The sequence below is a fragment of the Enoplosus armatus genome, chromosome 10 (assembly GCF_043641665.1).
Source record: "Enoplosus armatus isolate fEnoArm2 chromosome 10, fEnoArm2.hap1, whole genome shotgun sequence".
Taxonomy (NCBI): Eukaryota; Metazoa; Chordata; class Actinopteri; order Centrarchiformes; family Enoplosidae; genus Enoplosus; species Enoplosus armatus.
In genome coordinates, this window is record NC_092189.1 from 13,552,151 (window position 1) to 13,624,239 (window position 72,089).

General features: G+C 41.3%; 1 protein-coding gene across 2 annotated transcripts; it reads right to left on the minus strand.

Moving 5' to 3' along the window:
- Positions 1-7,721: 7,721 nt before the first annotated feature.
- Positions 7,722-42,404, minus strand: tsc22d3 (TSC22 domain family, member 3). Of its 2 annotated transcripts, none has more exons than XM_070912994.1 (3): positions 41,682-42,404; positions 10,133-10,184; positions 7,722-9,458 (listed from the first exon to the last, which is right to left on the minus strand). In XM_070912994.1, exons 1-3 carry the CDS (start codon positions 42,023-42,025, stop codon positions 9,171-9,173), a joined length of 684 nt encoding a protein of 227 aa, XP_070769095.1. In that variant the 5' UTR covers positions 42,026-42,404; the 3' UTR covers positions 7,722-9,170. The 2 variants fall into 2 exon arrangements, with proteins under 2 accessions (XP_070769095.1, XP_070769096.1); XM_070912995.1 differs by lacking the exon at positions 41,682-42,404 and adding an exon at positions 10,711-11,026.
- Positions 42,405-72,089: the final 29,685 nt, after the last annotated feature.

The window sequence follows — 72,089 nt, forward strand, 5'->3', positions numbered from 1 at the left end:
TAGATTTTTATTAGATTTCATTTATATCTAACTAGATTTTTTTTGTTTATTGTAATTCATTTTCCTCAGATGTGAGTTCTGAGGAGTGAAGTGCAAAATAAAGAAGGATCATGACTGGCCTGGTCCTGACAATCAAGAAAACCTTAATTTATATTGTTTGTTACAGTGTTACATAAAGGTAGAGTCTGAACTAGCAGCATCTGTGGCGAATAAGCGTTGGAATGCAACAGCAGTATAAAGGAAGCTAAAGAAAAACCAGGGTGGCCTGACTTGTAATGTCAAAAAAACATGATCACGTAGCTGCAAATATAGGGACATAAAGATTTGGCTGACTAGCAAACAATCCTTTCTGATCTACAATAACTACACACAGCTTGGGACAGGTTAAACAGCTGTGAAGCAACCCTCATAAAGTTCACAACCCCGGAAAACTGCAGGTAGGCAATAAACCACCAGAGAACATGCTGTTCTGCTAGCCAAGACGAGCTCAGAGGAGGCGGTTTCCCATCATGGCAGCAGGACAGGACAGGTGTGAACTTTGAGGATGCCACAAACTCACTCTGTTTTGTCTCTTACCCAGTGTGCAATTATATAATTTAATTATGTGTTTGATTATGGGATTCAGTTATATGTTCCCAATTTCATGATTCAAAGCTAACTGTGTAGCGGCGTGTAAACAGATTTATTATATGTATATTATTGCTGTCACCTAACTTTCGGAATACAAATCAAACTGGATTATTGTGTCTTTTCTTTCCAATATTGTTTGTGAAGAGGCGTCAGACTCAACGTTGCGCAAGGTTTTTGGCATCACCTGTTTGACATGCAAGCTGCCTGGCGTTGACTTAAGGGATGTCAACCTGTCAGACATGCCTGAGAAAAGACTGGAAAGATAAATGTTTTTGTTACTGTCTGTCCGAGCCTGTTGGGCCGCTTTCTTTGTCTGTCTCACACAGTTGCGCTCATGCAACAAATGACAAGTCACACATTTTCATTAGGTAGTTTCGAAACTTATTTTTTAGCAAGATGAGTTGAGAAATTGGAAAGCGCTGGGAAAGGGAACCTCTGCTGAGTCAGCCCGTTCTTCTTTCCACAACATTTCTCTTGTGAAGGCTTCCCAGAAATCAATGTGGAAACTGTAAATGCTGAGAATACGTTTTTGAACACGATTAAACCACGAGAAAGAAGGCACCTACCAATCATGTGACTCACACATACTGTATCTTAAAGCTGAAAATCATGTTTTATACATGTTGTTTTTCTTGCACTAAAATTACACTAGTACTCTCCTACTCCAACCTGCCTCAAATTGCACAATGGTTTAACACAGAGCCTGAGACAAACTATTTTTCCAGACAATAAGTAAACATTCACGAGACAGAATAAAAAATCTTATCAATAACTATAAATTCTGTTCAGCCACAACAACACATTCAGTTGGACTGCAGGAGTCCTGTAACAAACAGGGAGCCTGTTGATTATTTGTTCCCCTGCATATTTTTGGTGCTGTATTTAATGAACAGCTGCCATTTTGACATCTCAAACATACTCCTCTGTCAGCCTATAGGCTACACCTTTTTCACGGTTTGACATGTCATAGCAGGAATAGCACAGGTTTGATTAATAACATCACTAACAACATAATTATATTTTGTACAGCCAGTTCCAGGGCCCTGTTATTGTTCATGACCCACAGACACTTAATGGAACGGAGCCATCGTTAGTGGCATGAGTTACACTTGTTCTTTTCCTGCTATGACAAGTCAAAATGTCAAAAAGTCATTATTGACTGTTCTGTGTCTTTGCCATATCAAGAAAAACACCTCACTGACCCAGTTCACTATTTACACCCTTCAGTGTTTTAGAAATACCTGGCACAACCACTCTTCATCCTGCTATTAGTTACAATATAGTTTGTGTTACCAAGTGCGTCCATTGTGGTTTTAAAATGCATGACACTTTGACTTGTCATAGAGGGAAAAACACAGGTATAAATATTCAAATATTTGCATTTTAAAACAATGACACACTTGTGGTGTGAAAAGGCCTCTGTAAGACTTTTGTTGTTTAAACAAACCAAAATTAACGTGGCTATTACAGTGAAGCATGTTACTTCTCACTAAAACCTTTCTATTGATTTAAACATTTGTACAGACATTCATCCCTGAAACATGTTTGGACAAATTAACTATAATAATTAAGAGATACATCGGGTACATCGCAGCAGCATCTGTAACACCCTCTATTCTGCTATAGTTTTGCATTGAATTGTCAGTATTTCTTTCCCGTGTTGGTGTTTTTCCCTGCCTTGCATGTCACAACAAAGGAAGGTTTTTTCCCACTTCTATAAAATCATAAATAGGACAGTCACAGTGTGATGGTTATTATCATCATTTGTTTTCCTATTCTCATATGCGTGCCTTGGTCCTGACATGACTTGCTGCTGTGGCCACCCATCCAACTCCACCCTACTGCACATAATGAAAAGAAACTAAACCTGGATTTGGGAACATTGTGTTGATGTCAAGACGGTATAATGGCTCATACATGAGGGAAGTTCTTAATTAAAGCTGTCATATTTTATAATCTAAAAGTCTGCCTACCCCGAGGATCATGATCTATGATCATGTTTTATGATCTTTTCCCATGTTAAAGATGATATTCAAAGTTTTATCACCTTCTATCAATGAAGTAAACAGTTATTGTTCATCATTTGTATATGATTGGCCCAAAGGGAAAGCCTCAACCGGCTCTTTTTAACACAAATATATTCCCAAGGTTGTCTGGAGTTCATTTCCTGCCCTGTTTACATCTCAAACTTCCTGCAGCCCACTGGCAGCTCTCTTCACATGGGCCAAAACTAGAAGAGAGGATGAGGGAAGTTTACCACACAAAGGGGACAGTCACACAAATAGACCACAGTGGAGGAGGGAGAGCTGCATAATCCTTCCAAAACTCCAAATAACTGTTAAGCCCGTATTTGTGGTAGAAAGTAATATGACCATAAACATGATGCAGTAAACTGTTCCATAAACTCAACACTGCAAACTGCCGTGTTGTCTTTGTTCATTTGTAGAGGTTTACTGAAGTCTTAGCATCCACCCTCATCTTTAAGTATTGCCACAAAAAACATTAACAATGTGTTATTATGTTCACTTGCATTCTTATTGCTTGTGTCACATATACAAGATGTTAAATATAGATCAAGAGACTGCCTTTCCAGAATTACAGCTGCACTGCAGTGTTTAAAACAACTGTGCGTTTTAAATTAACTTGATTTCTAGCTACTACAACTCTTGAAAAATCTGTGTACAGAGAGCCTCACCCAGAACCCATGAATCTTGTACTAGAGTCTATTAGTTTCTTTACTTTTTCATTTCAGCTACCCCCAAAAAACAATTTATACCAAACCACAAAGCCCTGTTTCAGATTTTAGAAGTAGAAAATCATTGTCTGTTTCATTTCATTTAATGACTATTCTACAGAAATTCTCTTTTCAGTAGTGTCTCAATATGTTCAACAATCAAGAAGACAATCTTGTGATTGGTGACCAACATGGCTTGGGAAATGTACATTGTCAGTATAGTTATGCAACCATCTCCCCTTCGACCCTGTGTGTGTCACATGTTAGTGTAAGGGCCTGCAGGGGCTTTAAATTATGTCCAGGCTCTTGCTGTGCAGTGGTGCCATGGATCGCTATCACCGTAAATCCGAAACCAGCGGCTCCCTGACCTTTTGTCTTTATGAGTAAGATGTCCTGAGCTGGCAGCATTCCAGCAGTGGCTTTGATCAGCTGGGACACAAACACAGCTGACACCATCGTGAATAAAAACAAGAGATTCTCACGTGATCGCTCACAATAGCCAAGACCCAAGCCACTGAAATGCTAAATGCTAACTTGCTTTCTTTAACGTCCAGTTTTGTCTGAAAGGCAACCAGAAGGCTGAGGAGAGAGGGGGCGGGAAAGGGGAGGGGGATTCACAGCATGGCAGGTTTTAGGGTTAGAGAAATGCAGTGGATATCAAAAAGTTTGCAATTCATCACTAGACAAGACAGGCGGAGACTAACTAGATTTAGTCAATATAATAAATCAACCCGACAGCTTGGATTAAGGTCAGGCTCTCCAACATCCTCAGGAGTGATAAACATTCTCAATTGTACATGTTGTTTCTAGAATCATGACAAACTCCAGACACTTAACCCACAGACGGACCCCATAAACACAGGTTCATCAGGTTCATCCTCCAAATTGCATCAGCAGACCTTTCAAATCCAACACCAATGCATTTTAACAGCTCATTTCCAACCATTTCAGCATGCAAGCTCAAACATTTTGTCAACAAACCTTGTCGGGGAGGGAGATCGTTGTGTCCGAGATGAGCTTTGCAAAGGTCTGAGCTGCAAATCCCCTCCTTAATTTTTTTTTTTTTACCAGAGAAAGACATGACTGAAGCACTTTTAGCACATTTCTATCTTTGTACCAAAAACCCACTGACGTCATGTCTCTGACCTCATTTCTAATGTTGACAACTTAGAGGATTATTGTTTGGTCCATCACGTCGTATGGGGACAAAAATAGAATGTGTGAGAGGAAACACAGCCTCCTCAGATATACAAAGGCTTTGCCATGGATTTATTTCATTATGCACGATTCAAGGCATCACCAACATCTGTCTGTGGAGCAACAATTTCTTTTTCTGTGTTTCCGGACTTTCACATTTACATTTGGGAGGTTACAGAGGCAAGAATTGTGTCCACTTAACATCATATGGGTGAAGCAGATACTGACCAGACAGCAATAAATAAATAAATCTAAAAGTATTTATATGATAATTATACAGACACACACCGAATAAAATGCATCAAGTATATACGTTTTAATGCTGCACTGAGGCAGCAATAAACCACTTGTAACCAAACCCTGCATCAACCTGTGCCTTGTTTTTTGTTCTTTCGTTCAGAGGTCCACATTAACACCCACTTTAAAGATGTCATGTTGCCCTGAACACATGAAATAAGTCGTGCGAAGGAAGATACCACTGAAGTCATGTTTTAAAGTTGCATCTCTGAAGCTAGCAAGCCATTTTCTCATGTGAGAGAGCGATAATGGCATATTTTTCAACTTACATAACCGTCCGTCATCAACAATTTGCAACTCTTTTGAACTGCTTCTTTTGGAAAAAGCAGAGCGACTCCTTGTTCATGTTACAGGAAATGCGCAGTGCACGACACTATGAGATGCAGCTAACATCTGACATTTGTTTCATTCAGCTCTGACTTTAATGTTAACATGATGAATATGTTGCCATTCAGAGGACACACAAGTTGTATATGTCTGCATGAAAAGCAGGCAGAGCAAATTATTCCCCTGCATGCGAACCAAACCACATTGAGGCAGAGCTCGCTTATTCCAGCACAAACCCTGAATTTCAATCCGAAACAGATGTTCTTTTTTTTTCATTGCATAACTCTAGTTATCCAACACAAACGCTTCTTCTAGCTGCCTGGTTTCAAGCTCCAATTTAAGGTTTAATTCCACACCTAAGGCTCTTCCCACACTTTTAATATTTAACTGTACTTTATGGAAAGTGATGTGGAATCACTGATGCTTTGACTCAGATCTTCTGTGTTTTTGCCTTTTTAGAAAATCCGGCGGGAAGCCAGAAACGGATGCGTCAGTCTTTAAGTCATTAACAAATGAATGAATGTGAACATGTCCTATGCGTCAGCTAGTGAGCGTTTAACCAGGGGTGAGATCAATGTTTGAAATATGATTCTAAAAGAGTAAACATGTTGAAAGAGTGGTTATGTCATTTAGAACATCTTGGTTAGAAGTGAACTAGATAACATATTTAGTGTTTCATTTTTTACATTCACACAGATGTGTTACAATGAGGTAAGAATAGTACAACAGAATCCCATACAACCTATATGGCCTCAAAAACAAACTTGACTTTCAGAGGCTGGAGGGAACAAAAAGACCAATGGAAAAACCTGAACAGCAAACATGGCGTTGGCAAAGAGGCAAGTATGTCCTCAGAAGTATTTTCCTGATTGGGCCTCAGTTCTGAACCACGACTGAAGATTTATGGTGAATCGGTTTCAAATAAAAAGCCACATGCACTAAAGTGATCCTAGAACACACTGTTACTAAACCAGTCCCAAAATAGAAAGATAGAACGAGCGTTAAAGCAACATGGCAAATCAAGCCACGGCACTAATTGTCTTCAGACTTTTTGCGAGCCTCTAGAGTCTGTGGCATGCACACGCTATAGCTGAACAGCCGGATGAACTGGAGGCTGCAATAGCCATTAGCTGCAGTACCACTTCCTGCATTGACATGCACGAGGTGTTCAGGTATCTGGGCAGGCAGCAGAAAGACTGACTCCAATTATCTTGTGCAAAAGAGCCAATAAATGCCTGAAACTCTCCTCTTTGCTACATTAAACAAATGTCCTGCTCTGTCAATACGCTGTACATCCCGCCTGACACTAATTGAATGTTGAATGCATTTCAGAGCAGCCATATTGATCAGGACCATCGGTTTCACACAGAATCAGTTGTTTTGACACAAAACCCCAGGAGGGAGCACAGTTTCGTGTGTAAAAGTGAGCAACGGGGAAGACACTGTGTTTACTCTAGTGCTATTTGATCTGTGGTGGTGGTTCTGGGCCCGAGCTCAGCCTCTCTGTTCTCAGCGATAGATGGATGTGAGCCTGGTCTACGCACCAGGGAAGCCACAACATATCTAGTTACACACAGGCTGCACTGACTGGCTGCCAATCTGTCTGAAGGGAAATGCTACTAGGACAAACTGTTTTTTCACCCTGGCAGATTCCAATCCACTGGCAACCAGCTATTATTACTTCACTGTCATTAGTGGTCACACTGTTTTTGACTTTGGGAAAAAAATAAGTTTTGCGTAGTTACTTTTGTTTTCTCAGTGAGCACGACAATGAGAATATTTTCTCCTCTCAGTCTAAGCAGCAAACATGCTAAATTAAAAAGGGCCTTTGTCTGAAGCAGGAGCCTCGTGGCTCGCTGCAACGTCGTCTTGAATTTTACAAATCACAAGCTGCTCGTCACACTGACCTTGTAAACACAAACAAGGCTCACAAAGCTCAGTAGAAGTCAGCATGTATTCAAAAGATGTTGTGATGGAGTGGCTCCAACTTCCACGAGTGCAAGGTTAGTTTTTCCCGAACAGACAGCGTGTTGTTTACTCTGAAATTCAAATGAGAGGAATTTCACAGCACCAGAAAATGAAATCCTCCTGGGTGTTGTTACAGCCGCTTCATCTGTCTTCCCTGACTGACTTTCCAATGAATAAATAACTCCATTGCATAGTAAGCTCCAAAACACTACCACACAAGAAATGTAAAAAAGAACAAATCTGGTCTGGCATCAGTGGTATTCCCCTACCACGATAGCGTATTAGTGCATAAGACACGAGTAAAAATCTGGGTTTTTTTGTGATTTGCTCATTTGCTTAGTGTTGCTAAAAATGTTATCTCATCATTACACCCACCTAAAAAACACTTGCTGTATGAAGGTGAAATAGATACTGTATTTCCATCATATTGTAAAATCAAATTTTTAGATGTATTTAACTTTCCTGCCAGGAGTCTGTGACGATGTCACATATGAAATCAAAAATTGTTCCGTTTTTGGATCAAACACGAGTTATGTGGTTAAAGAACAAAAGACAGTGTGTCAATGTATTGTATTATGTAAACATAAGGTTTATTGCAAATGTGCAGTCGTATCCAAACATCATAGTGAACAACTGTTTCGAGGATACAGCAACAATACCGTTATCTTTACAAAACACATAAGAAACTTAAGCACTAACTACAAACGAGACTTCTCCCTGTGAAGTTTTACACATGGTCCTGGTTTGCTCAGCTTCTGTTGTTGTGAGGAAAAAAAAAAAAAAAAAAAAAAAAAAAAGGCAAAGTCTTTGGTAGCTAGAAAACAACAACAACAACAGCTCAGTGTGGAAATGACTTCCTCTTTCTACGGACAGGCACTGTTGTCATGCCATCGTTTTCAAGTTGGCATCTGAGCAAGAAACGGAGCAGATACTGGACGACGCTGCTAAAAATCAGGAGTGCATCTGCAGCGACAACTGCCGGCGCCTGCTTGCTCACCAAATCCACTACGTTTACCTCAGGACGTTTCAACTTTATGTACATTGTAGTCATCCTTTACTGTGAAGAGCTAGGCAGACAAGGACGCCTGTCCCCCTAGATTACAAAAAATAACAATCGTTTAAGACCACTGTACAATGCTCCTATTTTACAAACAACTGATTTTTGTTCAGAATCACAAACAAAAAACAGAAGAGATAGCAGGATTAATTTCCCCCATAAGCAGCAAGCCCCAACTGCAGGCAATACAAGATTACATTTTATGAATCATTACAGTATACTGGTCAGTCTACTGCAGCGGTCCACCAGCTCTAATAGGCTATACTGCATTAACCTCCACCTCTGTTGCCTTAGCTTATCCTGTTGATTATTCTTGTTATGCTTAAATGTACACAAACACATGAGCAATACATTGTAGGTACAGGAAAAGTCCTCGTTATGTGGCTGAAATGTGTTGCCGGGAGTCCTTGAAACTTGTATTTTGAAGTCGGACAAATCCACATGATGGGGCTCTTCTCGTTGAGACATGGAGGACCATCTCGGATGGGTCTTGCTCTGGGTGAGCAGGGAGCAACCTCCCCCACACTTCCCAAGTTAGCACCTGCAGGGCCAGCCCGATCAACACCTCCCCACCCCCCCTCTCTAGAGCAAAGGGTGTTTGTTGGAAGGGTTCGACTAGGCAGGGAAAGCACCCCCGCGTCTGAAAGCAAGCGCTCGTCGGTGTCTAGGCAGCCCTCTCTCTATTCTTAGCGCTTTTGTCTACACAGAGAGACTACGACAGAGTTAGACGGTATCAGAGGACGGGCCTGACACCGCACCGGTCAGAGCGTCGTAAGTTCTGTTTTGTGCTTATCAGTGTCAACAGTTCTTTTGTGTCCCATCGATCATTTACAGCCCCGATGCTTCACCTTCATTGTTTTGAAGGGTTCTCGGCGGCGGCGATTTTGTAACGCTTAGGTTCAAATGGAGGTCCATTACTGTTAAGAGACAGTGGCTCTGCCCGCCCCAAGGCAGAGCCACTTACACAGCAGAGCCAGTGCTGTGGATGCAGGTCTGCTGCTGCTGCTGCTGCTGCTGCTGCTGGTGCTGGTCTGGGGTCACCTGGGCGCTCTGATTGTCCAGGGGCAGCAGCACGTCTGACGGGATGCGAGACTGGAACTTCTCCAGCTGCTCTGGACTGGCCAGGTTCTTCAGCAGGTAGTTCTCCCTCTCGAGCTGGTTGTTCTTCTCCGCCAGCTCTTTGATCTGCTCCTTGAGGATCTCCACCTCCTCGCGCACCGCGTACATCAGGTGGTTCTTCACAAGGTCCTGTCACGACAGAGAAGAAGAGATGGATAAGTTCAGATATAAAAACACAAATGTTAAGGCTTGTTCGGCCGTTCTGCTTGGCTGCACGGCTGATGCACATGCTGAATGAATGATGGGGTTTGCCAGGCAAGTTTGCTGTCAGAGGATATCTTCTGCTCCATTTTGTCTATTTACTCCCAGGGATCTCTAGTGAGATGCAGTATACAGTAAAGCATACATGTTACAACTTTGACTCAAGGGTGTTTTCAATCATTTTGTGCTGCAAAAATGTTATCAGACTCAGTTTTTTTTAACTTCCTGCCGTCATCTCCTGCACTTGTTTTCTACTTTGTCACGTGAATAAAAGCACACACTAGCCGGCGCTGCCTTACTGAACAGGGACTCCCCAGAGCATTAATAGAGAGCTGGTTTTGTGCAGAATGCGTTGGGGGAAACTGTGTTTTGGGTCAGTGGGTAATTACTGTTCTATACATGCTGATGTTTCTTTCGGGTCAAAGAGACCATCTAAAAAAGGTCACAGATTTAATGCTGTGTGTAATGTAACAGCAAATGTGGATCTACTGGTGGCCACTGTAAATCACTTTGAACAACAGCATCAGCTCATTGTTAACTGCTAATTGTGCATCGCAGAAGTCATTGTGATGTTGTCATGTGTGTTTGTGATCTCAGCTTACCATCGCCTGTTCAATCTTGTTGTCGATGGCCACAACGCTAGCACCAGAGGCACTGCGGAGGAGAAGAAAAAGAGGTTTAACTTAATGTCAACTCAATCCCATCATCAACAACATCAACAAAAAAACATGTTGGTTCTTCCTGAATTCACTGGTCTGTGGCAATGAAACAGAAAGCTTGCGAAACAGAAAGGAAAACGGTTTACCCATCTGTCATCTAGTTTATTTCTGTAAAGTGCACTTTGATTGCTGTGAGAGTACGAGTAGGGGTTTATATAGGTTATGGTGTAACGAGCACAGAGTCTACCAGGAAGTGGCCGAGTGATACAATGAACAGCACAGATATCAGTTCAAAGTCCAAACAAACAGCAGCACAGAGACGCACAGCTGGGCGGACAGCATTTGGTGGTAATGTCATAACAATATCAGACAATGCAAATGGGCGCATTTGCTTTGAGCCGCTATATGAAAATACAGGAGGCCTGCAGGAGAACAAGACCCGGCGCATGCTTCGATTTAGCAAACGCAATATTAACGAAATAACGCATTTCTAACATCTGGTGACTGTGTCGGATATTTACCTGTTGTCAAGTTTGACCGATACAACGTCTCCCCCGAGGAGCGAGGAGAAGAAAGAGATGGAGAAGTTGTGCAACTGGTAGACGGCCACCTCCATTGGTGTTTTAGCGAACATCTCCGTGCTCATGTTGAGTACCAGACTCGTTTGGATTATACTTCTCGCCACGTTTGCGACTGGTTGGTCACCGAAGTGTATATCCGGGTTAGTTTCGTCTTTCTAGTAGCGATGCACTGACTCGCTGCTGCTGGCTGAGCTGCGGTGCTGTGTCGGTGTGTGAGCTTCGCCGGTTTGTACGAGCGACTGTCTGATGCTATTTCTGCCACCGACTGCTATTTGAATGGCTCGCCTCCTGACGTCATCTGACGCGCGCCTACATTAGTCAAATGAGTTGGCGGGTCAGATTTTATGGTGCATTCCCGTGCAATAGGAGAAACTGGATTTAGGACCTGGACCATGCAGGAATCTGATAAATACACCGTCACCTCAACTTTTTTTTTTTTTGGCATAATAACTTTTGAAGGGAAAATAACAAAGCACGCTGGGTCACGTACTCATGTATTCATGAGGCTGGCTCTAGTAGTACAACGATGTTTTGAGAGACTTTGACTTTTACTCTACTGCTCAAGGGGGTGTTTTTTTTCCCTCTGTGTTAGTGCTATAGTGCAGAATAAAGACTAAAATGTAACACATAAAGCGAAAAAATATTATGCAATGCATACAACCTACAACTATAAAATGCCTCACACTAATGCTTTAATTTCATTGGAAATATTGTATTTTGAGGAATGAATAATATTATTACTTGATAATTACATTTGTATGCTACTTTCACTTAAATTGAAAATGTAATTCAGAACATTTTGTCGATAACAAAAACAAAAAGTTTACTTATACAAGAACGTCCACCACTGTACAAAAACATACTACAGATTATGAATATAAAAGTGATGCAGGTTTTAGACAGGCCCCGTTAAAGTAATGCATGCTTGTTTGATAGTAAGATAGATTTTTATTCTGATTTCTGGTTGTTATTGTATGACCATTACAGTCAGAAGGACGGATCTCATCAACAACCAATCAAAGACTAAACAAGTTATCGGTCAACCAAAACAATGTATTTGCCATTTTCATTCTGAAGTGCACCTCTCAACCAGTTAATTTATAAAATAAAACAAAACAAAGGACACCCAAAATGAAATGATTTTGAGGTTGCATTGTAGCTTACTATTAGTAAACAACACTGCCACTCGAAATAACGAGTTTAAGAGAAGCATTTGAATGCAGCATTACATCTGCCCGGTGCCCTGCCTCTGAACTCCTCTGACGCCGCTGGCTTCTGCTGTGAACCCACAGACCGAATTCCGTACTCATTGCAACAAACTACATCATAACAACCAACTGAACAATTGTAACCACACCAGGTCTGCATAAACAAGTCACCCGTGTTGCTAACAAATGAAATAAAAAACTCGATTTGGCCGCAGAAAGGTCGCACGTCGCGAGGATTTGTATCATCTGATTTTCACGTGAATCACTGACCTTATTTAACAAGCGAGTTTAGAGTATGTTTCCTTTAAGTATGTTATTTAAAAGTATTTATTTATCAGTTTACGATTTGCTGAGTGTGAACTTTACAACTTATAATAAGCCCGAAAACCGTCGTTGATTACTTGCGGTGTAATGACAACAATAACAGGTTGATCCCGTCACTTTATTGCAGTTCGTTACAGTACACGCTATAACGGAATGTCCTGCACCACCCGCACAGATGCATAGGTGCCCTGCATAGGTACTTTTCCATCCTCGCTCCCGGTAAATTTCCCCTCAGTCTATGTCTGAACTCTATCGGTCTCTAGTGGTGAAAAGCTATAATACACCGGCCTGTAGGGGACAATATTGACACTGTTTACCATGGAATTTTCCATAATTGAACAATTCCAGGTTGTTTTTCCTGCTTAGTAAACACATGGAAAAGTCTCAAAGGACACTACATCTGTTTATTTATTCATCTATCTAATGAATGCTACATGCTTGCTATTTTATCACACTAGTTCACCCTAATGTGTGGACTAAACAACAAAGCCGTCTAGGATGTTTTAGGGTAACACAGACTATTTTGCATTTGTTCTGTATACTACCACTAGTATTGAGTGTCAATATCCACTAACTGGAAAGGTGTACAGGAATCAGCCTGGCTTCAAAACTGAAGCATGGGTCTCCAGTGTATGACCTCTTGCTCTTGAGATGGACTTTTGAACTTGCATGTTACAACATGTGACACAACTGTACTGAGCCTCCTGCAAACCGTAATAAACAATTTGTGGTGGGAGCGGACCCCAGAGGACACAGAGAAAAGAAAACATACCTGCTGTTATCTTTTTTTCACACAGCATTTTCACTCACTGGCTGTTATTGAGCAATAGATCTTGTTTTCATTGGGGCATCTATGCAGGTTTTTATAGCTTTAATGTAATTGCTCAGCACCTCTCAGCTGTCACATTATGTGCCCTTTTGTTGATACAATTATCTGATTCAATACTGATTATAAGCCAATTAAATTTCTATTAGAGAGCCTCTGTTGCATAATCAATTTTCTTCCAAAACACCATCGACCTGTAGAACATTACCAGCTAGTCAAAATGACTTTCATAGGGATTCGCTGACTTTATCACAGTGGGTCTCTAGTTGCCATTAAATTATGTACATATCCCATGAAATCCATGTTCTTTATATATATAATAACACTATAAATTAATATGAATAATGTTTGGATAAAATAAAATATGCCATGGTTGAGTCCATAAAGTCCAAACATTTTTATATGCGCAGCATAGTGGCAAACATGGTTTTCTGCCCAGGAAAAGAAAACATGCCCTCAACTATCTGATCCCTGCATAGTAAGCTAAGGTCTGCCACGTTATTTGGAGAAAAAGGAGTTCTGTTATGTAACAAAACAATTAGAGTGGAAAGGCTGACTTTTGGTAGGCCTAACCAGGCTGAGCAGAAAGCACATTGACTGGGTATTAGGGCCCATAGTGCCTGTCGTCTCAGATTTCGTGCTGTGGCAGTACAGCTGCCAGGTTTAATATCAGGCCCTGCTCTGGCGATGAGGGGCTGGTGAATTACCTTGCCCTGCTGTGATAGTCCCATTTAGGAGAGGGGAGTGACACCAATTGCCTGGGGCTCAGCTGAGATGCACAGATAGAAACTGCAGACCGTGGGGAGCCTTCCTGCGCTGTTCATGTAAAATACAGTAAACCTAATGAGCCACATGCAGTAAGATGATGACAGTGTAAACTAGGATGCTCATAACCTTTCTGCTTTGCCTGCTTTTTTTCACAATTTAACTGCTCCAAAACAAATCTTAAGTGAAAGACATTAACACACAACAAAAGCAATTCCAGTTGTATCTGCATGTTTCTAACCAGTTTAAGTGCCACAGACACTGACCTATGCTGCCTTTTCAAGAAATAAAGTCCCTCATGTGTCTGTGGAACCGCCTAACCATGTTTGGCGCGTGCCAAATCCAGTGAGTCACTCTAAAGCTAGGCGATGGGCCACGGTTTCCATCAGATGTCCCCTGTGCAAGAGCCAACCGCGTTATATAATACTGTGATTCATCTGCACCAGGGGCTGAAGACGAATGAGGCTGAGACATGCCGCCAACCTCCCAGCTTTTGTTATGAGCAGCATTTTGAGGTTTTGGCGCACGAAATTCAAGATGTACACAATGCAGCTCAACAGGAAACACTGGTGATTAAATCCACAGAGACTAAAACAAGTCTATTCATTTGAGACTTCACTTCTTGCTCAAAAGGATGCCTTTTATCTTCTTTTTACTGTGATGTCCCACCTGCACTCTCACAATTAGGAATGCATGGCGTGTATGAGAGTGTGGCCCGAGAACACACAGTCCTGCCATAGGCTGCAGCCAGAGGAAGCTGTCAGTGTGGGCAACAGGACTGCTTACAACCAATGAATACTGAACACTCTGCATACACTAGGACACCCAGAGGCAGAGTCATTATTATCACATCACCTATAAGTCTCCTGAGCCCATGAATAGAAACCAGGCACATGGCCTTGGTTTTGCTCATGAGGTTTTCAATAAATTGAATAGCCTGTCAATTTCTGCCCTTGGATTGCATGTAATATTACTTTATGTGATGGGCTGTATCAAACATGCAGTGGAGAAGATGATGACAGGACTGGCATTGTTATCCAAGGGCTGGTAGAGATATCACACTCTGCCTGCTTTCAATGCTGCGAGCAAAACAGCCAATATGTATATATCAGTTTGGCGAATTCACCATTAGTGGAAATTCAAAAGATGACATTCAACAACATCATTATCAAGGTTAATGTCAGGGAAATGAAGAGGGCATAATGTCTCTTTACAGCTGATATAGAGAATAGGTTGCGGCTTCATTTCTTGGTCTTGTTTTGTTCTCCATTTGGCAAGATTGAACATTATGAAAATTGAAGCAGTTTCCAGCGCTGCTTCAAATGACTCTTAATGTGAACATACGTGTGGATTGTAATCCAAATACTGCATCCACAAGTCTACATCATTTAGACACTGACACACTGCCGTTATCATCCATCTTCTCCTGAAATGTCTGTGATGTGCACATCTGTCACTGACACATGTCACTGTCATGCCAGACATCCTCTCACACTCAAGACAAACTCCTCTGCGGCCCCCCTACTTACCGACGATCCGGCCTCTTGAACAGACTCGGTGAATAAGGGGGCGAGTAGCTCATAGCTCTCTCAGGATAGCTGAAGTGCTGGTAATGACAGCAGAATCGGTGGGGCGGCTCGGACAGGCGGAGGGCGCACACCGTCCTGGGAGAGGGCGGCATAGCCCCAACAGGGGCCACTCCAGTGGGACGCGTCTGAGACTGTCCCATCTTAGCTTCCAAATGAAGGGGCTGTTCAAGAGGCGGGAGCCCTTCGACTGTTTGCTCACTGTTCTGCTGTTGTTTGTTCTCAACAACTGTGTTCTCAAAGCACAAAGAGACAATTGAGCACTGGCGATACCTCTGGATACCCCATAACTGGGAGTGCCATGCTCACACTGGCACTTGTATGATGTGTCTCCAATCCAGTGGAAGACAATGCCCCAGAGTCACAATGAAAATGACAGTTTCCTGAAATGGCGCCAGTTGTTTCATCTCGACACTGCACTGCGGTGTGAGTGTCTGTTTCAGCCCCACAAAGCAAAAGATCTTTCTCTGAGGGAACAATCATCATGCCTTTCTCCGTACCTCATTCATTCAGTGGTAACATGTGTAATAAAACACATAGTTTGGCTGTCGTTCCATGATGGGAAATAAAACCTGTTCACCGTATAATGACCAGACATTCCAAGACACTGAAGGCAGCACAAACAAGAGCGAACATCATGGTGTTTGCAGATGAATTGTTACATAACTGCTAATAATTGGCATTTAAAATCAAACTGAGGCAGATGAATTAGTTCAGTGGTATTTTATGTAAAATTTCAGATTACGTGTGGGGCGTTCACAATCGCCTAAACCCTAAAATTCTGTTGAAGTGAGGTTGTCAGTGTCAGCAAGCCTCCTTTGTCATCACGGGTGTAATTAATGTATTAATGTTTGGAGAGCTTGTAAAGGTGTAACAAAGTAAACCGCTCTTGCCGTGATTAATTGCAAGCTGCTTCATGGTTTGACAGTTCTGCCAAAATGTCTCACTCTTCTGTCTCCATTTAATCCTTTTTGTCTTTGGCAAGTGGAGGGTTTTGACATTTGATATTGTATAGGGATTGTGACGCAGATGAGTGTGGTGTTACATGACAGACAATCGTGTAAAACCAGTTTTTGCGTGTTGCCTCTTTAAAGAAGTATCCTTTGGTTCACAACATTTGCATATTGACATTTACCACTAGATAGGATTTAATATTGTCATATTTTTTGCCATTGACGTATACATTCAGAAGACAAAAGTATAATTAACTAAATGTCAAGCAATAACTGTAGGGAGCTTCAATCTACTCTGTCCTGGACCATCAAACAGAAAGCTTAATTCAGTCACTTTCAGAAAAGTGAGTCTACAGTATACTTTAAGAAGAATAAGACAAGAAAATTTGATTAATAGCAATAAATAGTTGGATAGTATAGATTACCACACAGCCTCTAAGTCAACAAAATGTCATTTATATTTCCTTGTAGTGGTGGAATTTCAGGTTCACAGTTTCTAACAATTACTGATCACATTCATTATTTGGGGTATTATGGACAGCATATGAATGGGCTTTCACAGCATCAGCAGAGGGAAAGGAAGGCTTGTACTGGACATGTTTACACCCATCACGTCAGGAGCAATTCATTTAAAATGGAGAACATTTAATCCTTTTGTATTCAGCTTAGTCATTCAAACTCAGGTGGATGATTTTTCTTTTCTTTCTTTTTTTCTCCCGTCTCCAATTTTCCACTTTTCAAAACATGAAAGCCATTTTTTCTGTAACATTTGAATTATTTATTCTTCTATCAAGATGGCAGTGAGCTGAAATTTTGCCTCAGATGAAACCGATGGGCGACATCACAGATACTGTATGTCCATGTTTCTTTACAGTCTACTGCAAACCATGGGGAGCTTCTTGTTTTGTTTTTTGTTTTTCTACCACACAAGTGGTTCCATGTAATTACATGTCCTCAGACAATTATCTTCTCACACACATGACCAATACTGTCTGTACAAGCATGAGTGATTGACAAGGCGATTCATCGTGTTATTATGTGGTGTTTTGTAACAGAGCAATTTATTTCCCTGAGTCTCTTAAGAAAGGGAGCAAAAGAATGATGAAAGAGAAAAATTAATGTGATTTTTGCTGTCATACCATTACAGTGGTGTCATACATCCTGCGTGTATGGAATGACAGTAAAACCAAGTTCCAAGATGATTTTTTTTATTAGTTTAAGGCTTTAAAAGTTACAACATTATGTCATAAACTCAGCGTTACTGCAAGTCTGAGCTGCTGTGTTAAGCAGTATGGCTAAATGTTGGTTACAGGCGCCAAAGGACCAACCTTTTAATAGACTATACTTAACTACTGAAAGGTTTTAATTATGATTTGCATGGTAGGAAACATAGAACCATTTCTTCCCCTGTGTACACCTAAAGGCAGCTGTTACAAAATCAGAACAAGCAGGTGTGTGTTTGTTCACATCTGTACTTTTCAGCATCTGTGAGGAACTGTATTCAACTGATTATTCTCCTGATAGAGAATTTCCTTTGCGATGTGAGATCTGCCTGGGTGACATGCTAAGCTTTGTGCATTATAGGAACTGCTCCTTACTTGCCTTGATTCCATTTTTTGAGACAACACAAAGGCCCACTTTAATGCTTTGCTTACCAGAAATAACAGCACTTCATTTCAGTTCATATGAAATGATAATCATCCCATTTACAGTAGCCTTCGCTGACACTAATAGCAGTTTACAAGCAGTGCTGTAGCAAATGGTGCTGTGTGCAGTATACTGCAGTTAACAAGCTTGGGGACTTCGCAGCATCTGGCACCAGGCAGTGATTCAGCTGAAGTCAGACAGCTTCAGGCCATAATGTAAAGATTTACCTTGTGTTACAACGAGGGGAACGTCCTGGCTAAATTTACTGTGAAAATACTGAAATAGAGCCGAGACCCAGAGGAGTGTGTTAGGGCAATATTGCAGTATGGTGGACCCTTGTCATGCCACATTCATCCGCCAACCCCACACCCCTCTGAAAAGAAATAACAGTATGTTCTAGGCCATAGCCCCCCCCCACACACACACACACACACACACAAACACACTGAAAGATAAGGGATTCCACTCTCAGTTTTTGCAGTTAAGTCATCTCACTAATGGCACCGTAAATGCTCTACAAAAGGTCAAAGGTTGTGGACTCAATTGGCCATGCAGTGTTAAATAGCAGTGAACTTTGTTATTAGCCGTGTCAAAGCCCTTTGAGTCGTTATGGGTCGCCTAGTGTACCACAGACTTTCACGAGAGAGCTGTTGGATTGCTCATTATTTTTTCTAGTCTGGTGTACTTAGGTACATACCACTAAAAATCAATTTGAGTTTCTAATCTAAAATATCTATAAGAGTATATTCCTGAAATTAAAAAAGTAGTGTACAGCTTTTCCTGCTGTGTTTACTTGATACAAAGCAGAGTGATACTCAAAACACTTGCTGGCTGCCACTTTGCATGGCACCTGTGATAAATACACTGTTGGCTGGATCATGTCCCAGAACAAAAGGTTACAGAGTTCAGCGCCATCTGTTTATATTCATCCGCCTATGTTACTTTAGCGTACTGTATACCTCAGCTGTCGTGCTTGGTGTGGCTGTGTGTATCTATGTCTAATCTGAGTTGCCTTAAGTCACGGAACGCTGACATTGGACTAATGGGTACATACTGCACCGAAATCCATCATAAGACTGCTGTGACGCTGAGAAATGGAAATCTACTGTATGTGCTGTGAAGCTGATTGGTACACATAGAATCGTACATATAGAGCTATACCACGGTATCAGCTCTAAGTTGGCAGGTTGTATTTTTATCACAAACTGTATCATCTGCTACAATGAGCTACGAATTTTAGCATCAATATGTCATTACAAAAATTATTTTGGCACTGTATGTTTATCATAAGCAAAAAGGCTGTCACTGAGAGGGTTGCCAGCATCTGTGCTGAAGTAAATAGATCTGCTAAATGATGGCTGAGCATCTTCATAGGCATACCACTTAACTGCTTTACAGCAAAATTAATCACAGTGAACAGTCTGTGCGCATTTTCAGGAGAAAAATCAGACAAAAGACAAATGAAACAACAGAGTGAGGGATGACAAGAAGCAACTGTATCTTCATGATAAACAATAAGTAATTTTACTGATTCATTCATCCTGGAAAAAAAATGAATAAAATCACCTAGTGCAGTCTTTGGTTCTAGTTAAACAGATGAAAGAAACAGGACGATTAAACTTCACCTGCCCCTAGTCCACTTACAGTGTTATATGTTTATTCTCTCTACCTTTTCTAACCTTTCTTTTCTTTTTCTGTAAAGTATCCCTCCTTCTTCTTTCAGTCTATTCCTCCCTCTCAATCTCTCCCTCTCTCCATCTCCCCACTTTCCTCTTCTGTGTCTGGCTGAGCTTGCAGCTGTGTGACCCAAGTCAACAGCAACTGGGACAACACTGGAGGGAGCTGGGCCCTCGATGAGGCATCCCCCGGTGTGTGTTTGTGTGCTTGCTTGTGTTTTTATTTGCCAATGTGTATGTCGATGCGTGCGGTTGGCCGCACGCTTGCATACGTGCAGGCTCATGCACGTCCGGCCTTGTCAGCACAATCTGGATTTAACTGGATGATAGGCACCCTGCTAACTCTCGCTGTCAGTGTCATCCAAACACTGAATTGTTCCCACAGACTCCAGCAGGCTCCTCCGCTGAGCATTAAAGCTAACCCTTTGTCACCTGCGAGATGACGATGGAGCAATGATTAATTTCCCATGGATAATTTGAGGCAAGTCATTGGCGGTCATTGCTGAAGAAAACAGCTACGCAAATGAGTATTAAATATTCCTGCATGCAACAAGACATTAAAATCCTTACATCCGTGCAACAACAATTGTTTGAAAAAAAGTGACTTTATATGCTTTTATCTTTTATGCTTTTCTTTTTGTTCCGTCTGTCAATTCCTCTCTGCCCTGCAGCGCCTGACATCTGAAATGTAATCAAATACAAAAAATTATCTTTTTGAAGTAGTTCTAAAAGAAAACACCAAATATATCTCTCCTTTTCCCAGTATTTTAAGTAAGTTACATATGTCTGTGGCCTCCAAGGCATAGATAGCAGTAACCAGGGCTGCGTTTCTACTAAGTTACTCATATTAGCCTGAGGAAGTTTCACTGATCTCTACAAGCCAAACAAATCATATTGTTCTCCTTCAACAAGACCACAGGAATGACTTAGATCATAATTCAATCAGCTTTCCACACGGCATGCTCTGAATCAAGCAAGAGAGCTGTAAATCTAAACAGTGACGTTAGAATAACATGCAATTGATCTACGTGGGGGAATGCGTGTAGCTACTTCCTTTATAAAACCAGGCTGAGAAGTGTACAGATACTGGTGAGACCATCTAACACCCTCAAAAGCATCAATTCTTTTAAAGGGTAACATTTATATGATATCTTGATTAAATTGGGGACTGTAACATTAATATATACATCTATAGGCGCACATACTTAACACTAGTCTAAGTGTTTAAAGCAGGAACAGGAATTTGAATAGAAACAGGACTTGGACCACTTCTTCTTGGTACTGAATGTACTGATTAATGTTCACTCCAGGGCTCTTCTGTGTTTTAACTTGGGGCAACACTATTGAAAACATGGATTGATTGCATAGCATCTGTGCAGTTGGACATCAAGCTACGCTGTGTTCATATGTAAATCTGCACATAAATTTAGGCGAGCTATACAGTTGTATTAAAACCATTCACAGGCTACTTTTACTTTCTCTCAAAGGGGAACCTGATATAAGTCAAAGCGCAGCTGTGAAGTGGTGCAACAGGGAGCTCACATACATTCATCGCCTCATATAACTCTCCCTTCTAAATAGCATCGTGAATTAAAATCTGAAAAGCCACAGGGGCAATAGGTCTGTGCAGTCCCACAGATGTACAGTGCGGATCACATGCAAACAGAGAGGAGGGCAGAAGACTGAGAGAACATGATGAATGTTTCCTCAGCCTGCCTGCGTGGTGAGGATCCCCTACCGACAGAGGACAGGCCGAGGCAGAAGAGGACAGGACCAGATGTGCGGGCCCCGGACGGCTGAGGAAACATGTTGCAGTTTAATAAAATAAAGCTTCAAGAAACGTTAATTAGAAAGTGCAATTAAGGCAGCCACATCTCCTGAAGGAGAAAAACTGAAATGTATCGCCAGATGTCGGCCACCCGCGTGAAGCCTGTAAACAAATACATTCGGGCTATAAACACACATATTACATCATCATTCTCACTGTTAATTCTGGAAAGTTAAAGAGGACTTATTGACGTTAATTACATGTACTTTAAAAATAAAAAGTAATTGAAGTAATTGCTGCCTTGAGGATGCTTTATCTGTTTTGTTATTGTTATTTGTTTTGTATTTAGAGTAATAAATGGTTGAATAATGTAATAACCTAACATCACATTATACATTATATCACCAGGAGTTTATGTTATAATTATAATAAAGTTTTTACAGTCTCCTTATTTTTGTATGTATGAATTTTCTGATGAAAGTAGTTCATTATCTTTTCTCCTCACAGCTGCGAGAACAACTTTTCTTTCCTATATAATATTCAATAAAACAATTCAATGTTGTCCTTCTGACATGCTGCACTAGTGTGGATATCGGTGTATTTATCTATACTTTATGTTCAGCCATGTTTTAAGACTGCATGGCTGTCCGTTCCTCACAAGGTGCATTTACTGTTTTCTATGGTTTACTGGATCAATGTACTTTATGCATGTCCGAAAAAAAGATATCTGTAATTGATGGCATGCAGTTATATAACAAACTATAGTGGTATGTTAGAGTAAATGTGTCACTGCACAGACTGTTTATATAAGTCTGATTCCACTGTGGAGATGCCTACATGGCTACTGATTAACTAAGAATCATTCACTTGCCTCCTCTCTGCTGTGCTGCAGTGCCACTACCACTCGTAATAGACAAAGATTACGAGTAACAGTTGTGTGTTAGCCTGAGCATGACTCAAGTTCTCCCTACATTCTGAAGGCAATTCAAATTCTCCAGACCTCAAATATTCAACTCTTGTTTTTGCTCATGACTGATATCAGTTCAGCAGGATTTATAGTGTAACACAGGAGCACTACTTCAGGATGTGACTCAGCCGGGGGAAGGATCAGCATCAAAAGCGGCTGTGTGATCCAAATCAACCGGAACACAGTGATATCCAGCCCGGCGCGTTGCTGAGCTGAGAGGTTGTTTGGGAGTTTACAGGAACCCCAGCCTATCCTGCCTTCAAACAGCTAGAGAGCCTGCCCCTCTGACAAAGACGCAAGTCTTGTAAGCTTCACTGATTGGTCATTTGAGGGTTTTTTTAAGTGGGTCACGGCCCATTTGTAGACGTGCAGCAGAGTCGAGGAGAAGGGAACAGATAAGAACTTGACTTCAGGATATTTTTCATGACATTGTCAGAAAACATGTCACATGCATTGTGAGGTAACATCTTCCAATAAAATAATGTGAATAAAATAAACAAGCGCCCACAGTATCACAGTGCACTGCATTCAAGTTTGTTGATGTCATTCCCATCAGTGTGGTTTTCAGGCTACTTTACGCAGTAAGTGTTACTGTGACAAAACAAATGAGGAGAGCTTGTCTTTTTCTAATGGGATTCTCTCTGAAAACACTTCTCAGCAACAGCTCATTGAGCATGCCGCTTTGTAATGAATGCAAATGTTTGTTGCTGTTAGTTGCTGAAAAATCACTCTAATGGTGTCACTACTTTGGAAAAACAAAACGATTTTAAATAATTGCAAAATTGTCATGAGGTTGGGAAGTTTCAAAGGGAGAATTTTATTTAAAATACAAACACATGCAACTGTGATGGATTGTCATTGAGTATAAGCTTAAATCCAGCAATAATTTAACCTCAGTTTGATTTCCACAAATAAAACATTCTCTTTAAATTTGAGGAATTTACAGTAGACGATTGGCTGACAGCAAAGTTAAGGTTCAAGCTCCCCTCCGAGAAACAAACAGGAAACACGTCCACTTGAAGTGCCTCTTGAACTTGGAGTCGGTCAGAGTACACAGGACAAATTGTCTTTTTTGAGATGCCATTTTCCTCATCTCGAAGCAGCACAGAAGAGTGAGTAAACACGATCTGCTATCTGCTGTCATTGTACAAAGGCTCGGGTAAACAATGTAGGATAAATTGGCCTGCCTCCAACGTGTATACCCAAGGGTCCAAAGTTCACTGATGAAACCACAGAACACTCTCGTATCTGTTTTGCACGCACGTACCACACAGGTACACCGTCACACTCCCATGCAAGTAAAGGTGTTCATCCGAGCATGGACGCTAACGACACTGAGAGATTCATACCCATGTATGCATGCAAAAAGGACAAATGCGACACGTAGACACAGATACACAGAAATGGACATGGACATGCACATGCACACAAATTTGAGGTTGTTGACGTATGCAGACAAAGCACACACACACACACACACACAAATGCATTCAAGCAAGCACGCACAAGTACTACACACTCTGTTTTTGTCTCTGTCTGGACGTGTAGATTTACAGCGTTTGGCAGGCGACCGCTCACATTCTTAAGACTCTGAAACAGAGAAGTCTTTTTCCAACTCGACACCTTTCGTAGGACTGAGCTCTTTTTACACTGGATTAAATACACTTTTGAAAGAAATGTTCTTGGAGATTCAGATCCAGGAAAAATGGCTAACTTAATTCTCAAAGTGTCATTCTCTGGCATTAATCAAAACACCAGCCATTTCGAAAGTGCATGATTAAAGAGCAAGGAGAAGATGATGGCTGAGATCTTCTGCACTGAAAACTGAGGCTGACGTAAAATATCTAATCAGATCTGGCCTACCGGCAAGGAGAAGTGCATCGGTATTGTTTTGGAGATGGACAGATTTGCTCACGTACGCAATGTTTGGGAGCCAGTAAGCTGTCTCCTTTTCCTCATACCCAAATCACAGAGTTCAGGCATTGAGGGACAAGGTTCCCATCAGCATGGTAGGGCCTCGGCTTTGAGCCGGCACAGCAAGGTGAAGGTGAGAGTGTAAGTTTGTTATTAAGGCCGGCTTATGTACTCTACAGCAGTAAGCATTCACAAAATGTTCCCTGGAAAGCAATTAAAACTATCGAGAGAAGATGTTAGAGAGAGGAAGAGACTGGGAGAGGTCAGGGAGGTCAAACACTCAGGCACTGCACTCCGGAGCAGCGTACTGATTCAGGGTTGTCTTTGGCTTCAATCCTGCAATAGCACAAAAGCAAATGGGAGAAATATGCCGGGCTCAGCTTGCAGAATTATTGCACACAATAGCAGGTATGTGGCAGCATGTTTGTCAGAGACAGCTAGAGTTATGTCTTAATGTATTTTCTGTCTGCAATCAAACCATCTATCCGCCATTCAGCCCATCCAGCTGTGTTGTAACAATATAGTATGTCGCCAGTTATATTCAAATTGCCACATTTCATGTCATGTCGTTGAGTGTAAGTTTTCCTGTTATCTAATACAATTATTTTAAGCATCTGGCCCTCTTTGTTATAACTGTAAATGAACCTATGAATCGTAAATGAAACTAATGTCAGTTACGCTATTTGAGCCGGTTTGGGGAACAATTTCAGGATTTGCAGAACTGAAACTCGAAAATCTGGTATTTCACAGGTTCCCACACCCACTGGATAACTCTTGACCTATACACACACACACGCAGTCAAAAACAGCAAGTCATTATCTTTATTTTCCAGCTTATGTGATTGAATTTCTTCTTCACACCAGTTTAATGACTGTGGTGTTCTTTCTTGGTAACACTGTAATTATAGTCCGACCGCAAAGGAAGGAGCACAGTGTGGCGCCTGCAAGGTAGCTGCCAACCTTTACAACATGGACACCCGTCAACAAATCATAATAGTAATAGAAACAGTATGTGCGCCTTGATTTTTTTAAATATTGTTTATTAGACAGGCAAATATTTGACTGTATCTTGCTAGTGACTGGTTGATTTCGCCGTGTAACTTATGCATCTTGTCTGCCACCTTGTGCACAGTCGTTTGTCCTGCTGTCTGTGTCATCTGAGTCTTTCTCGCTCCCTCTCTCGTCTTCTCTGTCTGTGCTGCACGCCTCCTCCTCCGACAGCTATTGTTATTCCTTCACACTGTCCCTGAGCAGTAAATCCTATCTGACTGGCATGCTTCAGGACAGCCTAACCCTGACTCGAGGTAATTACCTGTCTCGTCATATTCCTAGTCGTTGTCTGGTACACGCTCACCTATTTTTGACACGGATGTTGCTGACTGCGCTCTGCACATATAACTGCGAGCTGCATGTGCATGCATGGTAGGAGGGGTAACGGTGAAACAACAACAGTGTTGCGCACAATGAACGTTGACACTTGTGTTTATTCTGCTAGTGTACCTGTCTGGGCTGTATTCCCAAGTAAAGAGTGAACACACAGTGATGCTGCCCGGTCATGCCCTTCCATCCTGTTGTTCAAAACGTAGAAAAAGAAATTTAGGAACATCTACTATCTGTTTCGGAACTGAAAGCAAAGAACAAACTAGGCAGTGACGCACACACCATGCAGCAACTTGTGTTTTCTTATTTAGTCTGCTGAGGAGAAACTGCAGACGATGGGCTTTTGTGGAACCATGAATACACACGTGTACACATGCACGTATGTGTGTGAATGAGCATATATCATAAGCAATATACATCACATAAATTACCGTTACTGTTACAGGCACATCAAACACTTCTTGACACACCCTTAGAAGTCAAGGAAGTGCTGCAAGACATGCATGTTTCCTTTAACGTGAAGATACATTTTGAGGCAATACTTCTTCTATTTGGCTTAAAGGACACTGTAATTGTGGAACTGCATAACATTTCTTGTTGTTTTGATTTCTATCGTCTCTCAGCTCTTCTATCAAAGCTGTCTGTCTGTATGAAGAGACAAATAACAGTCACGCCAAAGATGCAGAACCATGGGGCAGACAAGCGCAAATCAGTGCAATAACAAGAATCCATGGTATCGCCTTTCATCAGTTCACCAGACACTGTGTGTCTGAGCTCTGCAGCCCGAGGACGGCCCCTTGCTTTGTATCAAAGACTGAACAGAGAGCTACCAAACACCAAAACAGGAAAATGCAAAAATGAGGAAGAGAAAAGGAGAGGAGGAGAAAGAGGGAGGGAGAGAGGGCTTTCACAGCTGTTGTTAGGCAGTGTTTCCTCTGATAGGAGGCTTTGGCTGTACTCCCAGTTCTTTATACAAACTGTCAAAAAACATGGTTACCTTGAGATATCGGGGGGGGGGGGGGGGGGGGGGGGTTCAAAAGAGAAAGAGAGTCTTAACATGACAAAGACATCAAATCTAAATGACAAACTATCAGTTTTAGTTTTACCCAACATTTTATTTGACCTGGCCCTCTGGTGGGTTAGGATAACGGTGCACATGATCTGGTGAAATCCAGCAGAAAAAATAGAGATGTTGAAGTTTTTTTTGAAGGTACTACATTTCATTTCATAGCAACAATACACACAACATACAATCATTAAGCTCTGTGTTATAACTCTCGAAAAGATAAGTCATAGTTAGGTAGGCCAGACCAAACCCCCCTCCTGTGTTTATGAGATGACACATCTTAGAGCTCGCTCAGTAGGATGTTGTGCATGTTGTGCAGGAGTAACAGTGCAGACACCTGCAAAACGAGTTAGCCTCTTATTATGGGATCAAGATGATAAGCAGAATCTAAGTCTTAAATCTCTCCCCCTGCATGTCTCATTGTGTTTGTGACAGCATGTGCCAGGGGCTCTTTAGATTATCACTGCAGGGCGACAGTTTTTGGAGTTAATGAACTCTGTCGTTGTTACCATTATGGTAATCAGTTTTGAATAACCAAATTTACCACAGAACAATATGTGAACATGCGATGTTACCAAGGTGCTAAGGACTTTGCTTAAGTACTGATGCATTTGGTTCTCACAGGAACAATTTTAAAGAAAGCATTTTCGAGTTTCGCTTTTCATATCACACATCTTAAAATGGGGATTCCCAAAAGCGTCACTTGGAGCAACTCAAAATACTTGCTGGATGTTGACCATTCAGTTTGCACCATTGCATTTGATTCCATCTGTTTCAATAAAATGCAAATGCCAGTTACGATGCCAACATGAGAGGGAACTCTCCCAAAAAGACAGGTCCTGGGAGAGGTGTTTAGCGATGCTGTTTTCAATGAAATGGCCTAGATATTATTGCAGAAAACACTCACAGGGACAAGCACTGCCTGATATCTGATATCTCCTTCTAGAAAGCTTATTTGAATATGAATAGGAGGAAGTATCCTGCTTGTCTTGTTTTCTTTTATATCCACCCATTGCTGGCTGTCATAGAATAATCACAAGGGACTTTGTTTTTTATCAGGGTGTTTCTATGAATTTCCCACTGATATGAGCTACAATAGCATCCTCTCCCTCCAGAGGGCTAGGAAGTGGGCTTGTGAACTACAAGAGCACTAGAAATACACCAAACCACTAAATGGATCAGATAACAGCACATTAATTCCAATTCAATGATTCTACTGATAAAATCCTGTAAAAAAAATACATTGCCAACATTTCTACACAGTTGTGTCTGTTTGTTATGTAACCTCTAGTGAGAACAGGAGTCTGTCTTGGATTCAGAAGGAGCACTCGGCCATTACAGTAGACCTACAGATTATTCATGGTTGGAGAGTCAGAACATTCACCTATTGACCGCACCAACCACAGACAACCCTCAACACCCATATGTTAACTAGAAACTGGATTTACTCTCATGCACATAGGTGTGAATCTGCAGTTTGGGTTGTTCCATTTCATGTCAAATCAAAAATACTGTGACTGGATTCTATTTCATGAAAGAAAAAATGTCAAACTACAAAATATTCATTTCCCAATTGCTAAATCATGGCCATTCTGATTCGTATATACTTTGATAACTGTAATTGTCTTAAATACCAGTCCTAAATTTGCTTCATTTGGACATATATGTTGTTCTTGTCTTTCATGTGTGCAGTTCAACTACTTATTTCAGATGTGTACAGTGAACCTTGAAGCCGCTATACGCTAAACAACAACAGTTTTAGATTCTGGCCCTTACAACTTATCAACATTCAAAAGAAAAAGAACAGTTTTGTAACAGTATTATTAAGTGCAATTTCCCCTCCTACACACTGTGACCTGGCATATGAGAGTAGCCTATAGCAAGATTATACCAAACAAGCCTGAGGGTGATGAATCAGTAAAAACATTAGGGTCGGGCAGAGCAACGCAGATGGAAATGTGCAGGAGAAGGAGAGTGAGAGAGAAGAGTCATGCACCTCACAGATGACAATGATTTCCTGTCGAATTCCTGTAGATGTGAGCCACCTCTTTAGCAGCATGGAAAAGGATTAATAAGTGAACTGCTGCTTAAAAGGCACTCAAAATTAAAAAAAAAAAACATATAACTCATTTGCTGCTTATGGTAAATCCATTTTTTTCCGTTGGAATCCATTTAATCTGTACTGCTAAAAACTATTCTCTTGACTTGTTCAGGGTGACCTTTGCGAAGCACCGAGCTGTGGCTTTATGGGTGAAGAGGGGGTCAACTGTCAGTCTTCCTGCTCTTCCACAGCAAAAGACGCCCCGACTGACACAAGAAAAACCTCCTGACCCCAACTAACTTCCACATCGTTTGCTCACAAGTACTGAAAGGTTGTAACCTCGAGTGTTACATAAATTCCCCTCTTTTCTCTCTTTCCGCCAGAGCAGTGCAGGCTCCACTTCCCCTTATATGACACCTTGTTTTCAGGCTAGCAATAAATAGGCCTTTGTGTGCATTGCAGGCCCCTGAAAGACTTGTGTCGAGGACGTGGATGGCAGCCTGCATGGAATCTGCGTGTGCATGTGCCGTGCACAAGTATATGCACAAGAGAGGGAGCCAGAGACAGTTGGGAGGAATGGATGAAGAAAGGGAGGGAGAGAGAGTTTCAGCACTCGTCAACATTCCTCCCAGAGTCCCACACTTTCTTGGCATTGGCCTCGCTGGTTCTTCGGCCCAGCATTAAAGCTACTTTGCTCCAGAAGCATCTACATGTTCTCAGAGGACCGCTGTTTAGCCTAATCCCAGACTGTGTAAACACCACAGCATGCAAACATAATGATGATCTGTGACTCATTCCTCTCCATGACACCATACTGGAAGGAATGCAGACAGAGGTCATTTAATGTCATTGGTGTTAATTGCTCCTCATGATGGCACAGTAAGATGGCAGGGGAGAGAGGCATAATGCCCCATCAGATACGACCGGCCCGGGCTGCTCCATGGTACGACTGCCTCTTTTAAACACAGTGACACAAAGGCCGAAGTGAGGCATTGGACAGGATGCATCTTGTTATTTTCACTCATTTGAGTCTGCTCGTGCCTCCCTCTCCATCTCCCTCTCTTTTCTCTGCGCTGGGGAACGGCCAGAAAAAAAAATCACAGACTCACTGAAACTTGGCACATGTGTTCATTTTTCTCTCGCAGGCTCTTGTCTGCCAGAAAGGCATCCAGAGAGAGAAAAAGAGCTTGGCAGAACAGGTCCACCTTTTCATTCTGCTACTGCTGTCTGCCAGTGGGACCAAAACTGGTCTTCAGTCCAGCAAGCCTCTCCTTTTTTCTGTTGAAGTGATTTTAAGAGCCACGCTTGTGTGCTATGAAATGCGGATATAATCGGCGTTGTTTTTTCACGGTCTGTGACTCACTGTGAAAAACTGCATTGTCATCACAGAGCTACGTTTGGAGGTGTCTGCTGCTTTTTTTCTCTGTTGGTTTCAATCTTTCGGTTTAAATTTCCTTTTTTGCTTTTCCTAATTTTAGTCTTTCTTTCTGTCTTTCTTTCCCACAGAGCCCCTCTCCAGTTGAGCAGGAACACTTGAAGCCTTTGAGAGTTTGGAAATTTGGACTCACCAGTAACAAACAGGAAACCATATTCATTACACTAAAGTCAGAGTTTGATTATGGTTCATGGGGATTTGCCAGTCACTTGGCCTTTTCAGAGCATGTATACTGTAAACTGTAATTCGGAGTGGCAGTTATATTACGTTCAATTTCTGCCAAGTTCTGCTCCTGCCTTCACAGAAAAAAATGTTGTCTTGATTTAGCAAAGAAGTTTATTGCATACTTAAATACATCTGATGAAACAAACTCATTGCACCAAGGTGTGAGCAGGTTGCCCAACATGTTCTCAACTCAGTTTCCTAGCTTGACAGCTGTGTGAAGTCGCTCGCTTGTTTATTTTCCTTTTATCCTCTCGATGTTGTGCAAAGGCCCAATTTAATGATGCAATTACAGATGACAGTGCAACAGAGGAGTTCCCAGACATGGAGAGGAGGGACACATCTTTCAAAGTGAGGTAAACACTTCAGAAAGCTTTAATTGAACTAAATGTTAAAATGCTACTCAGGTACTGTAGATTTAATTAAGGATATGATTGTGTGATGGGAAGCAGATGTCAGACACTCCAGTATAAATTCAATCTCACATTTACATTTACTTTTAAATACCCACATTACATAATTGTTTAATGGGCCAAAACAACATGATGGTGGTTAACTGAGTTTGACATATGCCCCCCAACCAAAACTGAGCTCTTTTATACTTCTCAATACCAAACTCATTACCATTTCGCCCCTTGCACGACAGGAGAGTCATGTTTGGGAAACATTAGGCTCTTAAATTACACATCCACCCAAAGAGCTCAAAATTGTTTACTAGAGAACGCAGAAGTACAGTCAGGAAAGAAAAACACAGCATGTTGCCAAACTAGAACATATGATTGGTCCTGGTGCTGTAACCTTTCCTGTGCTCTGGAAACATGTCTTCATGACCTGAAGAAGTTTGGAGAAGTAACTGTTTTCTTTCCCAGAGACTCCAGAAGCACTTCTCAGTAATGGGCTGTGGCAACACCGTTGCTAAAGTATGTCTAATACTAGCTACGTGCCCTGCAGGGGAAAAGACATTGTAAGAGCGTTTGTGTAAGTGTGTGTGTGTGTGTGTGTGTGTGTGTACTCTGGATTTTTGATTAGGCTGTACACATTTGTGTGTGCTTTGAGCTGAGAAATGGTGAACTCTGATGTGCATCCTAATTTTTCCTGCATTTCAGTCTTTTTCTTTTTCCTGTGCATGTGTGCCTCTATGTGTGTGTGTGTGTGTGTGTGTGTGTGTGTGTGTGCACCCAGGGTACATCATGTACCCAACCTGCGTGTGAAGGGTGCCCAGGGAGAATAAGATAGGCTAATGATAGGCCTGGCTCAGGCCCGCTCCACAAAAGCACTGTCTGGCTGCATTGTGTTGCAGACTATTGTGGTAAGAAAAAAACACAGAGTCAGTGTGGGACAACGGCACTTGGGATTATGAAACAGGCGTCCAGAGAGAAACAGATGGAATAAGCATCAAAATGAATCTGAAACGCCTGTCCTTTTAAGGGACGCTGCAAAATTTGTACCACACAAACTCATACTTTGAATAACTTTAAAAAGTCTTTTACACTTCCAGGTGGCTGAATTACTGGTGAAGGCCACTGAACTGAATGCTCATGAAAAGCATTTATTTCCACTCCAGATCTACTGCTCCTCACCTCAGCCAAACTTGAACTTGGCTCTTAGTAGCAGGGTGGGTTACCACATTCTCACTTCTCATGCAGAGAAGTCAGAGTGGGAATCCCATGCAAATGAAAATAGCACAGAATTAAATTTTTACTGCCCTCCAACCAGCAGCTTGTACCGCTCAGCCTGGGTGGTATGGAGAGAATCAAATGACGCCATCCTTTCAGCTTCCCTGCATCTACACCAGGGGTGCCCAATACGTCAATCGCGATCTACCGGTCGATCACAAAGGTAGTGTGGGTAGATCGCATGGCATTAAAAAAATAGACGTCAGCCTATCATCCATCCTCACTATGAAATTTGTCACTTGATTGACATACAGGGCAGCCAGTCTGACATCTGATCTTTTCTGACACATGGGTGTGGCAAAACGCATCCCTGGCTGATTCCATTCAGTGCAAGTCAACAGAGTAAGGTAATAACAAAAAATGTACAGAGTTATATTGTGCAATATGGGTTCATGCAGTTATGCAAGGTACACCAACATATATTGTACATATAAAGAATACTCAATATATTTATAAATAAATATATGTTTTGCATTTTTATAGTAGGTAGATCATTTTGACTCATTTTATAAGTAGCTCGCATGCTGAAAAAGTGTGTGCACCCCTGATCTACACCATGAACTATTTCAGACAATACAGATATCTTCCGCTGCCTGGTACGCCAGCTTTGTCATGTGCAGGCTGCAAACTCAAGAGCAAACAGTGCATACAGTATCAAGAGTTGTGCAGATTGTATTACTTAATGCCTATTTAAAGAGTGTAATTATAACATATTGACTATTTGTGATAGTATTACTCACTCCCAAGTGCGTGCTGTGTGTGTGATGGCAAGTGTTGACAGGCTGTATTATTATCTAAATAGGCGCCATCGCCATGTTCCAAACAGATAAGGCAGTGAGCACAAGCCATGCTCACTCCAACGCCCCCCCCCCCCCCCCCCCCCTTCCCTCAGACTTATATAAGTCAAGCGGCTGCCAAACACAACAACTGAGATGGAGAAAAAAAGAAGAAGAAAGAGAGAGAGGGAGGAAAAAACAAGGATAGGGAGAGAGGGAAGGGATGTGGCAAATAAAAGAGGGAAGGACAAAGAGTGTTGCACAAACATGAAACATGCAAGAAGAAAGGGTTTTAATGGATGGGTGGTACTGCTTCCCTCTTCTGAAGTATTTGTGGAATCATTTCTTTTGTTGTTCTGAAATATTGTCCAATTTGCTCTTCACCAAAGCCGTCTTACAGGTGTCTGCACTCAGCAGTGCTGTAGTGGGGGTGGAGATCTTTGTATTTACTTTGACTTCAAACTTATTTTCCATGGCCTTGTTTCAGGAATAGTTTTTTTTAGTCATGTTTATGTGGCAAAGCTGAGCCACATAAGAGTTTTCAACAGAAACCACAACTTGACTCTGGACTAATTTTGCTCCACAACCACAACACAAGGAACCCAGTATTTCTTTGACACTTGGATGGTGGAAATTTATGATTCATAACTGCAGTATGATAACAATCATAGAGTAGGCATTAAACAATCAGAAAATGACCCTTTGCTGATTTTATTTTCACTTTCATTTAATTAGTTTTGTTTCAATTTTGTTTTTAATTGCCAAATATATTATGTTTTCAAGATCTATTAAGTGTATTTTATGATTTCATGCAGGACCTGTAAAATAAGTAGATTCTGGCAGTTTAAAGCACCTCTATCAAACATGTCATGTCTCTTTTTCATGCATTTAATGACTTTTTGACTCGTTTTTCCATAATTAGGTAGTGACAACTAAGTTTAGAAGATGGATGGGGTAAATCCCTTCTTAAAGACTTTTCCAGCACACTTGATGTTGAGGATTTGACTCGGATGGCAAACTTGATGTGTTGCTTATACATTTCTAATCCAGACTGGTACATACTGTATCTCCACTCTCTGTCTCTCAGGACTAAAGAGCTTAGCTGGATTCTGCTGTAGTGGCGTGTCAACAACGGTATAATGCTGTGGGTCACCTTTGTGAACTGTAGACTGTGAGTACGTTCATATTTGTGTGTGTGTGTGTGTGTGTGTGTGTTTGCGTTGCCAAGGAGTGTGTCTCATGTCTTTCAGACAGACAGATGAATCACTCATTCCTGACCCTTGCAGCTGTCATTGAGGAGTACAGGATTGGCTCATTAAAAGCTTACAGGGCTTAATTATAAAAAAAAAAAGATATCTTCTATCAAGGTCATCATGGAGTCTTACTAACCAATCCGTAAAGAATAGGGCTGGCTATACTTGTTAATGTCAATGGTAGGCCAATTAAAGGATCAGTTCATTGTTGGTTTTGGTCTTTTCATGGGAGGAGTTAACAAAAAGAAAGATATTGAATAATGCTACACCTTTAAGTCAAAGATATCTTTTTGAAAAGGCAGATTTTTCAGATTTTAAGGGTGTGAAGTACCAAAAAAATGCATAAATATTATCTATCAATAAATATAATTTATCAATAACACATGTAACTTGTTAAAAATTCATTGGGTCTGTTGTATTCTAACAACAAAGTAATATAACTCAGATAAGGGGGAGAGAAAATTCAAACAATCAACATATAAAAGGTTCTTTGCATGGAGAGAAACTTTTGCAGCGATAAAAACCAAGTGCACAGAAAGTAAAGCACAGAAAGAGATACTGTCACAGCAATCTGATGTTATGTTTATCATGTTGCTAGGGGAAACTGAACATGGAACCACAGCAGCGGTGTTGGTAAAGGAAGGGCTGTACACAGGAGGTTGCATCAACCTATGGTACAGGGCGTGTAGATTTCTAAGTTGACACACACTCTGTCTGCTGAAGTGGATGGTGTGTGTTTGGGAGGTAAATGTAAGCATGATAAACTGTGTGTATTCTCCCCATCACCAACAACGTGATCACCACTTTATAAACAGCAGACAACATCCAGTCCAGTATTAGAGTACTCACATTTACACAAACAGACACATATACACACACATATACACTTGTACACAAACCATTCAACAGTGGTTCCAGGCATCTACTGGCACGGCACCAAGGGCAGCCTATTCACACAGTCACAACACAACAAGGCAATAACTCAAGAGGTCCATTAAAAAGCCATTATTGTACATCCCTCCTTAAATTGGCCCCTCAGTGATAAAATCAAGCACAGGGCTAATTGATGGTGCAAACACACCAAACACATACCAACACGCGTTTGAAAATCCACTGAATTCTGATATCGTGAATCAGTCTCTTGCTGCCTGACTGTCTCTTTTCAACACAGACGTGGTCAAAGCTTGTGTTATTGAGGAAACTCGTAAAAACAAACGCAAAAACAAACACTTTTCATGGCTTTTTTGCTTCCTCCCGCCACTAAGGAATGACTTCCTTTAACTTTAGAAAAAAGGCTGTGACTTTTACCAGACGTCTGCACCTATATCTTAGAGTTCCACCCAGTGTCAACAGCACACTATTTTTAGCAAGTCCTGTCTATGTTTTGTCTTTGCACCGGCCTCCTGTCTGGCTGTTTGTCTACCCCTGAGTCTTTCCCTAGCTATCTCTCCCTTTCTCTCTCCCCCCCGACATTGCTCAGACCTCGCCTCCGTGGCCTTTGTTTGTTGGGGATTGGCTCCTAAAACTTGCCTGGCCATGAATCTGTTCCTCCACCCCGACATCCTTCCCTTTTGCCTTCTCGCCGCTAATCCCAGTGTTTTGTTTACGTCCCCTGCCACCTGCAACCCATGAAGTTATGTAACTCTCTTCGGATTTGTGTAGGACATGTATTTTTTCCTTTTTACAAGAGAGACACCAAGTAACACTTAGTTTAGTTTTGTTGCAAAAAAAGAGCTTGGCTCAAAAAAAAAGAAATGTAATTGGATACAGGTTCTGTCGTCAGCAAGGATGGGTTTGACATGTATAAGCCTTTTATGTGGGCAAGACTGGGAGAGACAACAGCAATGAGAAGAACAGTTTCAAACTCAGCATATTTCACCTCCCTCATGATATATTGTGTGTATCTATGCGGGACTTCAGATTACGCTTTTCTCTCTAGGGAACTGCTTTGAAGCAGTGGAAAGGATGTGAAATTTAAATTTCAACACTGGTGCAGCAGTTGGTTTGTCTCTGATCCCTACGCCTGTTACAGCTTGCAGCAGCTTACATATAATAAGTCATAAGGCGATGGTGCTGTAATTGTGCTGTATGTTTGTTATGAGTGTGCCCTACGCTCTGTAGATGTTTTTCATTATACAACATTTGTCTGGCAAATGGGGGCAATTTATAGCAGCAGAGAATACAGAGGAAGCAGTGTTTTGTTTAGCTTATCCTCACATCTTTACATTCCAGACTGATTCATGTGCTACCATACCACCACAATGTTATCTGCACAACAAACCTGAATACACTTGGGGGGGGGTGGGCAGATGTCATTCACTCACAGTGTCACAAGTAAATTTGTTGCAGCATTTTATTTTCTCCTCTCTCCCTTCTACACGTTGTTTACACCCATGTAAAGCCTGTAAAGTATTTATACACAACAAAAACATCCAGGCGCAGGGATGAATCTTCTATGCAAATGATTTGGCCTCACAGACTCAGCAGGCAGAACTGCCATTCAGCTCTACTTTGACTAAAAGGAGATCATTTTGCAGGTGCAACCTTCATGTAAATTAACTGAACAGGTCACGCTACGGTCATATCCAAGAAAGTATTTATTCCATAGTACTGTAAAGTATTGATCCGCTGTCAATTACTAAAACTAAAATATGAAACTGGCTTATTAGCACTGATGCAGACTGAGCTAAGACTTTCCTGGGTTACTAAAGCTTCTCCAGTAGTTTCACATGGTTTGCTTTTGGGATTTGTTTTTATATTGTTAAATACACATTTGTATGGATTCTTGGATGGCTTACACATGGCGAAGACTTTTTCAGTAACCTCCACAGTGGCTCACTAAATACAGGACTTCTTGTAGGAAAGCTATTTTGTGGTTTATATTTTGATCACAGAGTGGAGCTCTGCAACTCAGTAGGGTCTCTGACACAGCTGGATCCTGTCTCCACTCCATTGTGGGAGGGCTAGGTCATGTTCAGTAGTCAACTGGACCAAAGCCAAAGGCCAGTGATCATCTCAGGCCAAAGTGAGGAACTTTTACCATTGTAATGAGGTCCAATTTGCCATGGCAACAAAGTGTTAGAAAGATAAATAGTTGTGTCAAAGTAGAAAATCAAACTGAGACAGAGGTTATACCTCTGCCATTGTTTGTACTTACTGACAGACAGACAGAAAGACAGACAGACATATATTTGTCATTTGTGATTGTGCTTTGGCACATGCCAATAAAGCCTATTGAATTGAATTGAATTGAACTGACAGACAGACAGACATTTTTTGCCTGACAGAAAAATCAGTCTCTTCCAACCAGACAGGAAAATTCCTTCTCTTTCTCAGTCAACAGACCTGAACCAAGAAATTAAAGTGATTTCATTCTTACGCACGCCAGGCAACCTCTTGCCTACACTTGTTTAGCAGCTTCATGCCATTTTGAACACCAACAAACTTTGTTTATTTGTTTGCATGGCTTTCCTTAAAAGAACATTTTCTTTCTTCTAAGGTTTGATAGATAGATCATTGTTATCTTGGCTATAAACCTGGAACGGTGCTCTGCAGGCTGAAGGCAAACTCCTCTCCAGCCCGGTCCTGTGGTCACATTAGGGGCAGCTGCATAGAAAACCTCTTTTATGAGGTCTTTGACACTTTGTGACATCTTTTTTGCTGCCAGTAAGTTCTTTCCCCTTTGTATTTTGACTGCTTACTGACTGACTGACAGGTCACAGACTTGAAGTCCTGTGATAAACGTTTGTGTCATCGCTTCAGGCTCTTCACCCCTCTTCACCCTGGCATGTGATGGTGTTCAGTGGCCGCTAAGTACTGACTGACTGCCCGGGGTGAAGGTGTGCAAGAGCACCTCTCTCATTCCAGACAAGTGCAGCTTTCTGAGCCTCAAAGTAAATCAACACATTTTCACTGGTTTTATCCTTGGGAAATCACCGATCCTGTCCCCCTCAGGGCTCTCTGGCTCTGCCTCAAACACCAAACAGGACTGATGAGTTCAAATTCTCCTCTCAGCACATTTCAGTGACCCTTGAATTATTTACATAACAAGTTTGCTGGCCACTGGCTCATATATTCAACGTCCAAGTCCAAACGATGTCCTGGCATGCTTCCTCGGGCTATGCTGAACATTTTATTCTGTTAACAAGTGGCAAAAGAAATTGATGGCTGTTCGGCAGATTGACCACCCAGGGTGAGGTCACAGAATAAGCCTCAGCCAGGCTTTCATCAGAAGCCGGGCCCTCCCGAAGCAAGTACTTGAAAAACGTATGAACTTCCAGCAAACCTCAGCTCAGCAAGGCATCTTTCTTGATTTAACTGACAGGATTGGACTGTGAGTACATGTGTGAATGAACGAGTGCGTTTGTGTTTCTGCATGGAAAAACCGCAAGGCTACATTTGAAATCAGTGTTTTAATCCTGCAAAGAAAGCCTGTCCATGAAAGCCACATGATCCGGGTCTGTGATTCCCTCTTGAGAAGGGGAGGTTCAGGAACAAAGTGTTCTGGCTAAAGACTCTTGTTTGTCAGGCAAACAGTTGAGCTGGCACAGACAGATGCACGGTCACACTGGCCAATGGCACAGGTGAACACTTTGCCTCTGAGCCAGAAATGTCCAAAATACTGGCATTTATAACCTGATTTTTCTCTCCTCCTTAGAGATGCCAGTCCTGTGTGTAATTCACAAAACAGATAAGGAGATCAAGATTTAAATACTGAATCATCTATGTTTCACTTTTATGAATATTCTAATACATTGTGCAACCATGAAAGTATAACTCTTTTAGTTAGTGAAGAAGTGCATGAAGCTGCAAAAGTATCACTGTGGTATTATGACTAAGTCTGAATAGCAGAGCAGAAACTCTTGTGTAACCCTTTTAACAAAAACCCTGCCAGCAGGCATTATTCAAGCTGATACTGTAAACACTGAATGCAGTGAATAATAACTCACCTGAGCAAGTATAACTCCAAGTCTAAGGACATGTTGAAAGTATTGTCCTGGAATAAAAACGTTTCGTTTGAAAAGCACTATTTGTTCACTGATTTTGTTAGCTCTTGTTGCCAAAAGGGAGTACCGGCTGGAGCTGCAACCCAAAGTTTCTACACCACTCGTTCTTCGGTATAATAATGACACACCCTCGCTATCATAAATAAACCAAGAACTGGCTGTTCCTTCATTGAATAATGCAGCTCCACAGCAAGAACAATATGGCCTAAAAGGTGTCAAATTAATGAGCATTTAAACAGCTATTATGTAACTTAACAGATGGAAAAAAAAAATTAAGCGAGTGTGTGGAAGTTCTCCAAATAGCCTATATGTGATGTTTTATTCAGACAGAAGAAACCCTTTCTGTATGCCATAGTGTGTCAGGTATTAAAAACAATTAATGTAAAAGCTGTTTTCCAACTGCCTGAGAGTTTGGCACTGCCTGAGTGTTTACAGCCAAATGCTGCAGTTACATCAGCCCCATCAGTTGCAGTGCACAGTTAATGGTTTTACTTCCATTGTACTGTCTGTACTCATGCAGTGTCAATCATCACAACAGGAGATAAGAACAGCCTTTAATAGCCGTAGCATATAGCAAAGTTAAGACAGGTTAAAATTTAACTTATTTGGGTATGCTGTGGCAGCTTGGCTTCTGGAGAAATTTGATAAAATACTGATAATGCTTCTTGGCCAGAGAACATTGCAGATATGATATCATCTGCAAATAACTGAATCAATGATAAATACCTTTGCCATGTTCATTCCGGGCACATTTTATCAAGACAAACATTATCACAGATATTTTATCTGACTAACAGGGGACAAAATCAGTTTTTACCTGAGATGCGTTAATTATTGTCACTCAAAATGATTATTTTTAGAAGGATTCAAAGTCCAGGGGGAAACTTACTTTGAAAAGTTATAGATATGCTGCCTTCTTAAATGAAAACTTAAATCAAAAAATGTTCATGTAATTCCATGGGCTTTTTTTTTTTTACTAGAGGTTTTCTCCTCTAGTATTTGGTTGGACTACCACAGAAACTATGTAAAAATGTTAATGGACAAGAACTTAGTTGTTGATGTATTTCATAATCAAGAGTCATCAAGAGTCATCAAGAGTCGGTAGGGAAAAAACTCAGTCTCTAGGTTCAAATATACAGTGACTTCAAGAAAACAGCCCTTAGACAAGAACGGGTAAGAGTCGGGGCAAAGGTCAATTCTGATATGAAGATTCCTTTCGTACACGACCACAAACACAAAAGAAAACCTTTTAGTACCAAATTATCAGATGAATGTTATTTTAGGACATACATATGTCTGACATATATGTCATGATCCTTTAACACATATCTCTGTTTTACTGACACAAATGACGACAAACTTCAGAGTATATGACATTCAAAGGTGGCTCTAACGAAGATAACAAGTTTGTGTTGTTTTAGTGTTCACTGCTATTTCCCCCGTAGATCTCCACATTTCACTGCTCTGATAACCAGACAGACCATACGTAATTACAGCTTTTCCAAGTCAGCACTGTACAGTAACTGCTGGCTCAGGTTCAGGAGTTCAGCGACAGTCAAAACTGTAGCCGACTGGAAAGATGGTAACTGTTAATTTGAGACTGAAGTAATTCGACAGTAGCTGCCAAACAAACTATCCAACTGGCAGCAACTTTGCAGCGGGGCATTCTCTTTCTCAAAAACACTGCGAGGTGAGCTGCCAAACACTGTTTTATAAACACCATTTGGCAACGACAGGGAAGGTGTCAGGCCAATTTTAATTGACCTCTAGCAATAAAAGATCACTTTAATTGAATCAATATGACACAGGATAGAATAACCTTGTGTTTTTGTAAGGAGTTCGTTTTAGGTTGGATTTTGTTTACCTCTGTTCTCTGGCTTTTTTTTCTCCACATCATCTTTTGTTATTTTGAAGTAAAGCTCTCATGAAGAATCTAGGAATGACATGTCTTTCCCAGTATCCAAATATGTCTTACAAATATTAACAATTGTTAAACAGAATAGCCTCACTAAAAGAAAACACATACATAGTATAATAATAATGTTCTTTCAGAAAGTCATATCTGAAACTCATTTCTAAACATAATGAATGCCCTTGACCTGGCCTATACTTAATCCCTGACTGTAAATACTTATGTCAGCCTTTTTAGAAGAAGTGCTGATCCAAGGAACCTGATTAGCCAACATTAGCCATCTGGTTCATTTAAGGAAAATAGGATTCGTAAGCAGCGTTTATATACTGGTTTGTTACATGCAGATCCAGAAGTGAAAAGGTGGACTCTGTACTGGGTGTCCTTAAGAGAGGTAAAGAATAACTTTTAGCTCAAGTTCGAATTTCATGTCCTAATGAAAGACCCTTTACATTCAGTGGTTACCTTATCAGATAAGCATGAACCGTTCAGATGAGCAAACAAAAGACATACCTGTGAAAGAAGAGCAGTATAGACAGCATGGTCTGGTCAATGTTGCTGCTGCAGATCCCCTCATTGAGCAGGAAGCAGGGGTCCCTCACCACCGATTCCAGGGAGTCCTGCCTCATGATGTTGTTCAGCTTGTCCGTGTTCAGGTTCTGGTACATCAGCTGGTTGCGGAGCTGGCGGAAGTGATTGACACTGGGGCTGGTGGGGCTTCCTGGCAGGCCCCCGGTATTAGTACCAAGGCCCTGAGCCGAACTGCTGGACATGGAGTCATCACAGCCATTGGCCAGGTCCAGGCAGCAACTGCAACAGTCCAGGCCGATGGGCGAGCGGCAGTCGTCATCTGACATCTCGAAAAGGACAGGTGGGTGACAAGGAAGGACGCCCAGGTGTAGAAGGGCAGGTGCAGGAATGACAGAAGTGTATGAATGAAAGACAAAGTGAAAGACAAAACAGTCAGTAACAGGGTGTTTTCCTCAGCTCAGAGAGGCAGAAAGGCAGCCTGGGCCAGTCTAGTGCACCGTCCTGTCTCCACTCCGGGGCCAGGATGGCTAAATGGCAGGTTGAGTTCCTCCCTGAGAAGTGCAGTCACGCTGGGCCACTGAGCCCGCTTCTATCCCTGAGTTTCTGCTCCTGTGGCTCTGCTGCGTTTAGCCTTTTGTTCGGGGGCGACGCTGCTGCAATGTGTTGCTACTGTGGCAGGAGAGAGAGTGAACGCCCCACACACACACACACACATACACACTCACTCACACCGATTCAGCAGGAGTGCGCTTGAAAGCAAAACCCAGAAGCTGCTCGCTGCTTATCACTTTTTTTTTCCCTGCACTTTTATTTTTTTTTTTGCTTTGGTCGGTGTGCCTAGAGACAGTGGGAGGGAGCGAAAAAGGAGGGAGACAGAGAGGGTGGGGAAACCCCTGTGATTGGTAAAAAGCATCGCTGGTTACATGCACTGGGCCCTCCTCTTTTCTTTTTCAGCTTAGCTGTGTACGCATTAAGGGGAAGGGAAACGGACAGAGAGGGAGTGAAGCTTCAGAGCATGCTTGAAACATGTGCAGTTCCGCCAGCTCCACCCTGCCATGCTGACAGCACAAGGAGTGGCTGAGTGAGGGAGGCTGCAGGAACACACACAAAGACGCGATAACACGTCTGTCTTGCTAATTTGTGAAATGAAGAAAAAAAGGAATGTTTCAGTAGATGTGAGCTGCCAGCACAGCATTTTTCATGCTTTTGAAATGAAAGGAAATGTTTCTTTGTTGAGCCTGTGTGCTTTTCTCTATTTTGCCTGTCTCTATTGAATTAGTTTTTATATACTCAGTAGTAGCACAGGCTCCTCCATTATGCAATTAAATATAGCTCAAGATTTCTTTGTTCAGGAATGAACTGTGAACAGGTCTGAAGTGTCACAGTAAATTCATAAAAGAATTTCCTTTACATAACTCAATTTCTGGTGCTGCATTGGTTAGCACTGCCACCTTACAGCAAGGCTGGGGCCTTCCTGTGTATGAGGTCTTGCAAGTTTCCTTTGGGTGCTCTGGTTAGTTCAAGAAACTCTAAATTGTAGGAGTTTATGTGAATGTAAATGGTTGTGAGCTAAGATAAGTAAGAGGGTACAGATGGGTTAATGGATGGCAATCAATACAGACGGCGATGATTGTTGTTTAGTGCTTTACGTTTTACAATAATGATGTGGGGTTTTATTACCTCGTAAGTGAATGTCACAATAAATATCATGTAATATAGAAAGCACATTAGTGACGTTTGTGTAATTGTGCATGTACATTCGCGTCTGCATGTGTGTGTGTGTGTGTGTGTGTGTGTGTGTGTTAGGGTGAGAGAGAGAGACTGACTGTGTGCTCTCAACTTGCATAGTAAACATAAACAATATCTTATCAGGCCTCCCCTGTGTTTGCTTACGATTTTGTCAATTTCCATATCTGTTCCCAAACAGTTTTGGATTGGGAAAGAGCGTGCTGTGTTCTTGTCCTCCAGACGAGTGTTTCACAAGCCCTGGTAAATACCGGGACAATGTCATTACAGCCTTACAGACAGCTCCAGAAGGAATGCATTGCTGAGCCCCTGACCTCGGCCACTGACCAACAAGTGTACTGCACGCTGTCTACAGATGGCTGGTCATGCAAGAACACAACAACAAGATAATTACAAATAGCATGTCTTACTCTGAGGCATGCTGCTGTTTCTGCTACAATAAAAAATGTCACACCACGCATTGTTGGGTAGCAGTGGGATCAATTAAGCAGAGAAAATGACTGACTATTGCTTTATTGAGTGTGTAATGATGTCCTCGGGCAGCGGGGCTGCTGCAGTTTGTTTGGTGGAGGGATGGGATTGAGGACTGATTCGGGTAGAGGCTGCCCTCTAGTGGGAAATTGTTAGTATAGCCATTGCTGTATACATCAAATAGAACCACCTTCAACACTTTCTACTAAGAAATAAAGAACAAAAACAATTCCATTCCATTTCTCCACCTAAAACGCCACAATTGAAAAGCTTTTCCCTAAAAACATTTCCCATCTTAACCGACACTGGTCTAATATATCACTGGAATGTGTAATCTGAAATCATGTTATGCTGGTTAAGCCTATAAAAGGAGGAAAAAATGAGTTTACGTGGGTTTCCTATATCTGAGGTTAGAACTTTTTCTGGTGGTGATGAGGAAGAAAATGGTCTCTGCAGTCAAAAAGTAAGAGGAACAATTGAGCTATGGAATTACTGCATCAACCATAACAGGAGTTAGCCTTTCCTGGTGGCACTGGTGAAACTATGAAAACAGTATTGGATAACAAATTCAATAATAGGGATTACAAAATAAAATGAGACACCACAAACCAGAGTTAGACCAAAGGGATTGCAAAAAATGAAGTCGTACAGTAACAAGGAAGCAAAATTCATAACTGTCAAATTAGTAACATGTCTTCCATCTTCCATACCAGGAAGCAAGTATCAAGATCAACATTAAAGTAATAGTTAGACATTTGGGAAATTCACTAAATTGCTTTCTTGCCAAGAGTTAAATGAGAAGATCAATACCACTCTCATATCTTCGTGTTAAATACAAGGATGGAGCCAGCAGCCAGTTAGCGGAGACTCCAGGCAGTTTACTGCTGCAGCCAAGAAATAGTCCAGCACATAATCCCCCCTAAAACAGCTAATTGTAGTTTTCACTACTTCAGATTTTATACGGATTGAAAAAAAACACATAAAGTGTTAATTAAGCCAGGCTAGCTGTTTCCTCCTGTTTTCAGTCTTTGTGCTAAGCTAATCTAATGACTCCTTTCTGTAACTTAATATTTTAATGGACAGATATGAGAGTGGTAATACCATCTTCTCATCTCTCCACCAGAAAATTACTATTCCTGTTAGGCCTCATAGGAAGAACAACACAGTAACTAATCAAGCTAACATACATGTAGAGCAGTGGCAGAAGAAGTATTCAGATCCTTTACTTAAGTAAAAGTACCAGTACAACAATGCAAAAATACTCTATTACAAGTAAAATCCCTGGATTCTAAATCCTAGTAAACGTACAAAAGTATCATCAGCAAAGCGTACTCATTCTGCAGTAAAGGTGCCATTGACTTTCAAATTGCTTTTTATTAAATAATATATTGTCAATACTGATGCAACCATGTGTAAGCAGCATTTCACTGTTTTTGATGGATTTAGTTTTCACTACTTTATATACAGTTGGGTATGTTAGTCCAGTGGCTCCAAACGTAGGGGTCACAAGACACATCTAAGGGGTCATGAGATGATTAACCGGAGAGGAAAGACGGATAAAAAGCTCTGCTACACACATCTGTATTCATATCTTCCACTTCTATATAAGCTTCACTGTGAAATATTGGATCATTTGGGCCTCAAACTGTTATTCAAATGAAACCATGTGAGAACTTTAGAGGGGAAATGTCTCTCTGGTGGAACTACTAACTACACAACTACATACTGTGTTTATGCAAGGGGTCACAAGTCAAAAAGTTGGTTCAATCTTGAATGATCCGAAAAGTAACTGGTAACCATAGCTGTCAAATAAATATGGAGTAAAAAGTACAATATTTCCCACTGAAATGTCGTGGAGTAGACGTATAAAGTAGCAGAAAATTGAAATTCTCAAGTAAAGTACCTCAAAATTGTACTTAAGTTACTTTCCACCACTGCCGTAGAGTCCTCAAGAGTAAAGGTAAAAAGAGTAAACAGCAGTCGGCCCAACAATAAAACAAGTTACTTAGAATATTGTACTAGCAAACATGGCTAGCTTGGTTGGCAAAAAACTGATCACAGGAAAACTACATTCTACAAAGTCACAAATCAACAATCCCAAAACGGCTGAGTACCTACAGATAATGCTCCAACACAGGCATCTGGCCAGTAGATAAAAGACTCCTGCCAGAGGGGAGGATTCAACAATGTCAGCTAAACTGTAACTGCTATGGAACTGTGCCAGCAGTGGTTGCTACTCAACTGAAATCTGAGGACACGTCAACATTACGAGGACGGAGTCCAGTGGAGTAAGCAACACAAGTGATTCAGCTAATCACACAGGTTGTAAACAAATTCTCAATTTAAACACATTATCTGCACCACCTACTTGATGTTGAAACCAAAGGTCAGTGCCCCTGAAATGTCAGCTGCAGTCATCCATAGCATAGAAAAACTGTGTGAGTGCAAAACTGTGGCGCACCTCAAAGTTGAACCTGCCAAAAAAAATTTAATAGAAAAAGTATTACAGAAAATTATTTAATTGTTTGTATTCATTTTGTCTTCAAAATAAGTATTGTAAAATGTGGAATTCTTCCTGAAACTAGTGTTTGCCTCATTGGATTTCATTGTGGCAATGTTGCTGTTTCTTTGCAATGAAATCTGTGATAAACTGGGCAGAAATCTTCCACTTGCAGTGCCCCTCTATGAGCTGACACTCTTTCATTTGTGGCCACACCTAATTAGTGACATCACAGCAGGTGATTTGCCTTTGACAGCTGATGGATAACACCTGCTTTGACATCACTGATTGGGGTGTGGCCAGAGGTGCAAATTGCACAAGTTTCACACCATAGAGAGCTGCCTGGCAGCATCATTTTAACTCTGTGTGATTTTGTGTGGCTTTTTCATTTTAAATTTAAAAGGTATAAAAATTCATTTGTGCAGATTTCATGAATACGTCTTCAGATTCAAACTTGGAAGCTGCAAATGTGTCACAAATATGTGTTTTGGTTCTTGGGTAGCTTGTTTTGGGTGAAAATGTTTGTCTCCAGAAATACAGACTGCACTGAAGTAAATGATGTGGACAGTCAATATGAATTATTAATTTGAGGAGAATTGCCTTTTACAGACAGACTCCCACAGCTGTCTAAACTAGGTCAGTGAAACTAGGATAGTGGAAGCTCATTGCTATCAGAAGCACATTCCTAAAATCTGTCCAAATTACACTGATAATTTCAGTCACACAAGACAAGACACAAGACACATGACCACATTTGCTCTCATGTTCAGTTTGCAGGCAAACAAGTGATAAGGGACATGTGTTGCTGATACTGTAATAATAATTCAGAAAAAAAAAGAAAAATAATGAATGGCTGCAGCATAATGTCATATAGATTGCTTGTCACTATAATTGCAATTTGTTTTTTCCAATAGCAGTAAAATGTGCAGTTTCTAATGTATTCTTACTGAAGCTTAACTAAAGCACAATGAAGTAAATACATACAACATAGAAATGACAACAGTACTGGGGAGAGTTTGCTTTCAGCCAGCTTGGGCATTTGTATGAGCTTCTAAACTTAGCATTTTGTTTCAATCAACATTTTAAGTTGTTTATTCTTGGCATTAATATTGTAGGTTCCTTTAAGCATCTAAACTTTGAAAAAAGGGTATTTATGCAGTTTAATCCGAAGGCTATAATTATTATGTTACTGTTTGTACAACGTTGTTCTTTGTACAAACAGCTATTTTGTTTATGAGACCAAATGTTCTCAGAATTACATAGGTAATTTTTTAATGCACCAAAAATGACCAACTTGTTATTTATTGTAAGTTTGAGTATTTGTTACGTTATAGTCTTTTTACACTGCCACGCAAAACATAGAGTGTCTATGGGTTGGCACTAAAGTCGTACAGGTGAACTCACACCGTGCAGCACTGGGACAAAGTTGTATTTGGTTCATTTCCCAGCGCCGAGTAGAAGTGGAATTATTGATGGCTTGTTTATTGGAGTGAGTTTTTATAGGCTGTTACCAAGTCTGGCATCAGAGTGAGTTCAAGCAAATCTGATTTATGTCCATCCCTATAATGTTAGCTGAATATGATTGATTTCTCTGTATTCTTTGCTTTAATTAAATGTTTTCTGCTCGTGTTCCTACATGTACCAACACTTTAAGGCATCAGTCCAAGACATTCTTGGCATTAGAACTGTTGTCTTTCAGATGTCAAGACATAGATTACATTCTCATTTCCAACCAGTGTGGGTGAAAGGAAGTTCTAACCTGCAATAGCAAGGGCTCACAGGTTGTGTCCTAGTTCAGGTGATACAAAGGTGACATGAACACACAGATCCAGTTCAGTCTCAACTGCAACTACTGGTGCATTTAAACGCTTTTTAAACATTTCCTAGTTTATCGCCAGAAAGTTGCCCTCAAACAGCTGAGTAATTGCAAATACCTGTGAGAAACTGGGTCAAATTTCCTGATTACCTGTGTTTAGAGTACAAGTCATGCTGCTGTTGCACTTTGATTTGTTTAGTTAACAGACTTATCCTGATATATTGAAAGTTTAAATGAAATTACCAGTCCATACTTGGAAAATATAATACTGATGAGCTGATGAGGATCAACTGACAAATTCACAGTGGAATATAGGTTTTGCCATTTTCAGGCAAAAAAAGAGCTGCAATCAATCAATCAATCAATCAGTCAGAAGTTCATTTGTCACAATCACAGTGAAATGTAATACCACCAGTTCTTTCAATTAGTGCATTAAAAAGAAGTGTTTTGCAGTGTTTACCTGCAGATTTCTGAGAATCCAGCCCCTTTCATCATAATATGATTGAATTTCTCACACATTGTTGTGAGGCATGTTCTTAACATCGCTGTGTGAACTAATCACATCTATTCGTCACTGAAAGAAAGGTTGATGGAGAAGTTGCGTGAGAAAGAACAAGTGGGAATATCTTGAGCCAGTGCTAACTGGGTCATCTGCCTTAAATGCTCCCACAGAGTTCGTCTTAAAAACCCAAGACGTTGTCCTGGACAGGGTCATTCACTTACCTCAGCCAAAGCGAGGCAGTACTTTAAGCTTTTTTCTTAACACATATTCCAAAAACATCTCTTATTCATCCGGATTTAAGATGTTTTAGTTGTTTGTGCACAACACATGTATCTATATGCAAGACACTATACAAAACAAGGAAGGAAACCAGAAAGGTGACCCAGTTGATAGGTGAGGACAAAGTCCACCTGTGTCACGTCAAGTCACTTTCATTGACATAGCCCAATATCACACATCACAATATACCTCAAGGGGCTTTAGGCGTCTTGGTATACAGAACAAAGTATTTTTCTAGTCTAACTATGTATAAAATTAACTTTGATGTGTTCATTTTAGTGTTGTCTTATCACACACATTTCAATTCGATATTCTTTATCAATTCAGCTGCAGAATATTTATGATTTTAACCCAAATATGTCTATAAATGAAACCTGTAATAATGTGACACTGATCCGCGTTCAGTGTGTTTAACACCATTGTATGGGCACTAGAGGGCAGTGAAAGCAAACAGAAGATTCTTACACCTCATCATCACACACACACAGAGCTACAACTCCATGAGAAGCCAGAGACTGTATCTGAATATACAGCATTTGGGTGTCCCCCCTTTGTATTGTTGCTGTTGTGTTTGTGTGTGTGTGTTGGGGTGCTGCAGCTTGATTACAGCTGTTTCTATAAGTGTTTCTATACTACATGCCCCATCGTAGTGGCAAGGTACAATTTGTGGCCATCATCATGCTCAACCAACCTTAGCATTTCTGTTTACAACTTTAGGTGGTTTTGGTGCACTGCAATGCAAATTAGAGTAATGTTGGTACAGGGATTGTAGATAATAGAGATGCACTGCAAAATGAGAAAAGAAGGGAAAGGAAATGCAATAAAAAGAAAATGAAAATTGTTTTTGTGGTTTTCATAGCATACTGAAATTTGTGATTTACTTAATTAATTTACATTTGTCTTTCAAGTGTTAGAACAAGCCCAACAGATGACAGCCATTATGCATTCATGCCCAGCATTGATTTGACAGACGCTGTCACGCTGGGGGAGTAAATCCAAACGAGCACAAAATGTTCTCAATACGATATAAATATTTGATCAAATTTCATGTTAGCAGCTTTGAAAACTGACATGTTTATAGTTGAACCATCCGTGGTGTGAACATCAACAACAAAATCATTGCCGGGTGTTTCAATAAAACAAAAGTGCACCTGTCATTTTACAATAACATAAATCATTTACAAAATTGACACTATTCTTTCCTCAGATACATTTTGTACAGATCAGTAAAGAGCCACTCCTTGACACCATGGCTATCATAGTGCATCATTTCTTCTCTGCTGCTTTCTCCAGTCTGTATTTGATCCTCTGCCTCAGGCCGTGATTGGCCAAGACATCGGGGCCAGACAGGCTCAAATCCTCCCATTGGTTGGTGAGATATGGCACATAATCCTAAGCCTCTCTCACCCTCTGAGGATTAAATTTGCTGTCCAGTCATCTTTAAGAAGTTTGCCCCACTGGTTAGGCTCAGATTGTGCAAAAGTAAAGCACAAACTCTTTACAAGCAATCTCTCATCACAGGAACATACAGCACCGAACCCAAGTGCTGAGCATTAGCTGGCTGCAAAGGACATTCAGGCCATGAGTTAAGCCAGGGAAGTAATTACCGTTGTCAGGAAACAGCAGCCTGAACTCTCTTCCCTCCAACTGTAAAGGCTCGGTCTCACGCACTCCTCTGTTCTCCCATACCATCTCTCTCGCTATTCAACTTTAATTCTATGCTTTCACTCTTTTCCTTGTTTTTTTCCTTTAGCATATCTTCCGCTCTGCCTCAAACTGTCTTCCTGGCTAAGGAAGCCTGTATTGACTCAATGTCAGTACCTACCGCTGTTTGCCCTCAGCTTTGTTTTAGCTTGCTTTCTATCAGAACCAGGCTTCACTCATCACATATCTCCCATTTCCTGTCAGTGATAAGACTTCCAAACATTTAGGACAGTGTGTTGTCACTTGAGTTTTCATAGAAATTCGGAAACATTGCCTGAGAAGACTTTACTGAGCTTTATCTGCTGCTGCCCCTTAATTAAACCTGAGGTGATTCAAGTCAGACATATAACTACACATCCTTTGATGATGCTTTTTCCAGAAACAGCCTCTCAGTGACAGAGGCTGGAGAAACCTTTGAGCTCAGGTTAAATACAATATATTGAATTAAATATTAAAGTTATATATTGAAAAGGACACACGGAGAACTGCTGATGTAACTGATTGATTGGTGGGATGCAATGAACTATGATCTTCATGAATCTATGATGTAGGTGTGGAATGTATTTCAGATTCAGACCTTAGCGTGAATAAAGTATGATAAAAATATGACATTTGAGAAGCAAAAATAATTACGTGATCGTAATTCTGGCAACACAAAAAAAAGACAGAAGTGTTCCCATTTGTGATTCACTTGTCCCTGCAGTCAGCGTTTGAAGTGCTGCTAGTTTGATTTATATGCTTGATCTCTCTGCTTCGTTTGTCTCCAGTTTATTTGAAGTTCAAACGGATCAGTGCTTAGCCGTCGATGTGCTTTCAGCGGCAGCATTTCGATGTTGCTTCTAACAATCTCTCAGCGTAGGCATGTTTTCATTATGGTCTTGCTATCTTCTGGGTAACATTACAACTAAATAGGAATTTGTGTTGCAGCCTATACAATGCTAATTGGCAATATGCTTGACTCTAAAAGAGGATATCTTGTTCTAACACTTACAGTCTCAACTCTAGACAGATGTTTGTGTTTGGAAATTTGAAAAGAGGAAGTATTTTGAAAATTGTAACATATGTGGTGAGAAAGAAATTAACGAAGACTAATCTTGTTGCTGATGCTGAATTCATAATTCAGAGGTGCCAGTTGAGCTTTTTAAAGTCAGAGCGACACACTCGAAGAACCGCTTTCACCTTATCCGTAAAAATAACACCCCTTTTATTAATTCCAATTATGAAAGTGTTATTAGTATGCATGAAAACATGGCGAGGCCAACCATGATCGTGGGGCTTTAGGTGTTTCTGAAAATAAAATTTGAGGTGTTGATTAATGTGAAAATGGTTTAACCACATTCAAATCGGCATATGCACGTAATCACCCAGCTGTGCCTTTTCGTTCCAGTGTGATCGTGTGCAGGAACATGTCACGGAATGGTGCAAAAATGTTAATAGCAATCAATAGTGTATTGATTATCTTTAATGGAGGCAAAATAAATGAAACAGCCGCAGCTAAAAGCATACGATGAAAGATTTTGAATTTGTCTAATCTTGCACACAGTTTAGAGAGTTCAGTTCAAAAACCATGGGTAAGTTATTTTAGACCTGACATCTAATCTATTTTATCGTCTGCTGCTTATCCATGCATCTACACACACACACACACACACACACACACCAGACACACAACCCTTAAACAGACACTGTTGGGGACATAAATTCTGTATATACTTGTATTTTGTTTCTCCCTTATGAATTGGATTATGTGACAATAGCGTAAACTAGACATGCTGTTGTCACATGAAAGAGTTAGCAGTCAAATTTAGGCAAGACAGAAAGACGAGGTTATGAGGTAGGGTTGGTTTTAGGCAGCTAAATCTTTGGTTAAGGTTAGGTTACACAAGAAAATGTATTAGGCTTAGAGTTAAAGTTTTGCTCCTGGTTAGAAAAAGAAACACTCACAGAAGACAACATCTAGGATGAGTTGGGGAATTGAAAATTGATCACCAGAGTTAAGACAAATCCAAACTGGAAATGGCAGGGGCACTCTCCCTGATTGACCAGGCTTAGTGGCCTGTGTTTAAGAGGAGGCTTCTCCCGGTCCCACCCATGTGGATCAGCATTGATTGGCCTTGTCTGGCTTTTAAAGTCCACCCCATCTTGGTTAATTAGAGCACAGCCCTCACGAGAGCATTAGAACAATGGATGTGTTTATTTACAACTTTACAATTTCATTCGTTTTTTACGTGAGTGATGAGGGAGATACGGCTAAAAGTGGATTTAAAAACAATCTGGATGGGGTGAGTGGCCCGCTTGTGCCTCTGAAAGCTGCCGTGTCGTGACAGTTTTAGTGACCGATTGACGCTGCTGATGAATGCTTGTTTTGTTTGCTCCCGAGGCTAGTTGTGGCACTCAGCATTTGTTTAGCCAGTCAAGGAGGATGTGTGTCCTCAGTGGCAGGTTGAGGGTGAACATGCCAGAAATCCATGTCCACAGCACAGTCGAAACCAAGTTCACCCTTACTTTTTAGGTCATTAAGATGGTGACGCATCAACAGTTAAGAGTAATTAAGGCATGAAGTATTTGGTGCCACTGACTAAGCCCCTCTCAGTGGAAGTGCTAATCCAGGGTTAGCGGCTATCTCTAGTTGGCCACATTCTCTGACATAGTAATACTTTAATTAAGACTAGGCTGTTTCTTGAGTTTCCATTCTTACAAAAAACAGTTCTGCCCAGAGTAATTCCCTCACGCCCTAAAAACCAACTAAAATGAAACCTTCTGCAATGTGCAGCAGAATAGTGTCTTATGTGACAGGATAAAAAAAAGAAAAATACTGAAGAACACAGCGCCGCAGCTACTGGGCCCTGTCACTCACTGTTAATTAAATCCCGTCGGTTGTTCTGCGCAGAGGTCCTTATCTTTTCTGGACAAACACCATTAGGCCAAGAACACAGGCAACAGCAGGTGGCCTGAAGTCTGTCTACTCGCTCAGCCACACTGCTTTTTCAAAGCGAATCTTCACAGTGAAATTATTTGCTTTGTTGCTTCTAATGAATTCTCAGGTCATCCTATGAGGAGAAGCAGCCGGCCTGTAGCTGTTTTTATTAGAAATTATGTTTTGTATAATTTCTCTGCATTTTAAATGGTATTGGGAGAACATTAATTGTAATTTTCTTGTACTCTGTGTGTTTGTGTTTGTGTGTGTGTGTGTGTGTGTGTGTGTTGCTTCAGGTTTCTCATTCAGCAGTTCAGCTGTAGTAAAAAATATCTTGTTTAAACTCACTGCCAAAAAAGAAGTTATAATGAAGCTTCTTTAGGGCACTATATTCAGTGACACTTTACAATACGGCACTAGTAGCCACACATGCAGTGCTGATTTGTGCCCCCTCAAGTTCTTTACAAAAAGCACAAAAAGGGTGAGTAATGGTGAGATAAACACAGTCTGTTCTTTAGTAACTCATCATTATATACTAGTCCTCAATTTATTTATCGAGTTATTCAGGAAATACATTAATTAGGTCGTTCCTGATTCACCCTACATTATATTCTCCACTGTCAGAATGCCTGGGTTCTTAGGAACAATCAGACATTAAAACTTAAAAGTAAATAGTCAGTTGCCGGGAAGACTCCTGTAATGAAATACTCACTGAACATCAGTCTGTGTGTATCAGTCTCTTTTCTGTCTGCTGTAGGTCTCCCAAGAGTCTGATTGCCAAAATGACTGGCTTCTCTAATCGAATCCTGCGCCGGATAATTTACTTCGATTTGTAATTCACTAAGTGAAGTTGGAGAAGAAATATTGTGATAGGAAAGACCAGTTCTAAAATGCTCTCTGGGGTTATCTAGTTTGTATGGTGGCTATTGGGTTTAGTGTCTCAAGTACAATTTTCTATTTATTACAACTTTATTCATCAAAAGTTGTGATTCAAATGTCTAAGTGTAAGATTTTCTTAGAGATTCAATACATATGAGCATCGTTTTTAATCAGTAGCTTGGTGTGAGTTTGTCAGTAAAGTCATGCATCATATCAGAGTGCGATATGTATCCTGATAGGTGTCAGAAACAAATTATACACTTCTCTGCGATGAGGCTTGAATTTAGATGCACTGAATGCATTATGTAGTATGTTTTTCAGGGTTGACACAAGGACAACCAATATTTTGGGGGGTTTTCACAGTTTGAAAACAACCCTGTCTTTCTAGTTTCTGTTTTTCATGCCTCAAGTAACATATAATGTTTCATGTTTCCATAATGCTGTGAGCTAAACATACCACTGAAATGTTGTGATGAAATGATGTCCTTAGAGGAGAAGTCCCTTTGAAAGACTTGGGAACAAAATCCCAAGTCTCCAAAAGTGTGAAAACATCCTCACCTCTCACCTCTCTCCCTGTGTGGCTCGACTTCTACCATGCTAATTTTAGTAACAAAACGCACCGGTGTGCATTTCCACAAATGCCACACGGGGAGGGGCCGTATGGGGTTGGCGGTGCCGGTGGGATAAGGTGACCAAGAGATCAAAGGTCAAGACAACTGTGACAGATTCCCAACTGTGATACTGTGTCTGGGTACAGGGTTAGTTGACTTTGGAAGCAAATAAAATGCCACTTCTTAGAAAGCAGGCCAATGATAGATAGTTTAGGTGGTATATTAGGGTGCATGAGAGTGTGTAATGTGTGTGTGAGAGAGAGCATGCATGGGTTTTATGGATATGGGCTTGTTTGTGTACATATGGAGGAAGCGAAGTGCTGCTGGGTCACCCAGTGTGACAGAGAAACTATTTGAGGCCTTCGCCTTTGATGTGTGTCCAACAACACAGCATGATCTTCTTCTGTGGGCTGTCGGGTTGCTGGTGGTGTGGTGGCAAACAACATTTCTATGCAACCCTCTCGTTTCCCATCATATTCAAACTGAAGCTCGCTGCACATTTCTGCTGCTTTTGTTTCATTTTCTGTCAGCCGGTGACCCGCTGGCACTCAGGAAGAATGCTCATTTAAATCACACGTCATTACTGTCAATTGAGGAGAAACCTACAGAAGCTGAACGTCTTTCTACAAATATAACTGTCTATTGTCTTACTTTGTTCTTTTTAAGCCCAATAATATTTCAAACATTTTAAGACATTCTTTCATGAAGTGCTGAGGAGAAATGTCTTCAAAGCATTTTCATTGTATCTGCTTATAGTTTGCATATAGTTTACCTACTTATCACTTCTTTTTCCTCTCCCTTCCCTCTGAGCCATGTCTCCTAGTCATGCCCCAGGCCAGCTGATTCTATGGCCAGCTGAAGGCCGGGAGTCGAAACGCCCCCCCTTCCCCCCCAGAGGACTGACTGGGGAGATTGTTTGGGAACTATGACAACGAGTGGTCATGACCCTCAGGTTTGGGCAGTGAGAGACGGTCTCCTCTGGAAGGCGTCATTAAGAGCACACTGGGTCTGCAAAAATGGGAGCGATGTGGGAAAAAGAAGGCGAGCCGCCTGGGGATTCAAGTTAAAGTGCTGTCACTCTGTACCTGCTTCTCTGAGGTCTCACAACCACACCACTAAAGACCAGGGCTCTTTTCTCCAGCACTGACCTAAACATCCTGCAGCAGCAGCGACCGTTTTAGTCCACATCCACACTGCATCTTTTCACAAGCCCCTTATCGTCAGCAGCACTATCTGGATGTATTGATATCTTATAAGCTCTATGCTTCACTGGAAATAAGTGTACAGCACAATTGAGTACATTTTGCCATTTCCTTTCCTCACACTGTATACTCTGTATCAGCTTGATGCACACAAAAGCACGGATGACACATTGGCCAGTGTTTTCTCTCCATCGATGACCACTTTGATGTACAACACCTGCAGAGCTGCCATGCACTCAGAAACCTGACACTGGAAAGAGAGTTTTTGCACTAAATCAAAAGCGTCCAGCTGTATTGTATTTTCAGCTTTTTCTCACACACATATGGTGTTTTTTGGAGAGGAGACTGGGTTTGTTTGAGAACAGGGAGCCAAATCAAAGAGACACATACAGTAGATGCCAAAGTTGATCCTGAATCACGCAGCACAATACTGACACATGCTTTTCTTGTCAGATTAGGTTGTGAAGAAGTGGCAAGTGTGGCATCTAAAATGCAGACACAAATTTGAAGTCAATATTATGGAGCCACGTGGCTATGCCTCATTGTTTCCAGGGCGGATGCACTGTATTTCTGAGGCTGAGATTCTTTTTTTCTTTAATTTGAAGACAATACTTCGGTCACGCTTTCCCTTAAAGTCGTTTTTTAAACAAGCAACATCATCATTTCACCAATTAGCAATCACTTATTTTTCGATCCCCTGTGGGGCGCAGGCTTTTTGTGTGGATTAACTATTCTTTTTCTCTGAGTCAGAAGTGTGGCAAAATAGCAAAAAAATGATTAAATTCCCTGGGGAGAGAACGTCCTGGAGTTTCATTGTTTTTTTATTAGTTGGCCTTCATGTTGAAAATCTGCATTAAAAGTTGAATTCATACACATGTCGACAGAATGATAGGACTGAAATGTTTCTATTACCAGTGCTTTGAGTCACTGGAGCTTCAGTAGTGATAGAAACAGCACAAATAGTTTCAGGCTCTTCTATCTGCTGTGTAACATGGACTATCAGCACCTGACAATATGGCAGATGTTTTAATATCAGTTTATGGTTCATGAATGTAATTGTTGTTTACAGAATTGAAGCCACAGAGACACTAACCTAAAACAACCTTTACTTAAACAGGAAAAATTACCTTCATCCCGTCAATTTGTCTTAACTGTGTCCAATTCTTTTTCTTTATGGCTCTGTCTCTCTCACTCTGTGCTCCACTCTCGCGCCTTCTGTCTGTCACAACTTCCTTGCATTTTCACCCCTATCTGATTCCATCACACTGAGAGCCAAAGCCTTTAAACCCATTAAATCCTTCCCAATTCAATTTCAGGATGGCGACACTGCCTTGTGGGCTGCTGCCAGGGCCCCAAGATAATCGCAAACCCCTCCAGGTTTCCTAATCTGGCGATGCATCCTGGGCAGGCAGGAGCAGATGCTTGGGTATTCTGTTCAACTCTGCTGTGACATGAGACCACCCCCTCAGGCCCCTGCAGCTGGGCAAAGTTTTATCATGCCCATATGTGTCTGCTGCCTTTATGGAGCAGTGGACTGGGACATTTAATCAGCTTGAGAATTAAATGGCACCATGATAGCCTATACCTACTACACCCAGCTGGCTTTCATTCTTCAGATGTAAACAAAACACTCGCTTGCTCGCTTACTTTTGGAACATGGAACAGAGAGATTTGGCTCCCTGCAATCCTGAAATAAAACCTAACCTACACAAGGATGGAAGCCACCTTAAGTACATTATTTCTCCATTTTCTTCCAAGTTCAGAGAAATAAATGTCAAATCTTCCCAGAGCCACATGCTAGTGGGTTGATCTCTTTCACCAGCTTGTTCCATCCACACTCGCACGCATCCCTCCATCGCTTATTCTTTTTCTAATTTTGTTTCTTTCTGTCTTTCACTAGTGAGAAGAGTTCACAGATTAGTTTCCCCCTACGCTAACTATGCCAAGGTGTTCACAGTTTTACAGCGTATTGCCACCTGCTGAGCACTACCTTTTATCTACCTCACTTCATATCTCTCTAAATTGTCAGACAATCCAAATTCCTGTCTGTGTCTTATCAGCTATGTATCAGTATGCAGTGGAATAGTAGTCGATGTCTACAGTAAGCAAGATAACCTTTTCCCAGTTGACGAACCCCGGGGCTATTCCGATTGCAATCTGTTACTAAACAGTCCACTTTTCTAACTTCACTGTTTTTCTGATTTTGGGATCGAGAATCCCCTCAGGTGATGCACCTGATAAGGCAGTGACACCACATCTGACCCAAATCTGCAGCAAAGAAATTTTAAGCGCACGTCATGTACCTTGCCAGCACAGGGAGACAATTTCAGATCAGAGATTCACTAAAATGGGAAAAAAACATGACTTGTTCATCTGGTACGATAAAGATAACATTGGGTTGATGTGTAGTGTACTTGGTGTGACCTGGGTGTGAAACAAATACATTTAATTTATCACCTTTTTTATTTTAACGGTAGAAGTTCAAACTAACATAGCTTGTATAACAAGGGTCACTATACGATCACAAGTTTTTGATCATAACGTACAAATAGTATAGATACAAACAGCAGCTCAGCGGCTCCTACTGACTCTAAGATTATTTTTCAAACCAGAAAATACTCTTAGGGACTTCAATCTTTTTTTTTCAAAGGCCTTGGGTCACCATGTGTACTGTATGAGCAGTGAACTTGAACCTGATCCTTTCTGATGAAATTAGTTTCAGTGTGGACAAAAAAAGTGAAAACTTATTGAAAGAGTGGCGAGAGGTCAGATTTGCAAACCTTGATCAGAGAGTCAAAACGTAAAGAAGCATTTTGAACTGAAAAGCTCTTTGTGTCAAGGTGTGAACTGTGTATTAAACGTACTACACACAGATTTCATCAGCAAGTAATGAGTGACATCTGATCACCTGAGGTGTTGTTCAACTTTTCCTGCCACTTTGGCTGGCCCACAGAGTTTCACGGCTGAGGAATCAAGACAGATAAAAACAGTTCCCGCAGTGCGCCAGCTCAGCCTACAACCAACCTGCAAGCAGACGTCTTCCTGCTCAGGCATTTATGAGCCGCTGTGATTTCATTTGTGGCCGGCTCAGTGACTAAGAGAGCCGGCTGGACAGAGAGCTGAAAGACAGCAGCTGGCAGCTACTTACATCAACACTGATCCTCAGACACCCCAGACAGACAGACAGACAGCCAAACGGTCAGACAAACAGACAGACAGACAGACAGACAACAAACACAGCCAAATCCTCAGAGCTGCTTAACAAAGGAATGTTTTTAAAACTTCAAAAGCTAAAACATGCACAGTTGGAGAGAAGAGATTCAGCCACTGAGATATTTACATAATGTATAATATACAGTGTTATGCAGTCCTCGGAAGCGTCCACTGAGCATGATGTTGTTTCTTTAGCCTCCAGACAGAGAGCTGAGCACTGATTACAAGTCTCAAGATTTGTGTGTCTCTTTGTTTCATTGCTGTTACTTTAACTGTTACTTTACTAACTTTAATCAAAACACTATCCTCATTTTACCTTAAAACAATGTTAACAATTCCCAAGACAAAAAGAGATTAACTGAGAGAAATACTCATTTCGTTTTACACATAAAATATTTGGTCAGTTTGGAAGAGGTCAAATGTTGATTGTCTTAAAGAGAATATATCTCCAATAGCTTTGAGTCAAAAAGCTTACAATATACTGCATATATGTCCATGCAACATCATGGAATTAACATGTTTTTTGTTTTTTTTTAATTGACTTGAGACTCCAAACAACTTCTAAAATGGGTCATTTCCAGCGTCAAAATTTAACTAAGTATCCCATACTGTCCTATCTCCAGCCTCATTAATTATTACTTTTCCCCAGCCTCAGTTATCCATCCCCAATTAAGTATTCATAAGCCCTGTAATGATTAACAATATGTTTTGGGCTAATCTCTATATGTAAATTAAGGGAGCTTTGTAAGAGATAGTGCAATTTGCCACTTATCTGCACACGTTACTAAATGCTCTTCATCGATCTCTAAGGGTTCAGCACCAGTAAGGGTTGATGTTTTATTTGGAGGAAGGATGATGTGTGTTTTTCTTTTCACTGTTAAGTGTAAAGCTATAAAGATATCAGTCAGCGACAGCCTGAAAGAAAGAAAAGTAGACCTGTGCATAGAGGTTTTCGCTGCCCCTTCTGCTGCCTCCAGTACTACCTTACAAGTTTCCTTGGGCAAGGCACTATACATCCAAATCCACACTTCACAGGGCAAATGTTTCTCCCCAAAATGCATTGTGTGTATGTATAGAATGCATTTCCTTCCTCATGAAACATTTGCAAAGAAAATTTCTTTAATATGTTAAACCCTGCATTGTTTACATCCATGTTTACTTGCTATCAGTCTTCTTCTCTGCCTCTGCAGGCTTGTTGCTATGCTCCTTTGCACATTACCAACACCAACTGTCGACCAGTGGAATAGCTGATAATGGTGTCAGGAAGTGTATCAAGTCGCCCACATGCTCATGCTCGTGCACGTGATAAAAACAAAATGGGGACCCACTCATAAAAACATTGCTCTTACTAGTAGTCAAAAACTCTAGAGGGTCCCTTTAAAGCCTCTTCTGTGTATGAATAAGTGTAGGTTTTGACATTGTCAGTTTGGTGTTGTTATCTGGGATAAAACTGTTCATCTCTTATAAAGCCATGAGCAGCAGGAGATTGCATGAGAAGGAAGGTGGGAGACTGACAGATTTTCCTCAATTGTGACCTTGAGTTGGATAAGACACTCAACGCTGACCATGTATAAAAAGATGACTTAACTCTTGCTGAATCAAATTAAATGAGATGGTTTACTGTATGTTTCAAATTCCGGCTTTCGTAATGATACAAAGTGACTGAAGCACTGGAGAGACGTATGTAAGAGAGTGTAAATAATCCAAATGTAATTGCTAATCAGGCTTTATTCATTGGTTTTTGTTGTTGTAGATTAGGAAGACAAAATGGCTTGATTCTTTGTTTGGGCCAGAGGACATTCATTATAAAAGGGCAACATGAAATGTTATCCATTTCTACATGCACGCAAGCAAGACAAAGAAGGACAAGGACATCTCGTTTTGAGTTGTTTGAAAGGATGAATACATTTCTTTGACAGTCTTTCAAATGGAGAACGTTTGTTACTGAAAGATGCTGGCACGCGAGTTCGCAGCTAAAAAGACAGGGAGATCACAAAATTGGACTCCGAAAAAGCCTAATCATCAGGTCAGGGGTGATTCCTGCATCTCACATTGTGTCCTGACATGACTCATACCTTGACAGAGATGAAACCTGCCGAGCTAGCAATAACATGTCCTTGAGGGCACAGCCAGTTTCGCAGTCTTCACACGCCAGCGCAAAGATCCACCTGCCACCTTTGATATTCAGTCCTGTGGACATGCTGGACCCTGGGGATCTGGTTCATCAACTTCCTGCATAAACATTAATGCAAGGTGGGAAGGAGTCACAGCACCCCTGTGCCCTTATCATCTGCTTTGCCACACCTTAACCATAAAGGTCCCATTTCACAGATCATATGCAAATACTCATATATACTCTGCGGGCAAGCTGTGAGGAAGATTGCTGGGTTTCCCTTTTGCCCCTTTTCAATGCTGTTTCCCAGTGTGCATCCCTCCACTGAGGATTTCCTTTGTACACCATCTGTCTTCTAGGGTGTACTTTTACAGGCCAAATTGAAAATGCAAGTTGGGAAACACTGCACTGAACATGGCACATTCACTGTACAACAAAATCCAATCAATAATGATCTGTGTTTGGGAAATGGTGACAGTCAGTATGTGTGGGATGGGAGCCAGTTGATGTGACAGAGAGAGAGAGACAAAGACCACCTATAAGTTTCCCCCTCCAGCATTGAGTTGTCCTTCTCGTCTCCACCGAATGAGCAAATTGTCACAGAGGAACTAATTAAGACAGCAACTTGTACGTCTGCACAGTTCTGCTACTATTCAACATCTGTCCCATTTGCATTTGAGAGCTGTTTGAAGGCAGTAATTCAGCAGACACATCCTTGTTTCTCGGCTGCACTCCCACGTTAGCTTACCTACAGGCCTGGAAAAGACAGATCCTCTCATCCTCATCTGCAGGCCCATAACCTCGTTTCCAAAGTGCTTCCACTGGAACTGAGTCAAGTGACAGAAATATTCAAGATACACTAATTTTCCAGCCCCCTTCTTTTTAATGTCATGTGGCACTTAAGCATTGATCCATCTGATCAGTGCTGCCTGAAAAAGTAATCACTTTATCCCCGTGCAAACACCAAGTTGTTATGGAAGGAAATGCTAAATATTACTTTTTTTGACTGGACTCCAGCTTGCAAGCATTTGTTCCAGACCTTCTACCTCCAACATTTGTTGGATCTAAAAATGATTATCTTATTACACCAGAGATCCAAGGTTTCCATTGCAGAAGCAAGTTGTTTTGATTGTGTATGCAGAGCAGACAGACAGCAGTAATGATGTGACATTCCCCTGCCTGCATGTGCACAGCAGGCTAACGATTGTGCAAGCTTGTTGTTTCCATTCGCCTACTTTAAAAATACGACCACAGGTTGCTGAGGAGGTGGTTTTAGCCTGAAAGGTCTCAAGTTGTTGCTCTACTTCATTTACATTCATTTGTATCTTGTTTGATATCAGACTGAGAACTCTGCAGTGCATGTCGTACACTGTCAAGCACAGACACAATCCCAAATTGACATTGACATAAGTTCAAGGCAAGTCAGTTCAAATCTGTACAGCATATGACACCCTCTGTCCCTAGATCCTCCATTCGACCCTCCATTTGAATGCGGGGGGAAAAAAAAGAAAATCAGTATACTTATACTAGTATACTAGAATACTAGTATACTTAATATAGTTTCTTTTACATATTTTTTGTTTCTTTGTTTTGGTCAAGACAGTTCTAGCACTGCATACGGTTAGTCCAGTTAAACACAGGTCATGACTAAAGCCTGGAACATCCTTCAGCATCTGCAAACTGGCACACAGACGTTATGATGTTAAAAAGAATATTTGTCAAAAACAAAAAAGGATAGCCTACTCTGTGCCATGTTAGGGGGATTTTTTGTGAGGTGTTAGCCCAACTGTAGCGCTACTGGAATCCTTCGTTGCTCTAAACCAATCAGTATTTGTTTGATGCCACTGCAGGGATTTTGTTTCACATTAGCTCCTCTGGAAACATGCCATGCTTACTGAGGAATCTAAACTTTGCATCCCCTCTTAAGGCTGTTTACGTACTGTATATCTTCCAAGAATGTGTCAAGCGTCAGGATTCTGCACTTGGCAACTAAGTGTTCATTATATGAGACATTAAACCATCTGATTAAGGTCACCTGCTGTGTCAAGAGACATCAAATGGAAGGTAATTGGGAATCCAATATTCTCTCACTGACTGCTGCATTTTGCTTTTACTGGTACGATACCGTATGTGAGACAGTATATGTTCTATATTCATGCAGGGCAGGTTAGCTGAGCATGCGTGCTCTTTTACAGCAACAGCCTGTTTACAGATATATACTTAAAAAGAGTTTACAGTTGAACAAGAAGAGAACAACAAACAGAATGCAGGCTCAGTTAAATGCCTGTATAGCAATTATTTGAATGAAATGCTGAAAAACTGTAAACTTGTGAGCCTGTTAAGAGACCCTTGATGTTACTAGGCTAGCAAGTTTCTCTCTGTCTGTCTGCTGGTCCACAGTGTGTCTATTAGTTAGGCAGCCCCAACTATGTCTAATAAGCCCCGTTTAACCAACAGGAGTTTCTGCTGGCTCATGTTTTACTGTCACAGAGAAAAAACACAAGTGGAAAGGAGGGAATAGCATCTCCCAATGTCTTTCCTACAGAAATGGACCTGCAGAGTTACCATCAAGGGGCAAAAGATAAGGGCCATTTAGGCTAATGCCATTCTAGAGGATCATGTGCCCTAAAACAAAAGCTAAAAATGGTAACAGTCAGAGAAAATCTCTTTCTAGCTACCAAAACTGCCTTATCTGGACTGTGTTGGTTTGGTTTTGATCAGACTTGATAGACAGTGGCCTGGCAACATAAGTAAAGAACCCCACAAATGTCATTACATTATGACTGAAATGTTGCTAAACTCTGATTGGTGCATGGAAATACATGACATCACCTTTTTTTTCTAATAGAGCCCCGCCCACTACACACCAGTGAGAAAAGTAAAGAAAAACACTAAAAGCTGGGGCCTTTAAAGATGGTAAGTGTGATGTTTCTTATTTATAAGGGTTCCTGTAGTTTTACCTGAACATAAAACATGTTAAATATTAATATATAATATACATAGAGTGTGTCAAAGTGTTTCCTACTTTAAAATTACTTTGATAATAATTGTCTGAAATGTTAGTTTCTAGTCTTGCCCACAGTGCATCTTAAGGTAAAGACACTTGACAGCGACACCGTGAGGCCACAGGGGATGAAGGGTGGAGGAGGAGGAGGAGGAGGAGCGGTGCACACAGCTTGGGTTTGTAGCACGGGCACTGGAGCAGCGGTGTAACCGATCCCAGCTGCTGCCGTGGGGGAACGAGAGCTATTCCCGTCCCCCGTGGGTTGGTCACGTGTCCTCGGGGAGCGTTCAGATTGGGGACCGCGTCTTGAGAGAGTGGGAGCGCACCGATGCGCACAGCCCAGTTGGACAGCAACATCTTAAACAAGCGTTAATGATCCGACGGCGAATCAACCAGATCAGTTTTGTTTCGGGGCGTTGTCATATATACACTCCACGGCGGTGTGTGATACACAGATCCGTCAGGCACTGACACAGTGTGTGTGTGTGTGTGTGTGTGTGTGATCCCTCTGTCACTGACTCGTCAAAACTTCTGCGCTTACCAACTGTGATCTTCACTGCGAGCGTTGTTCACATTGTTTCCAGCCGCCGCTGCAAGTCGACACACGGAGCTGTCACGGCGAACCCAGGTAGGCTGATCTTGTTTCCTTTTGCTTTTTTGAAAGAGTAACGTGCACTCTGGCTAAACAAAAACACTGTTGGTTTGTGCACCGTGCACGGCTGTTCAGTGTCAGGCGCGGGAAACCGGGTTGCAGTAGGATAATCAACCGCATCAGCTGTTTACGAGTGCATGAAAAGAAACGAGCAAGATGAAAACAATGAGTGTGTGATTTGGAAAACACGAGCGGGCGAGAGAGCTGAGGTGCCCTCGCCACTCTCTCATGTGGTGCGTCAGAGTTACATCATGGACTTCATATTTATGCGTTTATCTTTATTTCCAAAGGGCCCACAGAGCCGTTAATGAGTGCTGAAACTACACCAAGTATGAGACTGACAGGTTGTCTCTGGTATCTGGACGGTGTGTCTGGAAGGTTGCTTTGCTGAGTGAGATCCCTTTTATAGCATGCTGATTTTGAGGCTCGCTGAAAGTATTTTTTTCGTTTCCTACGACCATCAGTTCCTTCATAGTGTAGGCCAGTAGTACTGTATGGATCCTGGGGACTGACCTGAGCTGACTCCCAGCCACGCCCCTGATGAAGCCAGAACAACAGTAAGACGTACAGTAGATACTGTATCCTTATCCATGAGGACTAAACATTTGTGTTGTCAACAGTCGTCATCAGACAATTGGTGCTCTCACAGCTATGCATGCTTGTTGTTTTTTATGCTATGTGTATAATATTGAAAAATAGAATATCAATCTTATCGTGGTACCATAGGAAACACAACGATAACCTCTCTAACAAGTACACTAGGTTCCCTGCACAGTCCCGATGGGGATGTTAGGGAACATCATTCTGAGGCTCCGACAGTATGTCAGTATGGTTATTGTGGAGACAGTGCTGCAGGTGACAGTGGAGGCACTGTGGCTTTGGCTTCAGAAAGGCAGAGTGTAAAATGTCAGCTCCACATCAATAATGCAGGATACCAAAACAATGGAGAGCAAGAAAGTGGGGTCCAGTGTGGGCCCCTGCCCGGTCCTTTCTCTAAATGGGCATCTTGGCACTATTGAGTAACATATCAAATTTACTTCAAGTCATAACTAAATAATAATACTATTAATTACATTATAATCCTAATATAGGCTATCATACATATATACCATACATGTTGTTCAAAGTGTGATATTCTGTCAGAGCCACGTTGACCAACAGTGAAACCACATTTAATGCTTTTATTATTATACTTTAAACTGGTGGTTCACCATCTTATATAGAAGAAAAGATTAATTATACCACTCTCTCTCTCGCTGTCTTGTTAATGCATGATCACTGTGGTTAATGAGACAGGTCTCAGCGCATGGGGCCCGACCCTCTCAGTGACAGCGCTGCTAGTTGGGTGAATACAGCTGACACCATCATTCATCATGTATCTACAGGGTGCAGCCTGCTCTCGCAGTCGATCCAGGCCTGCTCCCCCCCTCTCTCTCTTATTAAGACTTTATAATGACAAGAGCAGTGCCTTTTTCATAAGGGAAAGATGTGCTGGGATGGTTATAGCTGTGACAGAGGGTCGGCATTCTGTGTCGATGCTGCAGCTGCAATGGTTTCCAAGAATAAACGTAAACACCTACTGTACGGTGGGATACCTGGTCGACTCTCTGCAGCTTGATGCACGTTCACGTCTCAGATCATGTAATTGCTGCTTCTGCAAACTAAATCTTTTTAAGAAAGAACTGAGTACTGGAGCAATTTCAACTGGAGATCTTTTAATGCATTTATATTTTGCTAGTTTTTCACATTTATAACGTAATCAAACAAGATACTGTCTCGAAGCTGTGACTTCTCCGAGCTTAAAGTTACCTTAAGCATTAACACCATTAGGATTGGGCCTAAATCCCACTACTGGCCTGCCATAGCAAAGCCACCATGCAATATTTAAACGTTAGAGATAACTGACCCACATATAGTGAAACTTAACACCCGTGCATAATTAGTGCACTCGATTAGAATGTGTTAGCTTGGTCATAATATTACAGTATCCCTTTCCCTCCTTTTAGATTTACTCTACTGAACATTGCTGAGTAAGAGAGATTCTAACATAGAGATCATTTACTCTCTGATGAAAACAGAAAGTATCTTAATCCCAGGTTTGTTGTGACTGCCTGTCACAACCGTTAATCTTTAAAAGATATTGGTCACGTTCTGTGTTGGCTTGGGGAGGCTCTCTGTACATTTGAATTGCTTTATCCTCACAGATCAGTTTGCCAGAAAGGAGATCCATCACAGGGATGTTTTCATTCTGGGCTGTCTGTCAACAGCTGATGCCAGTTTGAGCCTGAATGAGGCATTTCTCTGAGAGGCAGCCTCTTGGTCATGCTTTCACAGGGAGCCTCTTGAAACAGCAGGGGGCTTGGCATGTTGTTGTCAGCAAGTTGGTTGAAGGATAAAACTCCAGCCTCCTATGGAAAAAAAAAACATTGTTGTGGAACTTGGATGTTATGGCCTCCAGTTTTGTTTACATGTTTTCATAATTGACTTAATTAGGTGCAATGGCAGTGCAAATGTGATGAATTTTTAAGGAGACGGATCAAAAGTTATCGTTCTTTTCACCGAAATTGTAGTTGTCACCATGTCAGTATGCACAGGTGTGAAAACCCAGTTTTTCTTCCTGAAAACACTGTTGTTGCATCTTTGTTGCTGAATGTGTTTTTACTTTTGAAGAATCCAGATTTGTAATGGCACACAAAGCATCCTTTGAACTTTTCAAGAGTACCTCCCCACATCATGTTCCGCCTCAACATCCATTTCATACAACAGATTATGTCGGCAAGACGCCAGGAAAATACAATTTCCTTCTTAACTGCTTATGTCTCCTCTTTTAGGCCTATGAGAGATACAATTAAATTTGTATTGCAGTCATGGGTTGCTCCTTAATCTTCAATCTGATCTGTTGCTGTCTACAGAGTCCTCCCTCCCTGTCATCCTTCAGTATTCTGCTTTAAACTTGGACCAAAATTTTAAAAAACACCAAAAGCCAAATTCATTTCTCGTCTTAAGTGAGCAAAAGACAATTTCTTCTTCCTTCCTGCACTGCCACCATTTATTTAAAACCGGCTGTGTTTGTGTGTATGCGTGCCAAGTGCATTCATGCCTGCTTGCATCTGTGGACCCCTGTGTGAGTGTGGGTGTGTGTCTGTAGATACGTTTTCTTATCCAAAAGATTGAAATTGTGACAGCGTGACAGAATAACCTTGGGGTAGGCAGGACAGGACTGACACCGCATTGAATGCCACCACACGTATCTCTGCCAGCAACACATCACAGCCTCCCATCGGCATCACAGTAGTTTGCCTTGCCACTCATCGGGGGTTTAATATTCAATTATGAGGGTCCTCTAGTTCAAGCTGCGTCGGATGGCTTGTGGAACAGCCCCACTGATTGATGAGTGGGCATCGTAGCTAAGTAGGCTCACAGTTTGCCCCTGAAGGAGGAAGAAATGAGGCAGATGGCTTGTGGGGGTGTTTTCACTGACGTGGCAGGAGTTTCTTGTAGTCTCTGCCTTATTAGTTGTATACACATTAACAGGAGCACAGCAGTGAATCAGCGTTCAGTCAGATCAAGCTTTAAGCAAAATGGATTTAAAGTGTAATTAAACAAGATTGGCTTAAATTAAATTATTTAAATTAAATGTACCCTTTTTCTCTCCCCTTTGAAATAATGCAAAAAAAGATGAATGCATTTAAATGTATAGTTACTGTTTGTGTACAAAAAAAATAAAGCATCAAGGACGAAGGTTTAAAGGTGTTTTTTTTCAAAATGCCTGCAGAAGTGTCATCCCACTGCCTTTTAGTTTGCTGTTGTGACAGTCTGTCAAACTGTCACATCCAGCTGAGTCCAGAGAAGTGTAGGTCTTACAGTGTTGTGCTGACAAACAACAAGCAGACAGACAAAGAGGCGGCGAGTGAGACAGGCAGTTCAGCGCTTGCTTGGGTACAGTGTGGGAGAGAGCAGCTTCTCTTCTGTCATCTCATGGCAGATAAGATTCCTCAGCAGTCAGGTATTTGGACCTTGCTGGTGGGCTGTTTCTTGGCTGAAAGCTGGACCAAGCTGTCAGTCAGATTAGCGCTATGAGCCATTGGTGGGAGTGCAGTCCTATCCTCGGGGGGGGGGGGGGGGGGTCTGCAAATCCCCAACACTGAGCATGCACACACGCGCGCATACAGACACACACGCACACGAGTGCACAACCCCCACCGAAGAATGGAGGGACGAGATCAAGCCAGGTCATGGGAGGCTCTTTTCAAATAAATTCCTCCTTCGGGAGACTGCCGCCTCCTCCTTGCCCTTCATGCACATGTGCATGCATTTATCCTCGAACACACGCACGCACACACACACACACACACACACACTTAGACATCCTGTCCCCTCCTCCAAAGTGGGACAGCAAACACACTGACAAATGGTGGGCTATCCAATGTTTATGGGTCACTGACTCCAACTGCAGTTGGTGTGTGTATTGTAGTAGCCAGTGTGTTACTGTCTCCATAGAAACATACATTAAAGTGCAATGTGAGCTATTAAAGATTTAACTATGTTCCATATCAAAAGGTACAATCTTCACCCCCAAACACCAAAATATACGAAACACAGAACTGGAACATGATTATTTTCATAATCGATCAATCTGTCGAATATTTCCTTGATAAATTGTAATTCATCAAATGTGTTGTTTAAAATGATTCTATTTCTAAGAATGTAATTGATTATCAAAATAGTTACTGAATTATTCTCAGTCAATGGACTAGTCGATTAATCAAATAATCATTGCAGCTCTAGAACTTTCTCTCAGTTTCAAATTAATTTGCATATAACACCAAACAATGACAGAATCTTTAAGTTATCAATCTTTTCTGTGGGTTTGTTTACACTACACACAAAAAGTCAGTATTTTCAACTATGATCTTTTGAAAATGCTAACCTTTCACATCAAACAACATACTGTATGTTATCCTACCCATATGCAATAAAAATATCACTCCATATTTGACATGTATTTGATAATACTCCTCCTATATATAGTGTAATATTTTAGATCAAATAGTTGATTTATTTTGAGAGATTAGCTGGTATTACATCTTTTCATGTACTTTGAAAACACGTTCCATATATCTGACATTTATATCTAAATGCAAAAAGTATATATGCCGATATATATATGCCAGTATGTTAAATTTCATTATGGTACCTTTCATATTGTGTTGGTTTCTATTGTCTCTGGATTCACAGAATCAGCTGAATGACACAAAGTCAAGCCCCCATGATATTATCGCCCAGCTCCCCTGGAGTAATTTTATTAGAGGCAGATTGCATGACCGAGGCGACATGTCCTGCATTCAGAACAGGGAGAGTGAAGCTCTGTGTAACACAGGCAGCAGAGATGTTGACTGATGCTGATGCTCAGCGGGGACCTGCTTGAAATAATCCTAAACTACCTAAATTGTGTTTACCCACAGGAGGAACACAGCTGCCAGCCATTCTTACCATAAATAAAACCCTGTGGCCTTCAGCCGTATATTAAGAAATGAAAAGGTTTAATTCCCGACTGCTTCTGTACCTGATGATTGCTGGACTTAATTCTACAATAACGCAGCGTATCCCCTCCTGTGAAACGCCAGGATTTTGTGGCCAAATGTCATTTCATACCTTTTAGATTTAAATGTTCCATAGTCATTTTAGGCATTTTTCTTCTGACAGTGCACAGATTTGGAACAAACCTCCAATATAGCCTGTTTGGATTTAGCCTAATCCAATTTTAACACCCTGCCTTTCCTGAAACCTGTCTTCAGTGCAAGTTGAATTTGTTTGTGAAATCATCGTATGTATGGCATGATATATGTAAAGATATGTGCATCAGTGGAGAAATGATAATAAAATGTCCTTGATCAGAGTAGTCCTCTCTTCCGTATGCAATGATCACATACTGTATTAATGGCTTTCTGTAGAGGGTGTAGAGGCTATAGTACTTTGAGTGGGAGCTGAATCGAAGATGACAGCGACCTCCGGTTGTCCTCTGTCACCACTTGTTCTACTTATAATCACAGCAGGGAAGGAGGAGGCAGTTCAACAGTGAGATCTTCTTTACTTAATTCACTGTGATAAATTACTGCTGACCTCTCACTCTCTGGCTGACCTCTGCTGCCAAACTGCAATGTAAGGATTTCCACATACATGCATAAGCATACTCAATTCCCCTTCCTGCTCCTCTCTCTCTGCCTCTCCTCCTCCCCTCTGCCTTTCCCGCTTATTGTGTACCTCTCTTTCTTATTCAGATTTATTCCTCACACACACACACACACACACACACACACACACACACACCGCCTACAAACATGATCTAAATCTTTCCTTTGTAGTTTCTAATCATCTTTCTGGCAGGCCCTATCCGTTCTCCATGCACTGCTGCCAGTTTCCAGCCAGATTATCTGTTACGTGTCCTCTGCTGTGTTGATGGCAATGTTAATTATTAGGTTTATAGAGAGAAGGAACAATTTGTCACAAGCATACGGTGCTAAATCAGAAGGTCGCGTACGCTTTTTTCAGTGACCCGCGCTAATTGCTAAACCTCATAGTCAGCCGATTCAGCTGCCAGAACAAGATGAACAAAACATCATCTTCGGCCCTGTTTACAGCTGGTATTAATATTGTTCTTGGGTGATCCGATTGTAAGTGGATAGCTCTAAGTACAGGTGTGAACACACCCAACACACATTGCAGATGTATTGAGATCCAATCGCACTCCTTTTTCTTCTTCTTCTTCTTTTTATTTCCG

Coding starts and splice junctions, on each gene's coding strand:
- tsc22d3 (XM_070912994.1), bottom strand. CDS start 42,025: ATGTCAGATGACGACTGCCGCTCGCCCATCGGCCTGGACTGTTGCAGT. Junction 10,185..41,681: donor ATACTGCTCTTCTTTCACAG/GTATGTCTTTTG, acceptor TCTCCTCCGCAG/TGCCTCTGGTGCTAGCGTTG. Junction 9,459..10,132: donor ACAAGATTGAACAGGCGATG/GTAAGCTGAGAT, acceptor CTGTCGTGACAG/GACCTTGTGAAGAACCACCT.